The following is a 60,948-nucleotide window of genomic DNA, read 5'->3' on the forward strand; positions in this document are numbered from 1 at the left end:
ACGTCTCAGACCTGAACTGGCCAGGGACAGTGCTTCTCCACCTCCAAGGACACTTTTGTTCCCAGTTAGGGCTCTGTTTGCATGCTTCGGGTACTAAATTCTTGTGTACTTACATCTTTAAGGAAAAGATGATTCCACACATATTTTCATTTATATCTAGAAAAATAGGCAAGCTCCCCATTATATATTATCATAATTATAATTAGCCCCTAAACTCTATTTGTTAGAAGTCATGTAGTTTGTCTCAAGAAGATTATATCTATAGAGGGCAATAACAGGGATCTTGTTTGATGTATACTTTCAGCTTTCTAGGACATGAGGTCTGTGTTGAAACTCTAATGCTGCCATGTGGCAAGAAACTGCCATAGATGTGTGAATTACTGGTTATGGCCATATTCCAATGAAAATTCTTGAAAGAACAAACAGTGGGCCATTTGGACCTGAGGCTGCAGATTTCTATCACCCAAGAGTAATTCTGATATTTTCTACACTTTGAGTATAAACATTTCTGATAGGCATTCCTAATACATTTGACTGGATGTCTACATGCACAGACCATTTTCAGGCCCATTAATGAAAAAGTGCTTTTCTGGACATGTTATCTGAGGAGGGGCCTTGAGGTCTTAAGATCACAAAGCAGGGTTTGTGAAGGAGGTCATACTTTTTCCTCTAATTGAATCCTTTCTGGAGTCATGCAGCACAGTTAGAAATTAAAATTAGGTTATTATTTGATTTCTGGGACAGAGGAGTCCAAAGTAAAGTACAATGTATTTTATAAAGATGACGAGAATGTTTTCATTTTATGGGGGTAGGGATTTGGCTATTTGCCCATTGAAGGTGTTCAAAAGAACTAAAAATATTTGAGTCTCTTGCATGCAGGTAGGTGAATGAATTGCATTGTCTACTCTTCCTCTGGCATACTCTACTATGCTGGGCAGGCTGAAGAAAGAAAGTGGTCTGAAGGTTCCTCTAGAATTGCCCTGACAATTGATGGAAAATCTTTGGAAATGGAGCAAAAGTACCTGTGTTTCCAGTATAAAGATCTCAACTAATATTTGAATGGCCTTGAACTTAAGCATATGGAAAATTCATTGAGAAGATTCTCAGAATAACAAGTTATTTTCTGGTCTGTGCAACCATCCCTCCATGGTGCGGTGAATTCCCGGTTTAAAGTATATTAAGTTCAGTGAGGTGCGTAGTAAGGATTTTAGAGGGTAATTTGAATTAAGACAGGCTGAAGTAGAAGCTAAGCCAACTGTTTTACCTGTTAATTTGTTTTGTTGTTACTCAAGGTAATGCTCCAGTAATTTTTTGTTGACTCTTGAAATTTGTACTGACCACTTGAATTGGAAGCTTGACTAACCAAGTTCTATGTACATGGGGTTTATTTAAGTACTAAGATCTGGACCTTTGTGTTGAGACATTTGGGCCTTTGAGCATTAAAGTTTATAGGCATGTGCCACTAAATTTTGAAGATTAAGAACAGTATTTTGATATGGAGTGCTTTTATCTGGGCTGCAGCAAGATTAAAAAAAATCATCTACATGGCCTGTGCCCAGAGATGACCCTGTGCTAAAGCTCTCTTTACCCAGACCCTGCTGGGAAAGCTTGGTCCCCCAGAAGTTCTGAAACATCTGAGAGCACAGTAGAGGCCACCATTCTTGCTCAAATTACTGTCCCAAGAGGAGCCTACCTGAAGCACTCAGGACACTGGAATGGAAGAGCTGTCTGGAACAGGATTTTTCCCGTTTCTACCTGTGCCCAGAGCTGACCCTGTGTCACAGGGATCTCTACCCAAACCCAGCTGGGAGAGAACTGGTCCTCCCAATAGTGCTGACACACAGGTTTACAGGAGGCACAAGTCACTGTCAGAATCAGCAAGATCAGCCTACACTAGAGATAAGCAGATGGCAAGAGGCAAGTCCAATAACCTAAGCAACAGAAACCAAAGCTATGTGGCATCACCAGAGCACAGTTCGCCCTCCACAGCAAGTCCTGGATAACCCAACACACAGGAAAAGCAAGATTTTGACTTAAAACCACAAATCATGATGATGTTAGAAGACTTTAAGGAGATCATAAGTCACTCCCTTAAAAAAATACTGACAAGATAAATAAAAAGGTAGATACCCTTACAGAATTATGTGAAAACATGAGCAAACATGTGGTGAAAGGAATTCACCTCAAAATTATTACAAAATAATTATGTTAATTTATTTTCATGAAAGAATTACAAGAAAACATGAGGTAAAGAAATTGAACAAAACCATTTAGGATCTGAAAACAGAAATAGAAACAACAAAGAAATTACAAAAGAAGAAAACCCTGGAGATAGAAAACCTAGGTAAGATATCAGGAGTCAGAGAAGCAAGCATCACTAACAGAATGCAAGAGAGGAAAGATAGATTTTGAGGGGGCAGAAGACACCATAGAAATCATTGACACAACAGTCAAGAAAACGAAAACTGCAAAAAGCTCCTAACCCAAAATACACAGGAAATCCAGGACACAATGAGAAGATCAAACCTTGAAGAGAACAATAGGTTTAGAAGAGAGCAAAGATTCTCAACTCAAGGGGCCATTAAATATTTTAAAGAAAATTATAGAAGAAAACTTCCCTAGTCTAACAAAAGAGATGCTCATAAATGTACAAGAAGCCTACAGAACTCTGTGTAGATTGAACCAGAAAAAATTCTCCCATAACATAATAGTCAAAACACCAAATTCACAAAACAAAGAAAGAATATTAAAGGCAGTAAGAGAAAAAGTCAAATAATATACAAAGGCAGACCTATCAGAATCATACCAGACTTCTCAACAGAACTTATAAATGCTATAAGATCCTGGGCAAATGTCATACAGATCCTAAGAGACCATGAATGCCAACCCAGGCTACTATATCCAGCAAAATTTTCAATTAACATAGATGAAGAAACCAAGGCATTCCAGGACAAAACCAAATTTACATAATATCTGTCCAAAAACCCAGCCCTTCAAAAGACAATGGATGAAAGAAAAACTTTAACAGAAGGAGAGAAAACAAACCCTGGGGAAGGGAATAATTTTTTGTCAACTAACTAAAAACAAGACAGCCACACAAACATAATTCCAACCCTAAGAACAACGTAACAGGATACAACAATTCCTAGTCTCTAATATCTTTCAACATCAACAAAATCAATTCCCCAATAAAAAGACATAGACTAATAGACTAGATATGTAAACAGGACCTACTATTTTGCTGCATACAGGAAACACACCTCAGTGACAAAGGCAGATACTACTTCAGAATAAAAAGATGGAATACATTTTTTTCCAAGCAAATGTTTCCAAGAAACAATCTGGACTAGCCATTCTAGTATCAAATAAGATTGACTTTCAACCAAAATTTATCAAAAAGAAAAGGAAGGTCATTTCATACTCCTCATAGAAAAAATTCCCCAAATAAAATCCCAATTCTGAATATCTATGCTCTAAATGCAAGGACAACTACATTCATAAGAGAAACTTTACAAAATCTTAAAGCACACATGGCACCTCACATAACAATAATAGGAGACTTCAACACTCTATTCTCCTTGATGGAAAGATCATGGAAGCAGAAACTGAGCAGAAACACAGGAAAACTAAGAGAAGTTATAAACCAAATGGATTTAACAGACATCTATAGATTATTTCATTCTAAAACAAAAAAAAAAATATATATATATATACCTTTGTCTCAGCACCTCATGGTGCCTTCTCTAAAACTGATCATATAATTGGTCACAAAACAGGCCTCAACAGATAAAAAAAAAGACTGAGAAGTTTCCATGTGGGATCAGATCACCATTGACTAATACTGGTCTTCAATAACAACAAAACTTACAGAAAGCCCACATACACAAGGAAGCTGAAAAGCTCTGTACTCAATGAAACTTGATCAAGGTGGAAATAACAAAAAAAAATTAAAGACTTTTTAGAATTTAATGAAGGCACAACATACACAAACTTATGGGAAACAATGAAAGCATTGCTAAGAGGAAAATTCATATCTCTGATGTGACATATCTCTGATGTGTCCAAAAGGAAAATAGATAGAATATACACTAGCCCCTTGACAGCTTGCCTAAAAGCTATAGAACAAAAAGAAGCAAATGCACCTAAGAGGAGTAGATGACAGACAATAATCAAAATCAGTGCTGAAATAACCCAAGTAGAAACAGAAAGAACTATTCAAAGAATCAACAAAACCAGGGGTTTGTCCTTTGGAAAAATCAACAATATAGATAAACCCTTAGCCAGATAACACAAAGGGCACAGGGACAGTATCCAAATTATCAAAAACAGAAATGAAAAGGGAGACATAACAGCAGAAAATGTGAAAATTAAAAAAAAATCATATCCCCTATAAAAGCCTATACTCAACAAAACTGAAAAAACTGGATGAAATAGACAATTTTCTAGACAGATACTAGGTACCCAAAGTTAAATCAGCATCAGCTAAACCATCTGTACAATTCCATAACACCTAAAGAAATAGAAGCACTCATCAATACTCTCTCAACCAAAAAAATGCTGAGACACAGTTGGGTTCAGTGCAGAATTCTATCAGACCTTCATAGAAGCCTAACCAATAGTCTCCAAATGATATTACAAAATAGAAAAATAAGAATCAGTACCCAATTCCTTTTATGAAGCCACAATTATGCTAATACCTAAACCACACAAAGACCTTATAGAGAAAAAAAACTTCATACCAATTTCCCTTATGAATATTGATGGAAAAATACTCAATAAAGTTATCAAAAACTGAATCCAAGAACACATCAAAATGATCATTCATCACGGTCAAGTAGGCTTCATCCCTGGGATGCAGGGATGGTTTAATATACAGAAATCCATCAATGAGTCCACCATATAAACAAACTAAAAGAAAAAAAAAAACAAGATTATCTCACTATGTGCTGAGAAAGCATTTGACAAAATTCATCACACCTTCATGTTAAAAGTCTTGAAATGATCAGGAATTCAAGGCCCATGCCTAAACATAGAAAAAAATCAATATACAGCAAGCCAGTAAACAACATTAAACTAAATGGTGAAAATCTTGAAGCAATTCCACTAAAATCAGGGACAAGACAAGGCTGCCCACTCTCCTCCTACCTGTTCAATTTAGTACTGGAAGACATAGAGCAATCAGACAACAAAAAAAGGTCAAGGGTTACAAACTGGAACGAAAGAAGCCAAAATATTTGTCGATGACATGATAGTATACTTAAGTGATTCCAAAAACTCCACCAGAGAAGCCCTAGAGTTAATAAACAGCTTCAGCAAGTGGCTGCATATAAAATTAACTCAAACAAATCAGTAGTCTTCATCTACTGAAAAGATAAACAGGCTGAGAAAGAAATTAGGAAAATGACACCATTCACAGTAGTCCCAAATAATATAAAATACCTTGGTGTGACTCTAACCCAGCAAGTAGAAAGATCTGTGTGACAAGAACTTCAAGTCTCTGAAGAAGGAAATTGAAGAAGATCTCAGAAGATGGAAAGATCTATGCTCATGGATTGACAGGATTAATATAGTAAAAATGGCCATCTTGCCAAAATTAATCTACAGATTCAATGCAATCCCTATCAAAATTTCAACTCAATTCTTCATAAAGTTAGAAAAAGCAATTTGAAAATTCATTTGCGATAACAAAAAACTCTGGATAGCAAAACTATTCTCAACAATAAAAGAACTTCTGGGGGAATCACCATCCTTGACCTCAAGCTGTATTACAGAACAATAGTGATAAAAAGTCTATGATATTGTTACAGAAACAGGAAGGTAGATCAGTGGAATAGAATTGAAGATCCAGAAGTGATCTTTGATCTTTGATCATTTGATCTTTGACAAAGGAGCTAAAACCATCCAGTGAAAAAATGATAGCATTTCAACAAACAGTGCTGGTCCAACTGGCAGTCAACATGTAGAAGAATGCAAATTAATAAATGCTTATCTCCCTGTAGAAAGCTCCAGTCTAAATGGGTCAAGGATCTTCATATAAAATTAGATACATTGAAACTACTAGAAGAGAAAGTGAGGAAGTGCCTTGAACACATCGGCACTGGAAAAGAGTTCCTGAAGAGAACAGCAATAGCTCATGCTCTAAGAACAAGAATTAACAAATGGGACCTCATAAAATTACAAAATTTCTGTAAGGCAAAAGTAATTTTTATTCTGACAAAACAGCAATAAACAGATTAGGAGATCTTTGCCAATCCTATACCCCATAGAGGGATAATATCCAACATATACAAGAACTCAAGAAGTTAGACTTCAGAGATTCGCATGATCCTATTTTAAAAATGGGGTACAGAACTAAGCAAAGAATTCTCAACTGGGGACTATCAAATGGCTTAGAAGCAATTAAAGAAATGTTTAACATTCTTAGTCATTAGAGAAATGCAAATCAAAATAGCCTTGAGATTCCACCTCACATCAGTCAGAATGGCAAATATAAAAATGCCAGACCCCAGAGACAGGGCAGTGCTTCCACTAACAGGCCTCACTGTCTGCAAGCAGACTGCTGAAAACTGAGAGGAGCCTCAGGAGTGCTCTCCCACCGGAGGCCATGGTGAGTTCCCACTTCCTCTCCACTGACTATCTGTGGAGAGACTGCCAGAAACTCCCAGGGCACAGGTAGCTTGGTGCTGACTGAAAAAAGACTGTTCTGATCCAGAGACAGGCCTGGGCCACCACTCTAAGATTGGCACTCTGCCTATGCAAACTATTTAAAAACAAGATGATTAAAGGATGCATGTGATACCGTGAGAGCCGGGTCTCTGTCATCAGGACTCAGGATCTGCTCAGGGAAGGCTGAGTTCGCAGATCAGCTGCACAGATGCTTTTACACCTGGAGCAAGGGTGAGCCTGACGAATAGGCCCAACCGGTGTCCAGAGAGAGAACATAGGGAGTTCTCAAAGCACAGAGAGCATGGTGCTCTTGGGAAAAGGGTCCTTCTTGACCTGATAAAAGAGCAGGGTCTCCACCATTAGGACTCAGAACCTGTGGGCAGAAGGGCTGAGCTCCCAGAACAGCCTTGCAGGAGCTCCCACACCTGAGCCCACAAAGACAGAACTGAGTCACTGCCATCAAAAATCACTGCTTGCTCACAAAGAGTCAAACATCCAGGAACAATCTCCCTCCTGTGCCCATGGCCCTTCGACACAGAGGAAAGACAAGCACCAGTAAGAAACAAAAAGATCACCAATAATCACTGACAAGATGGCAAGAGGAAAGCACAAGAACCCAAGCAATGGAAACCAAGACAACCTGGCAACATCAGAACCCAGTTCTCCCACCACAACACATAGTGGATTTCCCAATACTCCAGAAAAACAAAATTTAAACTTAAATACATACATCACAATGATGATGGAGATCTTTGAGAAGCATAAGACTAATTCCCTTAAACAATTACAGGAGAACCAGTAGAAATCACTGAAAGAACTCCAGGAAAACACAACAAAACAGGTGAAAGAAATAAAAATGAAAATTGATACAATTAAAAAAAAATCCCAAAAAGAGACAAACCTGGAGATAGAAAATCAAAGAGAAAAAAAATCAGGAGTCATGGATACAAGCATCACAAATAGACTATAGGAGATGGAAAGGAGTATTTCAGTGACCAAAGACAACATAGAAAACAGAAAAAAGCAGCCAGAGATTCTGCAAAAACAAAAAAAACTCCTAACCCAAAAATGTCCAGGAGATACAGAACACAAAGAGAAGAACAAACCTAAAGATAATAGGTGTAGAAGAGGGCAAAGAATATCAACTAAAAGGCACAGTAAATATATTCAACAAAATCATAAAAAAAAAACTTCCCTACCCTTAAGAACAGGATGACCATGAACATACAAGAACTTGAAGTAAATTGGACCAAAAAAGAAATTCTTCGTGACACATAATAGTCAAAACACCAATTGTTCAAACCTAAGAAGGAATAATAAAAGCAGTAAGGAAAAAAAGACATGTAATATATAAAGGCAGACCAAACAGAATCACAACTGACTTCTCAACAGAGATTATGAAAGCTAGAAGATCCTGGACAGACATTATGCAGACCCTAAGAGAGCACAAGTGTCAGTCAAAGCTGCTATACCCAGCAAAACTCTCAATCACCATAGATACAGAGACCAAGATAGTCCATGAAAAAACTAAATTTACACCATATCTGACCACATATCTAGCACTACAAATGATAGTAGATGGAAAACCGAACACAAGGAGAAAAACTACAACCTAGGAAAAGCAAGAAAACACTAAGCAAGAAAGCCAAAAAAGGCACACAAACAAAATTCTACCTCTAACAACAAAAATAATAGGAAAAAACAATAGCTATTCCTTAATATCTGTTAACATCAATGGACTCAACTCCCCAATAAAGAAACATAAACTATCAGACTGGATACATAAACAGGATCCAGCATTTTGCTGCATACAGGAAACTCATCTCAGAGATGAAGACAGACACTACCCCAGAGTAAAAGGGTGAGAAAAAACCTTCCAAAGAAATGGCCCAAAGAAAAAGGCTTGAGTAGCTATTCTAATATTGAATAAAATAGATTTCAACCAAAAGTTATCAAAAAATAGGAAGAATGCTTTATACTCAGTACATGAAAAAAATCTATCAAGATGAATTCTCTTAAACATCTATGCTCCAAATAAAAGATTACACCCACTCACAGAAGAAACCCTACTAAAGCTCAAAACATACATTACACCAAAAACAATAATACTGGGAGACCTCAATACCCTACTATCATCAATGGACAGATCATAGAAGCAGAAACTGAACAGAGAAGCAGGGAAACTAGTAGAGGTTCTGAACCAATTGGAATTAACAGGCATTGACAGAACATTTTATACTAAAACAAAAGAATATAACTTCTCAGCACCTCATGGCACTTTTTCCAAAGCTGGCCGTATAGTTGGTGACAAAACAGGCTTCCACAGATACAGGAAGATTGAAATACCACCATGCGGCGCCGGCCCGCTGGGCTGGGCCAGAGCAGCCAAGATGGCCGACTTCGAGGATCGGGTGTCGGATGAGGAGAAGGTACGCATAGCCGCTAAATTCATCACCCATGCACCACCAGGGAGTTTAATGAAGTATTCAATGATGTCCGGCTACTGCTTAATAATGACAATCTTCTCAGGGAAGGGGCAGCACATGCGTTTGCCCAGTATAACATGGATCAGTTCACGCCTGTGAAGATAGAAGGCTACGATGACCAGGTCTTAATTACAGAGCACGGTGACCTTGGCAACAGCAGATTTTTAGATCCAAGAAACAAAATTTCCTTTAAGTTTGATCATTTACGGAAAGAAGCAAGTGACCCGCAGCCAGAGGATGTGGATGGAGGTTTGAAGTCTTGGAGGGAATTGTGTGACAGCGCTCTAAGAGCCTATGTGAAAGATCATTATTCCAACGGCTTCTGTACTGTTTACGCTAAAACTATAGATGGACAGCAGACCATTATTGCACGTATTGAAAGCCACCAGTTTCAACCCAAAAACTTCTGGAATGGTCGTTGGAGATCAGAGTGGAAGTTCACCATCACACCGCCTACAGCCCAGGTGGTTGGAGTGCTCAAGATTCAGGTTCATTACTATGAAGATGGCAATGTTCAGTTGGTTAGTCATAAAGATGTGCAGGACTCAGTAACTGTTTCTAATGAAGACCAAACTGCCAAGGAGTTTATTAAAATCATAGAGAGTGCAGAAAATGAGTATCAGACAGCAATTAGTGAAAATTATCAAGCTATGTCAGACACCACGTTCAAGGTCTTGCGCCGGCAGCTTCCAGTTACCCGCACCAAAATCGACTGGAACAAGATACTCAGTTACAAGATTGGCAAAGAAATGCAGAATGCTTAAAGGCCGTCTGTAGGAGTCTCCAGTACATGGAAAGAAAAGGATTCAACATGTGTGGTCATATGATAAATAAGTGATTTATAAACAAACAAGAGTGATATTTTGCTAGTTAACAAAGTGAACAGATCTTCTAGCCTCATAGAATACTGTTGAACCTACAGCACTGTCTCGATTCTTTTGTGTGTCTCTGCTTTGTAATTTTCTGTTATCGCTATATCTACTTGTAATTTTTTTTAATTCTGCTACATTTAATGTCGAAGAAATATATCCTGAAGTCATTTTCCTGTTTAGAAAATTTCCTAGCCATGAAGGCCTATCTATTGCTGGTTTTATGGAGTTATCTGTTGAGTACTTTTTACCACTGTGCTTTAAGCACTTCCAGTCCTCCAGTGGCTTTTAGTGATCCACCAATTGCTGAAGAGGCTCCGCTACCCACACGCTAAGTGGACAACACACTCCTCCTTGGTCTGATTGCTTTGATCCTTTATAGCATCTCACAACTATAGTTTTCAGACATTTGGATTGGGGCTTTGGGGTCCATGTTGGAAGGCAAAGGAAGTTTCCTAAAAATTCCATGGCAACAGCTTCTTTGGAGACTTGTTTTAAAATCCAAAGACTTGAACCACATCCCCTGCACATGAATGTTTGCTTATTTTCATTTTCTCATTGTCTCCTCCCATCTAGTTCTGTTGTAACCATGGATGTAAAAAGAACAGCTTAGAAAAAGCATTGGGAAACTAGAGTTGTCAATCACATGGGTCTGTTTTCTTCAGTGGAAAAAAGTGAATGATGCCTAATCACTAGAATGCTGGAGTGGTGTGGTCAGACAACCTCTGTTAAGAGAGCCTCCACCTTAATCTCTCCCACCCCACCCCAATATTATGAGCATTGTTTAGACCCTAATACTGGCCTTTGTCTCTCAGTGAATAGAACTCATGCCTGTAACATATCCTTCCTCTCTAGGCCCTAGCCCTGAGTTCTGTTTGTCAGTCAGTAGAGGTTGTTTTTATTGTAAAGGTCACAGGTGCTTTACTACTTTGCAAGGGAATTTAGATGTAGCCAGCCTGAAGCTTTGTTATAAGAATTGTCACATGGACACTTTCCCCCCAAAGTTCTATGTTTAAGTGTGTGGAAAAATTAAAACACAGGATCAGAGCTAGAAGTCTTGATTCAGTCTGACCAAGTCTGGCTATACCAAGTTTTGGTTATCTATCCTGGGTCCACTTTTCTTGCCAGTGGCAATACCTGCTGGAACGCCTCAACAGATGTTGGCATTTTTAGAAGAGTTTTGCCCATTAGTAAGTATTGCTCTTTCATATTTGAGAGCTGCTGACATACTGTGGATATAGTAGAATATAAAACTTGAAAACACAGAAGTGAAGGAATAATAGGTATCTGTGCTTTAAGCTCTCTGGTAGGATTGTTCTGTAAGCAGACAAATAAACAGCTGTGTCCCACAAAGCTGGAATGAACCAAAGTGAACAGGAGGGCTCCCAGACAGTCTCTATCTGTCATAACCTGGTATTTCAGAGAATGCTAGTGCTTTCTTCTAAACATGTAAAATTCATTCCAAGTTACTCTTTCTTCATCATCCTACCTGCCTAGAACTCATATGTAACTGTGATATAGCTATCTTCCCAGGTATGTTGGCAGGTATGTGTGTGTGATCTCAGAACACACAGGTAATGTGACATGACCTTTGACAACTGGTAATGGTGGATTCATTCACATTGTTTACACTTTTCTGACCAGGCCTTAGGGGAAGGTCAGTTTTTTAAACAAACCAAGTAGTGTCTTCCTGCCTGTCCCCAAATACAAGTTAAAACAGAAGGGTGTTTTGCTTCGGCTTTGTTTTCTTTATTTTGCTCTGTAATACAGTCAAGCAAGAGTTTGTTTGCAAATGAAAGCTGTGTAAGCATTTTTTGTTTATTTTAAATAAAATATATTTGTATTATTTGTCAAAAAAAAAAAAAAAAGAAATACCACCATGCACCTTATCAGATCACCATGGGCTTAGGCTGGCCTTTAATAACAAGAAAAACAACAAAAAGCCCATATACACATGGAAGCTGGACAATAATCTACTCAAAGATAACATGGTCAAGGAAGAAATAAAGAAAATAATTAAAGATATTTTAGAATTTAATGAAACACAACATGCCCAAACCCATGGGATGCAATGAAAGTAGTACTAAGAAGAAAACTCATAGCTCTAAGTGCCTCAAAAAAGAGAGACAGAGGACTGGTGAGATTGCACTGTGAGTAACCAAAGCACAGAGAGGGCTAGGCGGAGCACATGGAACATGTGGTTTTCTTCCTGAACCCACTGGCCCTCAAGTGCATGGGAGAGACGGGTACCAATCATTGACAACAAGTCCATGTATAATCACAGACAACAAGATGGCAAGAGGAAAACGAAAGAACTTAAGCAATGGAAACCAAGACAACCTAGCAACATCAGAACCTAGCTCTCCCACCACAGCAAGCAGTGGATTGCCAAACACTCCAAAAAGAGCAGAGTCAAACCTGAAATCATACCTCAAGATGATGATGGAGATCTTTGAGAAGAGCATGAATAACTCCCTTAAACAATTATGGGAGGACAACGATGAACAAATAGAAACTTTTAAAGAGGAAACATGAAAAACACTCAAATAACTATAGGAAAACAGAACCAAAAAGAGGAAGGACTTGAAAATGAAAATAGAAACAATAAAGAAAACACAAAAAGAGACAAGCCTGGAGATAGAAAACCTAAAAAAGAAATCAGGAGTCACAGATTCAAGCATCTCCAACAGACTACAAAAGATAGAAGAGAGAATCTCAGGAGCTGAAAACAACATTGAAAACATAGACAAAACATTTAGAGAAGATGCAAAATCCAAAAAGCTCCTAACCCAAAATATCCAGGAGATCCACGACACAATGAGAAGACCAAACTTAAGAATAATAGGAATAGAAGAGGGTGAAGAATATCAGCCAAATGTCATAGGAAATATCTTCAAAAAATTGTAGAATAGAAAAAATGGAACAGAGCAGAACAGAACAGAACACAGAAAATGAATCCGGCATTTATTTGGTCAGCCCTATAAAAGATATTTTGCAGTTGTGTATGTCAGGTAATTAATCTTCATACTTATTTTCAAGATAACAACCACATAATTATGCTTAAGCCTGATGAAAATAATTCTAATATGCTCTCCAATGACCAGTAAATATACACACAAATGCTCACCCACCATTACTAAGATTCTTTTTAGAGAAACCTTAGAATTTTTCCCAAAAAGAAAATATATTTTATTTTTATTTATTTATTTTTTTAAATTTTATTTTAAAAACAAAGATAAAAGGAAAAAATTTTAAACATTTTGCATAAATGCATACAATAACATATTTGTCAGTGCTTGGCTTTTTCTTCTTTTTTTTAAGGTTTGATACTCTGCATTAAGGTCTTACTAGTTACAATGAGCAAAAGTACATGTAAAACAGGATATAACCTGGAAATAGTCAACGTTTTCTTGGTGTGTAAGGATTTACATAATGTTTTTTGGATTTCTTTTCTTTTCTTTTCTTTTTTTCTTGAACTTTACACAGTCTGTGAGTTGTTTCTGGGGCAGACCGAGCCTCTGGGGTTAGCATCCCACTATCAGTGACTGCATATTATGTCTGTTCTTTTGTGGCTGGGTTATCTCACTCAGGATGATATTCTCTAGATGCAACCATTTTCTTAAGAATTTGGTTAAGTCATTGTTTCTGATGGCTGAGTAGTACTCAATTGTGTAAATGTACCACAATTTTTGTATCCATTCATCTACCGAAGGACATCTGGGATCTTTTCAGCTTCTGGCTATTATAAATAGAGCTGCTATGAACATTGTGGTGCATGTATCTTTGTTGTATATTGGAGTGTCTCTGGGGTATATGCCCAGAAGTGGAATAGCTGGATCTTCAGGTAGTACTATGTCCAATTTTCTGAGGAATCACCAGACTGATTTCCAGAGTGGTTGTGTCAGTTTACAACCCCACCAACAGTGGAGAATTGTTCCTCTTTCTCCACAACCTCGCAAGCATCTGCTGTCATCTGAGTTTTGGATCTTGGCCAATCTGACTGGTGTGCGGTGGAATCTCAGGGTTGTTTTGATTTGCATTTCCCTGATGGCTAAGGATGTTGAGCACTTCCTTAGATGTTTCTCAGCCATTAGATATTCCTCAACTGAAAACGTTTTGTTTAGCTGTGTACCCCATTTTTTAATAGGGTTGTTTGATTCTCTGGTGTCTAGCTTTTTGAGTTTGTATACCTTGAATATTAGGACTCTATCTGATGTGGAGTTGGTAAAGAACTTTTCCCATTCTGTTGGCTGCCATGTTGTTTTCTTGACAATGTTTTTAGCCTTACAGAAACTTTGGAATCTCATTAAGTCCCATGTGTTAATCTTAGACAGTAGAGCTTGAGCCATTGGTGTTTTGTTCAGAACAATTTCTCCTGTGCCTATGTGTTCTAAGGTTTTCCCTACTTTCTCATCTAATAATTTCAGTGTATCTGTTTTAATGTGGAGATATTTGATTGACTTACACTTGAGCTTTGTACAAGCAGATAAGAAAGGGTCTATTTTCATTCTTCTGCATGCTGAGTGCCAGTTGGATCAGCACTTTTTCCATTGAATGTTTAAAGCTCCTTTGTCAAAAATCAGGTTACCATATACATGAGGGCTCATTTCTGGATCTTCTATTCTATTCCATTGATTCATGTGCCTATTTTTGTACCAGTACCATGCAGTTTTCAGCACAATTGCCTTGTAATATAGCTTGAGGTCAGGGATAGGAATTTTGATGGGGATTGCATTGAATCTATAGATTGCTTTTGATAGGATGGCCATTTTTAAAATGTTGATCCTTCCAATCCATGAGCATGGAAGATATTTCCATTTTCTGAGATCTTCTTTGATTTCCTTCTTTAGAGGTTTGAAGTTCTTGTCATACAGGTCCTTCACTTGCTTAGTTAGAGTTACACCAAGGTATTTCATAGATTTTGTGACTATTGTGAAGGGTGTCTTTTTTCTAATTTCTTTCTCCACATGTTTGTCCTTCGAGTATAGGAAGGCTACTGATTTTTTTGAATTAATTCTATATCCAGACACTTTGCTGAACTTGTTTATCAGCTGCAGGTGTTTTCTCGTGGAATTTGTGAGGTCACTTAAGTACACTATCATGTCATCTGCAAAGAGTGATGTTTTTACTTCTTCCTTTTGATTTGTATCCTCTTGATCTCCTTTTGCTGTCTAATTGCTCCAGCCAGGACTTCCAGTATGATGTTGAATAGGTAGGGAGAGAGTGGGCAGCCTTGTCGAGACCCTGATTTTAGTGGGATTGCTTCATGTTTCTCACCATAAGTTTGATGTTGGCTGTTGGTTTTCTGTATATTTTTATTATTATGTTTAGGTATGGACCTTGGACTCCTATTCTTTCCAGGACTTTTAACATAAAGGGGTTTTGAATTTTGTTAAATGCTTTCTCAGCATCTAGTGAGATGACCATGTGATTTTGTTCATTGAGTTTGTTTATATGGTGGATTACATTGATTGATTTATTATATTAAACCATCCCTGCATACCAGGGATGAAGCCTACTTGGTCATGGTGAATGATCGTTTTGATGTGTTTTTGGATTCGGTTTGCAAAGATTTTGTAGAGCATTTTTGCATCAATGTTCATAAGTGAGATTGGTCTGAAGTTCTCTTTCACTGTAGGGTCTTTATGTGGTTCAGGAACAGGGGTTATTGTAGCCTCAAAAAATGAGTTATGTAGTATTCCATCTGATTCATTCTTGTGGAATAGTTTGGAGATTATTGGTGTTATGTCCGCAATTAATGTCTGATAAAAATCTGCACTGAACCCGTCTGGACCTCGGCTTTTTTTGGTTGGGAGGCTTTTGGTAACTGCTTCTATTTCTTTAGGTGTTATGGGATTATTTAGATAGTTTACCTGGTCCTGGTTTAACTTTAGTGTCTTGTATCTGTTTAGGAATTCATCCATTTCCTCCAAATTTTTCAACTTTGTGGAGTATAGGCTTTTGTAGTAGGATCTGATGATTTCTTGTATTTCTTCAGTTTCAGTTGTTATGTCTCTACTTTTCTTTCTGATTTTGTTAGTTAGCATACTCTCTCTTTGCCCTCTATTTAGTCTGGATAGGGTTTTATCAATCTTGTTGATTTTCTCAAAGAACCAGCTCTTGGTTTTGTCGATTCTTTCGATGGTTCTTATTGTTTCTATTTGGTCTATTTCTGCCTTAAGTTGGATTATTTCTTGCCATCTACTCCTCTTGGGTGTATCTGCTTCCTTTTGTTCTAGAGCTTTTTTCTCTGCTGTCAATTTGCTGATGTATGCTCTCTCCAGTTTCTTTCTGGAAGCACTCAGAGCTATGAGTTTTCCTCTCAGTACTTCTTTCATTGCATCCCATAGGTTTGGGTATGTTGTGTTTTCGTTTTCATTGAATCCTAGAAAATCCTTAATTTCTTTCTTTATTTCTTCTTTGACCCTGCTATCAGTTAACAGAGCGTTGTTTAGTTTCCATATATATGTGGGTCTTTGTTGTCTTTGTTGTTGTTAAAGACCAGTCTTAGACCACGGTGATCTGAGAGGATGCATGGGAGTATTTCATTCTTCTTATATCAATTGAGGCTCATTCTATGTCCAATTATGTGGTAAATTTTCGAGAAGTTGCCATGGGGTGCTGAGAAGAAGATGTATTTTTTTTACTTTAGGATGATATGTTCTTTAGATATATATTAATTCCCGTTGGTTCATAGTCTCTGCTGGTTTTACAGTGTCCTTGTTCAGTTTCTGTTTCCATGATCTGTCCATTGGTGAGAGTGGGGTATAAAGGTCTCCCACTATTATTGTGTGGGGTGAAATGTATTTTTTGAGCTTTAGTAGGGTTTCTTTTATGAATGTGGGTGCTTTTGTATTGGGAACATATGTGTTAAGTATTGAGAGTTCCTCCTGACAGATTTCCCCTCTAATGAGTAAAGTGTCCTTCCTTATCTTTTTTGATAACTTTTGGTTGGAAATTTACTTTATTCTATATTAGAATAGCCACTCCAGCTTGCTTCTTGGGGCTGTTTGCTTGGAAGTTTTTTTTCCCAACCTTTAACTCTGAGATAGTGTCTGTCTTTGTCCCTGAGATGAGTTTCCTGTATGCAGCAAAAGGCTGGATTTTGTTTATGTATCCAGTCTGATAGCCTATGTCTCTTTATTTCGGAGTTGAGTCCATTTATGTTAATAGATATCAAGGAATAGTGGTTGCTGTTTCCTGCTATTATTGCTTTTGTAGGTTGAGTTGTGTCTCTGTCTCTTTCTTCTTTTAGTGTTCTTGCTTAGGAGTTTTCTTGTTTTTACTAGGATGTAGTTCCCCTCATTGTATTTGGTTTTCCACCTATAATTTGTAGTATTGCTGGGTTTGTGGTCAGATATTGTGTAAATTTAGTTTTCTTTTGAAATATCTTCATCTCTCCATCTATGGTGATTGATAGTTTTGCTGGGTATAGCAGCTTGGGCTGTTAATTGTGCTCTCTTAGTGTGTGCAGGCTCTTCTAGCTTTCATAGTCTCTGTTGAGAAATCGGGTGCGATTCTGATTGGTCTGCCTTTATATGTTACCTGACCTTTTTCCCTTACATCTTTTAGTATTCTTTCTTTGCTTTGGGCACTTGGTGTTTTGACTATTATGTCGGGAGGAATTTCTTTTCTGGTCCAACCTATTTCGAGTTCTGAAAGCTTCTTTTATGCTCGTGGTCATCTCATTCTTAAGTGTAGGGAAGTTTTCTTCTACAATTTTGTTGAAGATATTTACTGTGCCTGTTAGTTGATATTCTTCTCCCTATTCTATTCCTATTTTCCATAGGTTTGGTCTTCTCATTGTGTCCTGGATCTCCTGGATATTTTGGGGTTGTAGGTTTTTGGTTTTTGCATCTTCTCTGACTGTTTTGTCTATGTTTTGAATGTTGTCTTTGGCCCCAGAGATTCTCTCTTCCATCTCTTGTAGTCTATTGGAAATGCTTGCTTCTGTGATACCTGATAATTTTTTAGGTGTTCTACCTCTAGAGTTATCTCTTTTAGTGTTTTCTTTATTGTGTAAATTTCTATTTTAAATTCCTTCTTCCATTCCTTCATCTCTTTGGTTTTGTTTCCTCTAGTTCTTTGAGTTCTTTGTGTGTTTTTCTTGTTTCCTATTTAAAGCCTCTGATTATCTTTGCTTTTTCTCCCGTTCTTGTTTAAGGATCTTTATCATCGTCTTGAGGCATGACTTTAGATCTGCGTCTTCTTTTTCTGGAGTGTTTTGCATTCTGCTGTTTGCTGTGATGGGAAAGCTGGGTACTGCTGTTGCCAGGTTGTCTTGGTTTCCTTGGGATATGCTCTTTCATTTTCCTCTTGCCATCTTGTTGCCAGTGATATGTTCTCACCTTTCCCTTGTACCTGGTCTGTGTCCCTGGATCTCCGATGGTCCAGGTGGCAGATGGTCTGAGTCCTGTTCTGTGCCCCAAAGCCACCAGGTGGGAACAGAGGTCCCAATGCTGTGTTCTTGATCCCTGCATTAATCAGGGCAGGGGCACACTTTCCGTGCCCACTCGGCAGAGATCTCTCTGCCCCCTGGCTACTCGGATCTCCTTCTCACTAGGCCTTTACCTTTGGGAACTCGAAAATATATTTTAATGGTATAAGATGTATTGTAGTATTTTATAAGTCATGGATTACAATGAATAAATTAACACTATAAATTAGGCTCTGATTATTTTATAGGAAGATATTTTTATTTTCACTGTAATATGCATGTTTTATAACAATGCATATCTGTTTAATCAACAAAGGTTTTATTGAATTTATTTTAGATAAATGTTTAGGCTAAGAGTTAAAAGATCCACATGAAAACAGTTCCATTACTTGTGGGGCAATTAATTACACTGATAATCTCTTTCTCTTAGAATTCTCAACACAAATATATATCCTGTTGTATTGATTGGAAATCATTTACAGAAATTTTATTTTTAATCTTTCTATCTATCATCTATCAGTGTCTATCTATGGTCTACCTATCTTTCTTTCTATCTATCATCTATAAAGTATCTCTATCATATAACATTTTTCTAGAAGATTAGGACTTTGAAAATATTTTATAGCATTCCACAGTGTGATTAAATTCTCCTTTACTCTGCAAAATTTCATGCCAAATATCCTTGAATTGGCCCCTCTAAGCTAGCATCTTTTACTGTTGTGGGTAGTTAACTAACTGTAAGCTTTCTTTGGAATAAAGATAGCTTCTATAGAAGACAGTTAACTGATAAGCTGTCATTCTAATTCACTTTGTTTTTATTTCTCAGAAGAACGTTTTCAGATTCACACTTTCTTTAACACTAATGAAAAAAATGTGTCACATAGGATTTCCTAGAAAATTCCAAGGAAAGCAAGATTCCTTAGAGACGTTTTTTATTTCTGTTGCATATTAAGGAAGAAAATAAAATTTTAAAACATCTTACTAAACTTTTCCTTATTATTTCAGACAATTAACACCTGTCATATCCTCCACTATAAAATCACCATAAAATGTTCTAAGGAAAAATTTTCCAATTTCAATGTTATATCATACTCTTTGCCAGGACATTTCACTGAATAATATATTTACTCTGCTAATATTACATTATATAAGGCCAAAATACCTATATTACCCCCAAGCATTAGCAGCTGCTTGGAAAACAACTAAGAAGAACATTGAACTATGTCTTATAGACCTTTCCATGTCCCATGGAGCTTACAGCTCTACTCATCCAGAACAGTGGACACCATGGTGTTGTTAAGCTCACTGCCCATAGAAGCAGAGGTCAGCTGGATGCTCCTGTCAACAGTGGGGACTCTTCCACCAACAGTTTCATCAGTGTTCCTCTTTGGCCTCAGCAAGATAATGAAGCACTTGGGAAGAAATAGACAGCCTAACAAACCATAGCTGGATGCCAAAATGGCAAATATCTCCACAGCCTCTTTGAATTTGCCTTTGGTGCTCAGGTAAGCAGGGACAAAAGAGATCCAGACAATAAAAAAGACCAGCATCCCAAAAGTGATGCATTTCCCTTCATAATAGTTATCTGGCAGCTGGCGAGCCACAAAGGTTGTAAGGAAACACAGCAGAGCCAGAAGAACATCAACCCCGAATATGGAGCACAGAAACTCTATAGAACCTTCATTGCATTCAAAGATGATCTTTACATTCTGAGGTTCAATGTTCTTGAACATCCCTGGAGGATCCAACACCAAGTAAGCTGCGCATACACCAACCTCCCCTACAACACAGATCAGTACAATGAGTTTTCGACAAATGGGGTGCATGGATATAAGCCGGGTTTTGGATACGGAAATCCTGTAGGCAAAAAAGAGTGAGATAGTCTTTCCAAGAACGGAAGACAGACAAAGGCAAAAGCCCAGTGCCAGAGTGACCTGGCGGGCCATGCAGGACCAGTTGTGTGGTTTTCCTATGAACAGCATGGAGGACAGCACTGTGATAACCAGAGACATCTGAACGAGGAAGCTCAGCTCCCGGTCATTGGCTTTCACCAGTGGAGTGTGCCTGTGGATCACATACACAACAGTTACTGCCAGGACCACAAGAGCCCCAAATATGGAAAGGATGACAAGGGTGAACCCCAGAGCCTCCTCATAAGCAAGGAATTCCACAAGCTTTGGCACACACTTGTTCTTCTCTGCATTGGACCAGTCATCTTCACCGCATGGATTACATATTTGTTGGCCTATTGAGAAAAAATAATACAAGATGATTGTCTATTGACTGTAAAAAATACACCACATTTGATTTAGAACATTCTGTGGCAGCTAAGACCTTATCAGGGTTTATTGGAAATACCTTATAAAATTTATATAATATTTTAACTTTATAATTTTAAAAGTGGCCTTGGTGCAGATACTCTGACTGACAGATTCAGAGTTGTTTTTAGTATCAGAAAGTCCTGACTTCTCAACTTGAGCTCTTCTTGAATTTTTGTTTTCTTTCATCTATCTATTGGATAGAGAGGTCTGTGTCTTTCTCAAGTGGAGAACAACCCAGGATGAGAAAGTCACAGCTTGTGGTATGGAACAATGAAGATGACTCGTGAATTGCTGTTTAACACCCCAGCGTTTTCAGCCACTCATGTACTATACGCTCACGGTGGAGAACCATGTATTTGTCTGCTCAGTAGTATTGAACTATACATGCTCATTCATTGAGTGATGAGGATCATGATGAGTATATAAGCCAAACCATCAGTCCTGGTTCCTGAGGTTAAAAAGGCTAAGTGCTGATGGAGGCTCCAAGTGTAAGCATTGGTGAAAAAAAGAGCTAGTAGATCTAAAATTACTGAAGATGATAAAAAGGTTTGACTTAGTGTTAATTTATAGATTTGGGTATAACCGTCATTTTCTTTCAACTACTCTGATTCTAGGTCTGAACAGAAACGGATGAAATTCTTTGTAGAGACTGTGTGACTTTAAGCAATGGAGTTGTAAAAGTTACACGGTGCATCTGTCTACTATAGATCCTTTATTAAATTTACATGATTATTCTTGTGGTCTCTTTGACAAAAGACAAATGAATTTTAGTTTTTTCAACAAAAAATGAATAGAAATATAAGCACAGATGCTCTAACATATTTCTGGAAACCAAACATGTTTATATTACCTCCACTGAGCACCATCTGAGCTGGATGTCATCACAGTCCAAGACTCAGCCACTGGCAATGCATGTGCCTTCAGTGCTTAGAAACTTAAGACAAGTTGAAGACTTTTCTCCAGGTACAGTTAGTGACCAGACCATTTAAAGAAACAGTACTTAGAAAAATTTATGACTTTATTCATATTTTACATTTTATGTATTTCCTTTGATGTTTCCTATTTTCCATATTTACAGTATGGAAATATACTACTTTTCAAATGTAGTAGTGAAAACAATATCATTATTAGAAAAAATGATTTCAATAATGTCTTTGTCAGGAATTGTTTAACCTAATTGCATCATTATTGCATCATGAAAAGTGTCCATTTCTACCTGGTTTCTCTGACACATATCCATCTTCACATGAGATGCAATCAAAGCAGCATAAGGGTTGTCCTGGGCGATTTCTCCTCCGGGTCCCGGGAGGACACACTTTTGTGCAGAATGAATCTGGAAGCTAGACAAGACACAGAAGGTGGACATGAGAAGGGTTTAGGTCAGTTAAGAATAGAGAAAGTGAATACAGTCACAATGGAGTTCTGAGCTATTTTAAGAAAAAGTTAGAAACTCAGGGCAGTAGAAATTCCTATAAATCTAAGAGGGTGACCTTAGCTGAAACTGTCAGCAGTTGGAAATTAGAAGCTTTAACTCAAATCTCCTTTAACCAGGAGAGACTCCTAGTAGAGGGATTAGGATACCAAGCTAGATAAAAATTTCAACCTACAATTTGGACCATGTATAATATGCACTGGTTTAAAGGCTGAACTGAAATTGTGAGACTTTCCAATCAGTTGCTGTTCCTGAGAAACATGCCCAAGAGTAATCCCACACCCGATTCTTCCTAAAATGCAAGGATCTAGAAGGTGGATAGCTCAGAGAACTGGGATAGAACAAAACAAGACTGTCCCCTGACTCCCCAACCAAAAAAATCTTAAATTTCTATTTTTCATTTTGTATCCTTTTGACCTGTTTTTGTTCTCTAATTGATCTGGCTAGAACTTCGAGTACTGATTGGTCAGTGAAAAATATAGGCAGGGATAGAGTTTTGGAAGGCCGAGGAGGTAGGAGAAGAAAAACATAAGAGAAGATGGAGGATGTTCATGGTTTAGACCCATATTGCTTTAAATAGCCTCTGATAGCAATGAATATGTCATAAGTAATGGATTTTACAGGGCAGTTTGTTTTATCTATGTGGGCAGTTTATATCAGTATCAATTGGCTATGGGATTGTTGTGTGGATGTTTCATGGACTGAGTATTACTGATATAAATCTTATTGATGAATTACAAACTTCAAGAGATTTGATTTTGTTGGGTTACTGAGAAGTGTGACAGTAACCACAGGGTGTGAATACTCGGAATGTGAGCAGAGTCCAGAATCAGAGCATATTAAGAGGGCACCTGCTACCTGGGACCAAGAGCAGTAGGCAGTAGCATGACCTGGTGCTTGAAATTTTTGCTGCTTTTCCAATATTTACCACTACAGATTTGGATGTGTGTGGAGCAGAAAGAGGGTGGAGTCAGGGAAGGGGAAAGAATGGAGAGATACTGTTGGAAAGCAAATAAAAATATACCAAAAAGAAAACCAATAGGTTAGACAAATTGGTATTTACATATTAAAAGTAAAAATTAGGGAAAAATGTAACCCGTTTTTAAAGATAATAAAATTACTATGTTCGATCGAATGAAACATTCTCAAATATTCAATATACTCATTAATTAATTTAAAGTTTTCATGCATTTTCGTTTAACATGGACACTTTATATTCTGAATAGACAAAGAAAATTAAGAAAAACATATGCTAGATAAGGAAAATGATTTGGAATATAGTAAAGCTGTAGGTGTTTTCATTTATTTCGTGCCTGAAAACATACTTTTCTCTCTGTATATAAACAAATAAATATCAGACCAACTAACCCTTGAAGATCCAGTGTTCCAAAATAATGCTGTGGTTTTTGACAGAATAAGTTCATATTTTGACGTTGTGAATTTGTATTCTCCAATCTTAACAAAGGCGATTTCTCCAGTGTTATCCATGTGCCAATTGAGGATGTCATAATATCCATTTTCCATATCTCCATCATCATCCAGCTCTATTTTCCTTCCATCATGGGTAGTAAATTTTATTCCCTGAAAGTATTGCCATAGCTATTAATGAGGATTAAGAGAAGAGTAAAAGGTTAAAACAAAGGAATTTGTAAGCATTTAAATATTTAGAATATAAATAAATATTTGTAAAGAAAGTTTATTGACCGCATATGTAATTCATAGTATTCTCTTTTTTTTCTAATGCTGTTTTTGTTACCAACTCTGATATCCTCTAGCCAGAGGTGGCATTTTAAACAGAAAGAATGCTTTGCTAAATTGATATATGCTGTATATGTAGTATGCATACTGGGTTTTAGAGTTTTAAAAAGAATAAAGCCTATCTAATAAATATTTTCACATTATTATTTAATATCATGACAACGTTAAATTATTACAACACAATAGATAGTGCTTTAGACATACTAGGTTAAATAATTTGTGAAATTTAATTTTTCCTATTTTTCTTTAATTTTGTCCAATCTTAGTATGCCATTGGTGTGAACTACAATTGTATGTATTTTTTAGTGTAAAGTAAGCTTATACTACAGTTCAGCAATATTTTATCTCAGTTTTCAGAGACAGGAGAATGTTTGCAATAATATTATTCTACTTACCCCACTTTCCATATGTAAAGATACAAAATTCCACAGCTAATCTTTTCTTTTCTTTTCTTTTCTTTTTTGAAACTCTCAGTCTAGAAAAGAGACTCATTAATGAGGCTCTAAAAGTTAAATTCAGTAAGTTTGTTACTGTTGTGTCAAGGTTTCCTTCTAAATTCAAGTATTTCACTCTTTTTGAAAAGCTCTTTAATTACTAACAAATATTTCAGAACACCTTTAGGAAGTCCATGTAACTGAGCACAGTCACTAGGTAGCTCCCTGACAGAGAAAAGCAAGGAAATCAGAGAGCCCTTCTCAGTTTCTGTTACAGTGCAAAGGAGACTCAGACAAGAGAAAGTGCAGACTCTTGAGAGGGGTCCATCAGCTGGGAGAGACCGAAACCAGCTAAGATGCCTGTTAGTTAATCAGACCAAATTATCTTAGAGGTGCTTGAAACCTATTCTCAAGGTTCAAAAGTTTTTTGAGCTGTTAGACAATGGGACGGGCCTGGGTATTGTAAGAATACTTTCTAATCTTGTACATAACTCCTCACTCATATTCCATTAAGTTAGCACTGTAAAATCCATAGTTTGACTGAGTCAGGCATTGATGATGTCTGGATGAGGTTTGTTTAGGGCTCCAAATCTGGGATGAATAGCTGTGTGTATTGCATCTCCAGTGAGAATGATTTCTCACATGAAAGTTGCTATTGTAGAAAGAATGTTGAAAAGGGAAAGAGGAGGTAGTGACTGCCTTACTTAGGAAAATAGAAAGTCTTCATCTCTCAGAAAAAGTCCACTTTAGCTGGGAGATAGAAGATTAGCAGGAAAATGTCTAGGTATTATACTTTTGAATTGCAAGCTTTTATTATAAATATATGGTCATGGTCAGGGGTACAAAATTTCATAGGATTGATGTTAACTCTGTACAATCACAGAGACATTAAACAGAATCTTTTGATATCAATGAGTAAAAAAAATCCTTTGTCTAACACACACCTGGTCTCCTTAACTTAAGGTCAGTAAGAGCATGTTTTCTTTAGCATAAAGGAAATCTGTCCCACAGGACATGTTGTTGATCTTCATCTTCCCTACCTGCTACAGCTGAATTTCTCAACCAAGGACCTAATGTGGTCACAAGCTCTCCACATAGCAGCAAAACTTGGTTCTGGAGCCTTTGGTTCATATTCCCATGAAATATATGTCAAAAATCATGAAAAATCAACACTTCTGCTAAGACCATGAAATATTCTCCCTACTCCGTGTCAATAGTCAAGCAAATAAATGGTCAAAGAATTTCACAGTCTGACCCTTGCCTTGATCAGTCTTCCTACCATGTCTCTTGCTTGAAATTTTTGGCTGGTAGGACACATTACTCTAACCTCATATAATTCCCAAGAAACGCCAAATTGGTAATGGGCATGGTCCAAATCCCAGAGACTGATACAAGTTACACAGTGTAAACTTGTCTCAGTAGGAGAATAAAGAACAGAAGTAAAGTAAGGAGGAGTTAAAAATGCAGTGTGATTTAGAAATGTTCAAGGAAACAACAGAATTGCAAATGTTTTCTAGTCTTGTCTATTGGTAGGATAATCTTTAAACTTAAGTAAATACTGGATATTGCTTTTGGTCTCTTTTAAAATACTCATATCGATACATTTACCAGCTTTGTAGAGTCACAGAATGAAGGATGTTACCTGGGGTCTAGGAGCACCAGCACTGAATGCAGTGTGAACACCTGAAAATGAAAGTTAAGTGGAAGTGCAAGCATCCCAGCCACTGTGGCCTCTGGTAAACTGACAGAGTGTAATATAAGAGTAAAGGGAAAATTATCAGGCAAAGAAGAAGGAAGACATTAGTGATATTAAGTGGACCTCCTGTGGTGTTGACAAGATCAAAGCAGGGATGCCCAAGTTCCCCATCTATGTAAATGGGAGGGATGGACACAAACAAGCAGGAATTATATGCATGAGACCAGTCCTGGCAAGAATGTTCATATTTTATCAACGTGTTGTGTGACAGAAGATGATGGACAGGCACAGTAGATGCTAATATCCCAGATTCCAGCTATAGTTTTTATCTCCTAACATCTACCTTTTTGTGTGGCACTTACTATATTGTAATAGGACCTCAGATTTTAGGCTTTCCCTTAAATTGATAAGTCAAATTGTTAAGACAAAACTTTGTAAGGATTGTAAGAATACTTGGATAGTCAGGACTCATCGTATTCTGGAAAGATATGAATGTGTTTGGATAACATGAAGCTGACATTTTAGAATCCAAGTACTGATTTTAGATTACAATTTCTATTTTGTATATGTACTAGATTTAAAGAAGTAACCAGAGTCACTATATCCTGTTGTAATCTCTGACACATTTACATTTCATTTCTATGAAGAATACCAGCCAGCATATTTTGTGAAATGCATTATTAATTTTTTAGTGAGACATGTTTGTTATCATTGACAAGAAATCTAGTTATTTGGCAAGACATGAGGCTTTAAAATGAACAATCAGTTCTTCACAAATGATTACATAATAAAATCATATGGAACAAATAGTTAATTTCAGTCATATGGACATGGAGTAAAAATTTGATTTTAATCCATACTCAGGAAAGGGTTAAACAACGTACCCCAACAAACTGTAAGCCAGGTATATTTGGATATACTATACTTTCCCTATATTTTTCTTTTCTTTTATATGTGTCTATGGCATAAGCCATGAGATACACAGCTTGCTTGACATTGTTCGTGATTCTTAGCTGAGAAGTATCCAGATAGGTATTTTTCAGATCTTCCAGCTTCTCCTCTCCAGTGCAGAGCTGATCAGACATGGCATACAATCTGTCTTCTTTCCCAGTCATATTCACTCTGTGGTCCACATTGTAAGGCACACTGCTGTTAGGCCAGGTACAGTTAAAAGCAGTTTGCCAGAATTCCATGGTCAAGACATCATTTGGATCCTTGCTAGGGTGTACATCATAAAGAAATTCTTTTAATCCTGGTATGACACTTCTTGGTATTGCAAATCCAATGGTTCCACCAAAATAGGGAAAATACTCAGGCTTTGCAATGAGAGCTGAGGTAATCCAGGCTTCGCTGGCTATCCATGTCCTGTCCGTTATGTTATGATGAATCACTTCCAGCACAAAGGGGCTCAGGTCAATGTCAGTTGCATAAAGCACAACGACTTTGGCAGTGGAGCTCTTTACTGCCTCAACAGCTTGTTGCATTTTCTCATTGGAGTAAACTTTTGGGATGGTTTCAGAGAAAGCAACACAGAGGCTGGCCCTCTCCATTTTTTCCTTAAATAATTTTACTCCATTTTTACCATAATCATCATCAGTTGCTATAGCACCTACCCAGACCCAACCAAAGTGTCTAATCAGATTCACCATGCCATCAATCAGGAACTCATCACTGGGTATTGTGCGAACAACATTTCGAAATTGAATGTTTTCAGTAATTATTGAGGTTGAAGCAGCATAATCCACCTAAAATTGAATATATTCATAGTTATTGGATAGCAAGAGCCAAAAAACTAATGAAGATGACAGCTTGAGATTATTAGAGAGGGAGCTGAATACTGATCCCTTCGCCCTCATTTCCTTCTCTAGACAATGCATTTTTACCTCTTACTTTTTATTTTCTGTACTTCTTTGTCATGGGTGGAGACAATTCTGACAACAATTTTGTTGCCCTATCAACAAATATTTCATGGCTTCCAATTGTTAATATAAAGACATTAGTATCTCTAGTGTTTATGGGTGGGACCTCTGTAGTGTCCGGAAGTTCTCTTGCACTTTCCTCCATCTTCCTGGACATTAGTGACTCCCCTGAGTCAGTACATCCAGTCTCTTCATTACCATTACTGTCTCATGTGCAGAGATGATGGACTGAGTGCAATTCTCAGTCTGCACAGTCACATGACTTTGTCTTCTGTAGGTTCTCCTTGTCTTACCTCTGATTTGTTAATTCTGTTCTATTTTTTTTTCTGTGTTTTAGATTCCTGCTTTCTGGACTCCTGCATATGTATGTCCTAACATTTTTCTTGAGTGACATGAAAAAATGTGCACTTCCACTCAGAAGACTAAACACTCTTGTACTACAAAGTTACAAGAAACTATCTTTTTAATGTACATTGTCAGATAAATGGAAAGCATGCCCTCTCACTTGGGTAGTAGTCCTCCATTTCTGTTAGCTTTCAGGGAAACCAGCATGTAGAAAATATGAACTTGTTACTCGGATTGCCTCAATCTTTGTGTTTTTCACAAGAAAATTAATATCCTGATAACCAATACTTGTTTGTCTCTTAACATTAAAATTTTAAACTGACGTTTTATTTTATTCTTTTTTTCCTGAGTTAGTAAAAGGCATTATTAAGAGGTATATCTAAATGTTTCTAGTCCACTTTTAAGTTTATTATAATTTAGGGAAGACAAACTCAATACAACTTCAATTTGGATAAGCTAAATGAAACGCACCTCTAAGATATGTTCCAAGTCACCCTCCTTTCTTTGTGTTTTTTTCCACCATATTTTCCTTTCCTATTCTTCACATTCACATTTCAAGCTCTTTAAAATAAATACTGTATTTCATTGGCAAGGGTTAATTAATGCAGCATCTGTCTACAACTAACCAGTCCCTGGATTTTTTCTGGAACATCACAAAAGACATGAAGAAAAAAAGAAGTTAAAGAAATGTAGAAAACTAGGAAGAATTGGAAGGATGAAGAAAGAAAAATTAATGAAGAGAAAAGTAGAAAAAGATAAGAGCAGGTAATGTAGGGTGGAGGAAGGAAAGGTGATTAAGAAAAACTGCCATTACTTTAGTAGGATCATCAATAATCTTGTTCATAATTTCATCAATACATACTGACACTTTACTAAGAGAGGCTATAAATTATTAAAGAACTTTTTATTTTCTTAATAATTAATGCTTTGAAATTACTTATCCTTTTTAATTGAACAAGTTAATTTTAAAAAACAAAGATGAATGCACGAATTTTAAAAGCATTTTAGCATAAAAGTATATGAATACATTTTTATTAGTACATGATTATTTTTAAGGTTTGATAATATGCTTTATAATCTTACTAGGTACAATGAAGATAAAGTAAATGCTACTCAAGATCTAACCTGGAAATAGTCCAAGTTTTTTTGGTGGGTAAAGATTAAACATAATGTTGTTTCGTTTTTTTTTTTTTTTTTTTTTTTTTTTTTTTTTTTTTTGGCCTTTGTTTATCTTGAACTTCTTAGAGTCTGTGAGTTGTCCTGGGGTGTTCAGAGCTTTCTGAGGTTAGTATCTATTATCAGTGACTCTATATTATGTCTGTTCTTTTGTGACTGGTTTGTCTCACTCAGGATGATATTCTCTAGATGCATCCATTTTCTTAAGTATTTTATAAAGTCATTATATCTGATAGCTGAGTAGTACTCGATTGTGTAAATATACCACAATTTTTGTATCTATTCATCTACTGAAGAACATCTGGGTTCTATCCAGCTTCTGGCTATTATAATTAGAGCTGCTATGAACATCGTGGTTCATGTGTCTTTGTTGCATATTGAAGCATCTCTGGAGAATATGCCCAGAAGTGGAATAACTGGATCTTCAGGTAGTACAATGTCCAATTTTCTGAGGAACCACCAGACTGATTTTCAGAGTGGTTGTATCAGTTTACAACCCCACCAACAGTAGAGAAGTTTTCCTTTTTTTCCACATCTTTGCCAGCATCTGCAGTCATCTGAGTTTTGGATCTTGGCCAATCTTACTGGTGTGAGGTGGAATCTTAGGGTTGTTTTGATTTGCATTTCCCTGATGGCTAATGATGTTGAGCACTTCCTTAGATGTTTCTCAGCTATTCGATATTCCTCAATTGAGAAATTTTGTTTAGCTCTGTACCCCATTTTTAATAGGGTTGCTTGATTCTCTGGTGTCTAGCTTCTTGAGTTTTTGTATACCTTGCATATTAGGTCCCAATCAGATGTGGGGTTGGTAAAGATCCTTTACCACTCTGTTGGCTGCCATTTTGTTTTCTTGAGTGTGGCCTTAGCCTTAAAGAAACTTTGCAATCTCATAAAGTCCCGTTTGTCAATATTTGTCCTTAGACCATGAGCCATTGGTGTTCTGTTCAGGAAATCTTCTACTGTGCCTTATGTGTTCTAAGGTATTCCTGACTTTCTCTTCTAATAGTTTCAGTGTACCTGGTTTAATGTGGAGATCTTTGATCCACTTGTACTCAAGCTTTGTACAAGGAGATAAGACAAGGTCTATTTTCATTCTTCAGCATTCTGAGTGCCAATTGGAGCAACAGCATTTGTTGAAGAGGCTGTTCTTTTTCCATTGAATGTTTACAACTCTTTTGTCAAAAATCAAGTGACCATATATGTGAGGGCTCATTTCTGGATATTCTATCTATTCCATTGAGCCACATTCCTATCTCTGTACCAGTACCATGCAGTTTTTCTCACAGTAGCCTTGTAATATAGATTATGGTCGGGGATAGTGATTCCTGCAAATGTTTTCTTGTTATGGATTTTGCTATTCTAGGTCTTTGTTATTCCAGATGAAATTGCACATTGCTCTTTCCAACTCTAGGAATAATTGAGTTGGAATTTTGATGGTGATTGCATTGAATCTGTAGATTGCTTTTGGTGAGATGGCCAACATTTTTACAGTGTTGATCCTTCCAATCCATGAGCATGGGAGATCATTCCATATTTTGAGATCTTCCTCGTTTTTCTTCTTCAGAGATTTGAAGTTCTTGTCATAGATGTTCTTCACTTGCTTAGTCAGAGTCACACCAAATATTTCATATTTTTGTGATTATTGTGAAAGGTATATTTGCCCAAATTTCTTTCTCTGCATGTTTTTCCTTTGATTAGAGGAAGGCTACTGGTCTGTATGAGTTAATTTTATATCTAGCCACTTTGCTGAATTTGCTTATTAGCTGTAGAAATTCTCTATTGGAATTTTGGGGGTTGCTTAAGTACACCATCATGTCATCTGCAAACAGTGATGTTTTTACTTCTTCTTTTCCTATTTGTATCCCTTTGATTTCCTTTTGCTGTCTAACTGCTCTGACCAGGACTTCTAGTACTATGTTGAATAGGTAGAGGTAGAGTGGGCAGCCTTGTCTAGCCTGGATTTTAGTGGGATTGCTTTAAATTTCTCAGTTTAATGTTTCAGTTGGCTATTGATTTGCTGTATATTGCTTTTATTATGTTTACATATGGGCCTTGGATTCCTGTTCTTTCCAAGACTTTTAACATTTAAGGGTGTCGAATTTTGTCAAATGCTTTTTCAGCATCTAGAGAGATGACCATGTGGGTTTTTTTTCTTTTTTCTTTTCTTTTTTAGTTTGTTTATATGGTGGATCACGATGACAGTTTTCCCTATATCAAACCATCTCTGCATCCCAGGGATGAAGCCTACTTGATGATGTTGAATGATCATTTTGTTGTGTTCTTGGATTCAGTTCTCAAGGACATTGTTGTGTATTTTTACATCAATATTCATGAGTGAGATTGGTCTAAAGTTCTCTTTCCTTGTAGGATCATTGTGTGGTTTAGGAATGAGGGTTATTGTGGCCTCGAAAAATGATTTAGGTAGTGTTCCATCTGACTCTACTTTGTGGAATAGTTTAGAGAGTATTGGTATTAGGTCGTTAATAATTGTCTGATAGAATTCTATACTGAACCCATAGGGACCTGAGATGTTTTTGGTTTGAAGTCTTTTGATGACTGCTTCTAATTTTTTTTTAGGTGTTTTGGGATTATTTAGATGGTTTAACTTAAGTATCTGGTATCTGTCTAGGAATTCATCCTGTTCCTGGTTTAACTTTAGTATCTGGTATCTGTCTAGGAATTCATCCATTTCCGCCAGATATTCCAGCTTTTTGAATATAGGCTTTTGCAGTAGGATCTGATGATTTCTTGATTTTCCACAGTTTTAGTTGTTATATCTCTAGTTTGCTTTCTGATTTTGTTAATTTGGATACTCTCTTTTTGCCCTCTAGGTAGTCTGGCTATGGGTTTATCAATCTAGTTAATTTTTTCAAAGAACCAGCACTTTATTATGTTGATTCTTTGAATGGTTCTTTTTATTTCTATTTCGTCAATTTCTTCTCTGAGTTTGATTATTTCTTGCTGTCTACTCCTGTAGGGTCTATCTGCTTCCTTTTGTTCTAGAGCTTTCAACTGTGCAGTCAGGTTGATTGTGTATGCTCTCTGCAGTTTCTATTTGAAAGCACACAGAGCTATGAATTTTCTTGTCAGTGCTACCTTCACTGCATCACATATGTTTTGTTATGTCGTGTTTTCATTTTCATTGAATTCTAGACAATCCTTAATTTCCTTCGTTCTTTTCTCTTCTTTGACCATCTTATCATTTAATAAAGTATTGTTTAGTTTCCGTGTGTATATGGACTTTTTGCTGTCTTTGCTGTTATTAAAGACCAGCCTTAGGCCATGGTGACTTCATAGGATGCATGGGAGTATTTCAATCTTCTCATATCAATTGAGGCTTGTTTTGTGACCGATTATTTGGTCAATTTTGGAGAAGGTACCGTGAAGTGCCAAGAGGAAGGTATATTCTTTTGTTTTAGGATGAAATGTTGTGTAGATGTCTGTTTTTCCAATTGGTTCATAACGTCTTCTAGTTTCACTGCGTCCTTGTTCAGTCTCTGTTTCCATGATCTGCCCATTGATGAGAGTGGGGTGATGAGGCCTCACACTATTATTGTATGTGATGAAATATTTTAGATCTTTAGTAGGGTTTCTTTATGAATATGGGTGCTCTTGTATTTGTAGCATCTATGTTAATGATTGAGAGTTCCTCCTGACAAATTTTCCCTGTAATGAGTAAAACATGTCCTTCCTCATCTTTTCTGATAACTTTTGGTTGAAAATCTACTTTTTTGATATTAGAATGGCCACTCCAGCTTGTTTCTTTGGGCTGTTTGCTTCGAAGTCTTCTTTTTCCAACCTTTTACTCTGAGATAGTGTTTGTCTTTGTCTCTGAGATGAGTTTCCTGTATGCAGCACAATACTGGATTCTGTTTATATTTCCAGTCTGATATCCTATGACTTTTTATTGGTGAATTGAGTCCATTTATGTTAACAGATATTAAGGAATGGTGTTTACTGTTTCCTGCTATTTTTGCTCTTAGAGGTAGAATTGTGCTTTTGTGTCTTTCATCTTTTGGTTGTCTTGCTTAGGTATTTTCTCGATTTTACTAGGATGTAGTTTACTTCCTATTATTGAGTTTCCCACCTATAGTTCATTGTAGTGCTTGGTTTGTGGTCAGATATTGTGTACATTTAGGTTTGTCATGGAATAGCTTGGTCTCTCCATCTATGGCGATTGAGAATTTTGCTGGTTATAGCAGCTTTTGCTGACACTTTTGTTCTCTTAGGGTCTGCATGATGTCTGTCCATGATCTTATAGCTTTCATAGTCTTTGTTGAGAAGTTGGGTGTGATTCTGATTGGTCTGCCTTTATATGTTATATGACCTTTTTCCCTTGCTGCTTTTAGTATTCTTTCTTTGCTTTGGGCACTTTGTGTTTTGAATTTTATGTGTCAGAAGGAATTTCCTTTCTGCTCAACTCTATTTGAAATTCTGTAGGCTTCTTTTATGCTCATGGTCATCTCATTCTTAAGGGTAGGGAAGTTTTCTTCTACGACTTTGTTGAAGATATTTACTGTGCCTCTTAGTTGATATTCTTCACCCTCTTCTTTTCCTATTATCCTTAGGTTTGGCCTTCTCATTGTGTCCTGGATCTTTTGGACATTTTGTGTTAGGACCTTTTTGGCCTTTGCATCTGAGTGTTTTGTCTATGTTTTCAATGTTGTCCTCGATCCCTGAGATTCTTTCTTCCATCTCTTTTTGTCTGTTGGAGATGCTTGCATTTGTGAATACTCATTTCTATTTTAGGTTTTCTGCCTCTAGGGTTGTCTCTTTTAGTGTTTTCTTTATTGTTTCCATTTCCATTTTAAATTTCTTCTTCAATTTTTTATATCTTTTGATCCTTTTTTCTCTAGTTCTTTGATTTCTTTGTGTGTTTATCATGTTTCCTCTTTAAAAGCTTCTATTTCTTTATGCTTTTCCTCTCGTTCTTTTTTATGGATCTCTATCATCATCTTGAGGTATGATTTTGGGTATGAGTCTTCTCTGTATGGACTGTTTGGCATTCTACGATTTGCTGTGATGGGAAAGCTGGGTTCTGGTGTTGCCAAGTTTTTTTTTGGTTTCCATTGGGTAAGTTCTTTCGCTCTTTTCTTGCCATCTTCTCTGTGATCATAAGTGGTCTTGTTGTCACTGATTATTTCCGGACTGTCCTGTGTACCCAGCCTTTGTCCCTGGATTTCTGCTGTTCCTGGTTGCAGACAGCCTGAGCGTTTGGTCAGCATGCATGGGTCCTATGGGTGGAAACTGAGCCCTACGGCAGAGTTCCTGTTTCCCTAACCCAATTGGGGAGGGTTGCTTTCTGAGTGCTCCGCCCAGACCTCCCTGTGCCCCTGCTACTCGCAGTGCAGTCCCACCCCGCCTGTGTTCCTTGTTCTCTGCTGTTCCCTTTGTCAGATGGCCTGATCATTTGGTCTAATTACTTATTCTTATATTTACATTTGGCCGATTCTCTGGTTTGACAATAGTCTATTAAGACAGCTGATGTGAAATCCCAATCTTACTTTAGGATGGCAGTGTGATGCTTTTGCTTATGAGTCTCAAGCATCAAAAGAGACCCAAAGAAAACCTGTTTCTTATGCCTGCCACTGAACAATTACCAAATATTTATGGATAACATCTACTCAGCTCCACACCATGCTCTGAGCCCACTGAACATGTTATTTGGTGCAGCATGAGGCTCCAGGTGTTTTATCAACTCAAGTGCCCACTAAATAGGCAGAGATTAAATGGCCAGGCTTAGTTGAGCAGAGGAATTGGAAGATTCTGAACACATTCTATCTTCTCTATGTAACTTTGTGCAGCATTTCTGGACCTCATAGTTATTTGAGGTAATTTCTATATACTCTTTGTATTTATCTACCTCATTTTTTTTCCTTTCTGGTTTTTCTGAGATAGAATTACCTTGTGCAAAATCTTGATTGTCTTGGCACTCACTTTGTTTTTGAATTAATAGATTCACCTGCCTCTACCTCCCAAGTTCTGCAATTAAAGGAAGGGGCCAACACTCCTGACTAGTGTTTGCATTTCTTTCTAAGCACATAGCACACTATTCCAAGATACCTGTATTACTCCATAAGCCCCTAGAATTCTTGAAACAGCAAGCGACATAGTTGTTCCTCCTGTTCCAATAATTCCAAGTAGAACTTTTCCAGTGCTGTTTCTCCATTGAGGCTTGTGTTCTTCTTGCCCTGTTAGAAACACCAAAGATGACTCTATTGCTTTGGAGGTGGAGTAACAGTTGTCAAATATTTGGTAACCCAGAGTGTGGTTGGGCAAAATGTCCTTCCTCTCATTAATCTCCTTGATGGTGTGGATCATGGTTTTCAACCAGCGGAAACCCCGGAAGTTAAACCTGGAAAAGAAAAGCATTTTTGAGCCAGTAGCCACTAAAAGGGTTAAGAAGGGGGAAAGCCTTTAAGGAAAAAATCTTCAGGTAAGTGAGTGATTCAAGCATTTGCTGAAGGTTCAACAGGTACCTTAGATTTTTTCCTTCGTTTTAAATTGTAAATCTTTTGCATTTATATTTCAGATGTTATCCCTTTCACACAATCCCACCCCCTCCTCTTCCCATTGCCTTCATGCATGTGCTCCTTCCTCCAGCCACTGTGTCCCTCCAAGGCCCCTTGTTGTTCCCTTACATTGGGAATATGAGCCTTCCCAGGACTAAAGGCCTCTCCTCTCATTGATGTCAAAAAATGTCATTCTCTGTTGCATATATACCTCGGGTCATGGGACTTTCAATGTAAACTCATTGGTGTTTTAGTCCCAGGGAGCTGTGGTGGGTTTAGATAGTCGATAATTTAGTTCTTTCAATGGGGTTCCAAATTCTTTCACCTTCTTCAGTCATATCTCTAGATCCTTCATTTGGATCCTGATGTTCAGTATGGTAGTTAGCTGCAAGCATCCTCCTCTGTAGCAGTATGGCTCTGTCAGAGCCTCTGAGGAGGCTTCCACATCAGATTCTTGTCAGAAAATACCACTTGGCATCAGCAATAGTGCTTGGGTTTATTGGGCATATATGGGGTGTATCCCCAGGTAAGGCAGTGTTTGGATGATCTTTTCTCCTATTTCCTATCCTCTATTTGTCCCTTTATTTCCTACTGAGAAGGTTTTATTTTTCCTTCTAAGACTGACACATCCACTTTCTGACCTTTCTTCTCTTTGAGCTTCATAAGTTTGATGGATTGTTCCTTGGGTAGTCCAAGGTTTTTTGGACTAACATCTACTTATAAGTGAGTACAAACTATGAGTTTTCTTGTTTCTGGGTTACTTACTGTACTAAGGAAGATAGCTTCGAGTTTTATCCATTTACCTAGGAATTTAATGAATATTTTTCATAGCTGAGTAATATATCGTTGTGTATATGTACAACAATTTCTGTATCCATTCCTCTGTTGAAGGACATCTGGGTTCTTTTCAGCTTCTGACTACTACAAATAAGGCTGCTATGAACAAGGTTGTGCATGTGTCCCTGATAGATGTTGGAGCTTCTTTTGGGTGTATGCTCAAGTGTGGTATAGCTGGGCACTCAGGTTTTATTATGTCCAGTTTTCTGAGGAAGCATCAGACTGATTTCCAGAGTAATCGCACCAGTTTACAGTCCCAACAACAGTGGAGGAGTGTTCCTCTTTCTTCACATCCATACCAGCATCTATTATCACTTGAGTTTTTTTTTAACTTAGCCATTCTGACAAGAGTGAGGTGAAATCTAAAGGTTATTTTGATTTTCATTTCTCTGATGACTAGGGATGTTGAGCATCTTTAGGTGTTTCTAAGCCATTCAATATTCCTCAGTTGAGAATTCTTTGTTTAACTCTGTATTCCATTTTTAATAGGATTATTTGTTTCTCTAGAGTCTAACTTTTTGCATTCTTTGTATATATACAAAGTATCCCTCTATCAGATGTATATATATCTGATAGTATTCCTCTATCAGATGCCAAATTGGTAAAGATACTTTCCCAATGTTTTGTCTTCTTAATGGTTTTCTTTGCCTTACAGAAGCTTTCCAATTTTATGAGGTCCCATTTGTCAATTTTTGCTCTTAAAGCATAAGATATTGGTGTTCCATTTAGGAAATGTTCTCCTGTGCCTTGTTGCTCTATGATCTTGCCCACTCTCTTTTCTATTAGTTTCAGTGTGCCTGGTTTTATATAGTGTTCTTTGATCCACATTGACTTGAGCTTTCTACAGAAGATAAGTAAGAATCTATTTTCATTCTTCTGCATGCTGATGCCAGTTTAACCAGCATCGTTTGTTGAAGAGGCTGTTCTTTTTCCATTAATTGCTTTTAGATAAAATGATCATAGGTGTGTGGATTCTTTTCTGGGTCTTTGATTCTATTCCATTGATCTACCGGCCTTTCTCTGCACCAATACTATGCTTTTTTATTATTGTCAACTTTGATCTGTAATACAGCTTGAAGTTAGGGATAAACTCCCCTGAAAGTTTATTTATTTTTGAGAATGGCTTTTGCTATCCTGGGTTTTTTATTATTCTAAATGAATTTGCAGATTGCTCTTTCTAGCTACATGAAGAATTGGGTTGGAAATTTGATGAAGACTGCATCGAATCTGTATATTGGCTTAGGCAATGTTGCCATTTTTCAACGTTCTTCATTCCAATCCATGAGCATGGGAGAGCATTCCATCTTCTGAGGTCTTCTTCAATTTTCTTCCTCAGAGTTGTGAAGTTCTTGCCTTGCTTGGCTAGGGTCACACCAAGATATTTTATATTCTTTGCTACTATTGTGAAGGGTGTTGATTCTCTAATTTCTTTTTAAGCCTGTTTGTCTTTTGAGTAGAGAAAGGTATCTAGTTTGTTTGAGTTAATTTTATAGCCAGCCACTTTCCTGAAGGCATTTATCAGCTTCAAAAGTTCTCTGGTGGAATTTTTGTGGTCACTTATTTATACTACCATATCATCTGCAAATAGTTATATTTTGACTTTTTCTCTCTAATTTTCATCCCTTTGACCTCTTTTTGCTGTCTGATGTCTCTGGCTAGTACTGCCAGTACTTTATTGAATAGATAAGGAGAAAATGGGGAACCTTGTCTAATCCCTGATTTTAGTGGGATTGCTTCAAGCTTTTCACCATTTAATTTGATGTTGGCTACTGGTTGGCAGAATAATGTGTTTACTTTGTTTAAATATGAGCCTTGAATTTCTGACCTTTCCAAGACTTTTAGCATAAATGTGTGTTGAATTTTGCCAAATGCTTTCTGAGGATCTAGAGACACGAACATGGTGTTTTTTGTTTTTTGTTTTTTGTTTTTTTTTACTTTATTTTAAAAAACAAAGATAAATGTACACATTTTCACCATTGTTGCATAAAAGTATACTAATACATTTTAAAGGTATTTAAGGTATTTGAGTATTTGTGGGTCTATATACATACACATATGTATATAGGTAACAACAATATAGGAAAAGAGGCTATTAATTTGAGAGAATAGGAGAGAGAATAGGAGGGGCTGAAGGGAGGTAAGAGGGAAGTGATACAGTTCTATTATAATTAAAATATATTCTTTTTTTGTTGAACTTTACACAGTCTGAGTTTTTTCTGGGGTGTTCAGAGCTTTCTGGAGTTAGTATCACATTATAAGTGACTGAATATTATGTCTGTTCTTTTGTGACTGGGTTATCTCACTCAAGATGGTATTCTCTAGATGCATCCATTTTCTTAAGAATTTTGTTGAGTCATTGTTTGTAATAGCTGAGTAGTACTCCATTGTGTAAATATACCACAATTTTTGTATCCATTCATCTACTGAAGGTCATCTGGGTTCTTTCCAAGTTCTGGCTTTTATAAATAGAGCTGCAATGAACATTGTGGTGCATATATCTTTGTTGTATGTGGGAGGGTCTCTGGGGTATGTGCCCAGAAGTGGAATACCTGGGTCTTCTGGTAGTACTATGTCCAATTTTATTAGGAACCACCAGACTGATTTCCAGAGTGGTTGTATCAGTTTATAACCCCACCAGCAGTGGAGAAGTGTTCCTCTTTCTACACATCCTTGACAGCATCTGTTGTCATCTGAGTTTTGGGTCTTGGCCAATCTGACTGGTGTGAGGTGGAATCACAGGGTTGTTTTGATTTGCTTTTCCCTGATGGGTAAGGATGTTGAGCACTTCCTTAGATGTTTTTCAGCCATTCGATATTCCTCGATTGAGAAATTTTTGTTACAGTGTATACACCATTTTTTAATGGGGTTGTTTAATTCCCTAGTCTCTAGCTTTTTGAGTTCTTTATATACCTTTGATATTAGGCCTCTATTTGATGTGGGGTTGGTAAGGATCATTTGCTATTCTGTTGGCTGTTATTTTGTTTTCTTGACAGTGTGTTTAGCCTTACAGAAACTTTGCAATCTCATTAAGTCCCATTTGTCAATATTTGTCCTTAGAGCATGAGCCATTGGTGTTTAGTTCAGAAAATTTTATCCTGTTCCTATGAGTTCCAAGATTTAACCTAGTTTCTCATCTAATAGTTTCAGTGTACTTGGTTTAATGTGGAGATCTTTGATCCACTTACACTTGAGGTTTGTTAAAGGAGATAAGAAAGGGTCTATTTTCATTCTTGTCCATGTTGTGTGCTAGTGGACCAACACCATTTGTTAAATAGGCTGTTCTTTTTCCATTGAATGTTTCCAGCTCCTTTCTCAATAATCAGGTGACCATATATCTGGGGTCTCATATCTGGATCTTCTATTCTATTCCATTGATGCACATGCCTATGTCTGTACAAGTACCATGCAGTTTTCAGCACAATTGCCTCGTAATATAGCTTGAGCTCAGGGATAGTGATTCCCACAGATGTTTTCTTGTTCTTGAGGATGGATTTCGCTATTCCAGGGCTTTTTTTATTCCAGATGAATTGCACATTGCTCTTTCCAAGTCAATAAAGAAGTGGGTTGGAATTTTGATGGGGATTGCATTGAATCTGTAGATTGCATTTGGTAAGATGGCCATTTTTAGAATGTTGATTTTTCCAATCCATGAGCATGGGAGATCTTTACATTTTGTGAGGTCTTCCTTGATTTCCTTTTTTTAGAGGTTTGAAGTTCCTGTCATACAGGTTCTTTGTTTGCTTAGTTAGAGTCACACCAAAGTATTTCATATTTTTTGTGACTATTGTGAAGGGTATTTTTTTCCTAATTTGTTTCTCCACATGTTTTTCCTTTGAATATAGGAAGGCTACTGATTTGTTTTAGTTAATTTTATATCCAGCCACTTTGCTGAACATCTTTATCAGCTGTAGGATTTCTCTGGTGGAAGTTGTGGGGTTGTTTAAGTACACTATCATGTCATCTGAAAATAGTGATGTTTTTACTTCTTCCTTTCCAATTTATATCCTTTTGATTTACTTTTGCTGTCTAATTGCTCCAGCCAGGATTTCCAGTACTATGTTGAATAGGTAGGGGGAGACTGGGAAGCCTTGTCGAGTCCCTGATTTTAGTGGGATTGCTTCAAGTTTCCCACTGTTAAGTTTGATGTTGGCTGTTGGTTTGCTGTATATTGCTTTTATTATGTTTAAGTATGGACCTTGGATTCCTGATCTTTCCAGGACTTTTAACATGAAGGGGTGTTGAATTTTGTCAAATGCTTTCACAGCATCTAGTGAGATGACCATGTGATTTTATTCTTTGAGTTTGTTTATATGGTGGATTACGTTGATGGATTTCCTTATATTAAACCATCCCTGCATCCCAGGGATGAAGCCTACTTGGTCATGATGAATGATCGTTTTGATGTGTTCTTGGATTCGGTTTCCAAGGATTTTGTTGATTATTTTTGCATCAATATTCATAAGTGAGCTTGTTCTGAAGTTCTCTTTCCTTGTAGGGTCTTTGTGTGGTTTAGGAACAAGGGTTATTGTAGCCTCAAAAAATGAGTTGGGTAGTATTCCATCTGATTCTATCTTTTGGAATAGTTTGGAGAGTATTGGTGTTATATCCACCATAAATGTCTGATAAAATTCTGCACTGAACCCGTCTGGACCTGGGCTTTTTTTGGTTGGGAGGCTTTTGATGACTTCTTCTATTTCTTTAGGTGTTATGGGATTATTTAGATGGTTTACCTGGTCCTGGTTTAACTTTAGTATCTTGTATCTGTCTAGGAATTCATCCATTTCTTCCAGATTTTCCAGCTTTGTTGAGTGTAAGGTTTTGTAGTAGGATCTGATGATTTCTTCAATTTCCGCAGTTTCAGTCGTTATTTCTCCACTTTCCTTTCTGATTTGTTAATTTTGATACTCTCTCTTTGCCCTTTAGTTAGTCTGGCTAAGGGTTTATCAATCTTGTTGATTTCTTCAGAGAACCAGCTCTTGGTTTTGTTGATTCTTTCAATTGTTCTTTTTGTTTCTATTTACTCTATTTCTGCCCTAAGTTTGATTATTTCTTGTTGTCTACTTCTTTTTTGTGTATATGCTTCCTTTTGTTCTAGAGCTTTCAGCTATGCTGTCAGGTTGCTAGTGTATGCTCTCTCCTGTTTCTTTTTGAAAGCACTCAGAACTATAAGTTTTTCTCTCAGTACTGCTTTCATTGCATCCCATAAGTTTGGGTATGTCGTGTTTTTATTTTCATTGAATTCTATATATTCTTTATTTTCTTTCTTTATTTCTACTTTGACCCTGGTATCATTTAATCGAGCATTGTTTGGTTTCCATTTGTATATGGGCTTTGTTTTCTTTGTTCTTATTAAAGACCAGCTTTAAACCACGGTTATCTGAAAGGATGCATGGGAGTATTTCAATTTTCTTTTATCGATTGAGACTCATTCTGTGTCCAATTATATGGTCAATTTTCAAGTAAGTGCCGTGAGGTGCTGAGAAGAAGGTGTATACTTTTGTTTTACGATGACATGTCCTATACATATCTATTAATTCCAGTTGGTTCATAGTGTCTGCTAATTTTACAGTGTCTTCATTCAGTTTCTGTTTCTATGATCTGTCCATTGGTGAGAGTGGGATATTAAAGTCTCCCACTTTTCTTGTGTGGTATAAAATGTATTTTTTGAGCTTTAGTAGGGTTTCTTTTATGAATGTCCGTGTTTTTGTATTTGAGGCATATATGTTAAGGATTGAGTGTTCCTCCTGACAGATTTCCCCTGTAATGAGTAAGAAGTGTCCTTCCTTATCTTTTTTGATAACTTTTTGTTAAAAATCGACTTTATTTGATATTAGAATGGCCACTCCAGCTTGTTTCTTGGGGCCATTTGCTTGGAAGTTTTTTTCCTAACCTTTCACTCTGAGATAGTGTCTGTCTTTGTCCCTGAGATGAGTTTCCTGTATGCAGCAAAATGCTGGATTTTGTTTATGTATCCAGTCTGATAGCCTGTGTCTCTTTATTGTGGAGTTGAGTCCATTTATGTTAATAGATATCAAGGAATAGTGGTTGCTGTTTCCTGCTATTGTTGCTTTGGTAGGTTGAGTTATGCCTGTGTGTCTTTCTTCTTTTGGTTTTCTTGCTTAGTTTTCTTGTTTTTTACTATGGGGTGGTTCCCATCATTGTACTGAGTTTTCCACATATAATTCGTTGTAGTGCTGGGTTTGTGGCCATATATTGTGTGAATTTAGTTTTGTCTTGGAATGTCTTCATCTCGCCATCTATGGTGATTGATAGTTTTGCTGGGTTTAGCAGCTCAGGCTGGCACTTGTGCTCTATCAGGGTCTGCATGATGTCTGTCCAGGCTCTTCTAGCTTTCATAGTCTCTGTTGAGAAATTGGGTGTGAGTCTGATTGGTCTGCCTTTATAGGTTATATGACCTTTTTCCCTTACTGCTTTTAGTATTCTTTCTTTGCTTTGGGCACTTGGTGTTTTGACTATTATGTGTCGGGAGGAATTTCTTTTCTGGTTCAACCTATTTGGAGTTCTGTATGCTTTTTTGCTCATGGTCATTTCATTTTTAAGGGTTGGGAGGTTTTCTTTCAGGATTTTGTTGAAGATATTTACTGTACCTCTTATTTGATATTCTTCACCTTTTTCTATTCCTATTATCTTTAGGTTTGGTCTGCTCCTTGTGTCCTGGATCTCCTGCACATTTTGGTTTTTGCATCTTCTCTGACTGTGTTGTCTATGTTTTCAATGTTGTCTTCTGCCCCCGAGATTCTTTCTTCCATCTTTTGTAGTCTGTTGGAAATGTTTGCATCTGTGACTCCTGATTTCTTTTTTAGGATTTCTACCTCAAGAGTTGTGTCTTTTAGTCTTTTCTTTATTGTGTTCATTTCTGTTTTAAGTTCCTTCCTCCATTCCTTCATCACTTTGTTCTGTTTTGTTGTAGTTCTTTGGGCGTTTTTCTTGTTTCCTCTTTAAAAGCTTCTAATTTTTTATGGTTTTTCTCCCATTCTTTTTTGAGGCTTTCTATCATCATCTTGAGGTAGGATTTTGTGTCTGAGTCTTCTTTTCTGGAATGTTTGGCATTCTGCTGTTTGTTGTGATGGGAGAGCTAGGTACTACTGTTGCCAGGTTGTCTTCGTTTCCCTGGGGTACGTTATTTTGCTTTCCTCTTGCCATCTTGTTGTCAGTGATTGGTTCTTGCCTTTCCCTTGTACCTGGTCTTTGTCCCTGGATCTCTGCTTTTCCTGGTGGTGGATGTTCTTAATGCCTGTTGTGCACCCAGTAAGCCACTGGCTAAGAACAGTGGACCCGATGCCATTGGGTTCCTGGATCCCTGGATCAATCTGGGAAGGCAGGCACACAATTTCTGTGTGCTCAGCTGAGATCTCTCTGCCCCCTGGCTAGTCGGAATCACTTCTCAATGGGTTCTCACCAGTCCTGTGTTGTCTGGGTCTCAGCTTTTCTTGGTGGCGGATCCTGTTTGACAAGTGCTTGTGAATGTTGTCTCCAGTTTCTTTTTGCTGCATTCAGAGCTATGAGTTTTCCTCTTAGCATTACTTTCATTGTTTTCCATAAGTTTGGGTAAGGCGTATGTTTATTGTCATTAGATTTTAAGGAGTCATTGATATCTTTTTTTTTATTATTTCTTCTTTGACCAAGCTATCTTTGAGCATTGTTAATCTTCCATTTTTATGTGGGCTTTAATTGTCTTTGTTGTTACTGAATACCAGCCTTAATCTTTGGTGATCTGATAGGGTGCATATGATATTTCCATGTTTTTGTATCCAATGTGGCCTGTTTTGTGACTGACTATATGGTCAGTTTTGGAGAAGGTGCCATGAGGTCCTGAGAAGAAGTTATATTCTTTTGTTTTAATATGAAATAATTGATAGATGACTATAAAATCCATTTGTTTCATAAGTTCTATTAGTTTCGCTGTGAGTCTATTCATTTTCTGCTTCCATGATCTGTCCAGTGAAGAGAGTGGGGTGTTCAAGTCTCCCACTATTATTGTGTGTGGTGTAATATATGCTCTGATCTTTAGTAGCGTTTATTTTATGAATGTGGTTACTCTTGTATTTGGAACATATATGTTAAGGACTGAGAGTTCATCTTGATATATTTTTCTTTTGATGAGTAAAAAGTGTCCTTCCTTGTCCTTTTTTACGACTTTGGGTTGAAATTCTGTTTTTTGATATTAAGATTTCTACTCCAGCTTGTTTCTTGGAACCATTTTTTTGGAAATTTTATTTCCCAGCTGTTTATTCTTATGTAGTACTTGTCTTTGTTGCTGAGATGAGTTTTCTGTATGCAACTAAATTCTGGGTCCTGTTTATGTATCCTATATGGTAGTCTATATATTTTTTTAATTTGGAAATTGAGTTCATTGATGTTAAGAAATATTAAGGAATAATGATTTTAGTTTTCTGCTACTTTTGTTGTTAAATGTAGAATTATGTTTGTGTATTTTGCTTTTTTAGTATCTGTTGCATGAAGATTAGTTTCTCTATCTTTTTTGGGTGAAGTTTTCCTCTTTTTGATGGAGTTTTCCATCAGTTATACTTTGTAGTCCTGGACTTTTGTAAATTTCCTTTTGTCTTTGAACCTCTAGGTTTCTCCATCTCTGGTAACTGAGAGTTTTTTTGGATATAGTAACCTGGTCTGGCATTTATATTTTTTTAGTGTCTGTATGATGTCAGTCCAAAATCTTCTAGCTTTTATAGTATCTGTTGAAAATTATGGTGTAATTTTTATATTTCTGCCTTTATGTGTTCCCTGTCCTTTTCTCCTTACTGCTTTTAGTATTCTTTCTTTGTTTTGAACATTTGTATTGTTGACTATTATGTTTTGGGGAGAAATTTCTCTTCTGTTACAATCTATTAGTGGTATTCTTTAGGCTTCTTATATGTTCATGGCTATCTCTTTCTTTAGGTTAAGGAAGTTTTCTTCTACAACTGGGCCTTTCAGTTGGGATTCTTCGCTCTCTTCTACATATATCATCTTTAGGTTTGGTCTTATTGTGTCCTGATTTCCTGTATGTTTTGGGTTATAATCCTTTTGTTTTTTGCATTTTCTCTGACTGTCACTTTCTATGGTATCTTCCATGTCTTATATTCGGATGGTGATGCTTGCATCTATCACTCCCAGTGTATTTCCTAGTTTTTCCAACTTCAGGGCTGTCTCCTTTTGTGTTTTTGTTATTGTTTCTATTTCTGTTTTCAGTTCCTTTATTTGTTTGTTTGTGCTTTTCTTTAGCCAAGTGATTTTTGTGTTTCCTCTTTAAGGGCTTCAACTTGTTTTCATGTGTTTCCCTCACTTTTACGTACTTTTTAAAGTATGTTATTTATACACTACTCAAGGATCTCTATCATTATCATAAGGCATGATTTTCAGTCTGAATCTTGTTTTTCAGGTGAGTTGGTACATCCACTATTTATCCCATTGAGAGAACTGGGTTTCGAAGTTACCAATTTGTATTGGTTTCTGTTTTTTAGATTTTTGAGCTTGGCTCTTGCCATCTTGTTATTGGTGATGCTAGGTGATCCTGTTCTCTATTACTATAGCTTGTCTCTCCTGTGGATCCCCAGAGGCTGTTGTTCCTCAGTGTTCATCTCTCTGGGTACAGGCAGTACCCAGGCCTGATGCAACTGAGCTGGTTGAGCCTTTGAATGAAAGTGTTAGTTTGCAGGTAGTACTGCCTCCTGTACCCTGAGAATTCCAGGTTCCAGGTAGTACTGCCTCCTGTACCCTGAGAATTCCAGGTTCCAGGTAGTACTGCCTCCTGTACCCTGAGAATTCCAGGTGGCTTCTCCATGGATTGGAAGTGGTTGGGAATGTGGACCTTTTCCTGCACTCAGGAGTTAGAGTTCTCCTTTGGCTCTTCCAGGTACCCAGCAAACTTGGGGTGACCACCAGTCCTGATGGAACTGGGTCAGGTCTGGCCTTGGCCTGGAAGTGTGTGCTCCCTGGCAGATCCTCCTCCTGTGCCCTGTGAGTTGTGGTCATTTACTCTGAGTACACACAGTATACAGAGAAAGTTGACTCACCTCTCCTGTGTCTTCCCTGTGTGCTTAGTTCTTCGTGGGCAGGCTACAGCCAGTCCTGATATCAGTGTGCATGTTCTGAGTGACTCTGGGCCAAGATGGATCCTAAGTTTTCTTTAGGTGTTAGATTTTTGTCTTTATAAGTGAATGGATAAATTTTTTCTTGGCCTATACATCTGTTTTATGCTACAACATTTGTAAGGGGCCGCAGCCAGTGCCCCACTAAGATGGCGCTCGTTTCCGGGCCGTGAGTCAGCTGAAAACTGACAAAAAACTCATGAGCACATGAGCAAGAGATGATTTAGCCTAAAGCCATGGCCCATCCCGGGGTGTAGTTGTCAGACCACAGGTGAACAGCCAATCAGGAAGAGACACGCTTCCCCTGGGGGTATAAAGTTGGGTGCCTTGCTTCCTTCTGGGTCTTCCTCCATCACTTACAATAAAGCTTTGCTGCAGAAGGATCCTTGTGTACTGTGTCTGTTCTTGCTGGCAAGACAGTGGCGCGGGACATACATTTACAATTTTTTGTTATTTCTTTTTAAAATTGTTCTTCTGCTGAAAATTATCTTAACCAAATACACCTAACAATCCCTCAGAACAGACTTTCTCATTTTATTGAATATTCCTGGAAAAAATAATTTTCTCATTCCGGGTTTCTTTTTTTTCTAAATATTAATTATAATCATAAAATAATTTTAATACATTAACTATTTGTTGCAGAAATTATTAACAGCACCATTTAAAATTTTGTATTCAATTATAAAGTACAACATACTGTTAAGATATATTTAACTGAAGCTGTCTTCTTGCTGTTCTCATGTAAAAATGTAAGTATCAGCCTCCTATTTTAGTTTGATCTTTGCTACAGTTGGACATATTTCCCCTGTAGCTTATCAACACATTATTTTCAAGGTCTTCTACATGAAACAACACAAAAAGTTCTTTTCCTCCTCCTTTTCGTTTCCCATGAATTCTATAAATACTTTATCAAAAAATGCAAAGCAAGTATTTAACTGCCTTCTAGCTATGCTCTGTAGCTAGCTTTACTATTTAATTTTGTATCTTTTCTTTAAAAAATCTTGTAAAATAAATGCCTAAAAGTAATTTAGGTCTTTCCTACTAACAATGTAAATTTTCCTTCCTGTCCTTGTGAATGCACATTCTGATAAATGTGAAGAGATATCAATGACAAATGTTTTCCTAGGTCTCTACCTCTCCTCAGTCCCGCTCCACCTTATTGTCAGAGACAAGGTTCCTGGATCTTGACTTGGTTATCTCATGTTTTTAGGAAGCCTTATTGGTCTTCCTGTTTTGGCTCACTGAGCCTTTGGTAGCATTTCCACCATACCAAGCTGTTTTTTGTGGGTCTATTGCCTCTAATTCAGTAATCTTTCTTGCAACACAAGATATTTTTCTAAATGAGCCATATCCCTTGGCCAGTATATTTAATTTCTATTTTGGTTTATATTTGCTTTTCATCTAGCATTCAGCTCTTCAGTTCCTAGATTATAACAGCTATGCAAATGCTTAAAGAATGATACAGAGCTGGGGAGAGCACTTCAGACAGACATGTGGTGAGCAGTAACTACAACTAGGAAAAGACACTACAAGTAGAAAAACAGGGAAGTAATACAATTAAGGAAAATCAGGACCTTGTTACAAAATTTCCACATTCACACCAGTGACATTATTGATCTTTTAAGTAAGTACTGCACTATCTTTCAAAAGTACAACAGAATTGCTACACCAGCTTGTTTGTGATTTCTGATTGCATAGAAAACATTTTTCCTGCCGTCTACTCCTCTTGGTACTTTGAAAAAATTAACAAGATTGATAAACACTTATCCAGACTAACTAGAGGAATATCCAAAATTACAAAATCAAAAAGAAAAGTGGAGAAATAATGACTGAAACTGAGGAAATTCAAGAAATCTTCAGATCCTACTACAAAAGCCTATACTCAACAAAGATGAAAAATCTGGAGGAAATGGATGAATTCCTAGACAGATAAAAGATAAAAAGTTAAACCAGGATCAAGTAAACCATCTAAATAACCCCATAACACATAAAGAAATAGAAGCAGTCATCAAAAGCCTTACAACCAAAAAAAGCCCATGTCCAAATGGGATCAGTGCAGAATTTTATCAGACATTTATTGACAACATGATTCTAATACTCTGCAAACTATTCCACGAGATAGAATCATATGGAATACTACCTAAATCATTTTTTGGTTACATCCTGTTTTACATGTACTTTTTGCTCATTGTAACTAGTAAAACCTTAATGCAGAGTATAAACCTTAAAAAAAAAAGCCAAGCACTGACAAAAATGTATTTGTATACATTTATGCAAAAATGGTTAAAATTTTTTTCTTTTATCTTTGTTTTTTAAAATAAAGTTAAAAAAAGAAAGCCAAGTACTGACAAAAATATATTAGTATACATTTATGCAAAAATGCTTAAAATATGTTCTTTTATCTTTGTTTTTTAAAATAAAGTTGTTCAAAAAACAAAAAAAAAAAAAAAAGAAAAAAGAAAGGAAACTTTCTTCAGCTCTTTATATTGAGGTATTATTTATCTGTGTTGTTGAGGTGGTATGTTTCCTGTATAGAGCAGAGTGATTGTTCCTGTTTACACAACCACTCTATTAGCCAGTGTTTTTAGTGGTGAATTGAGTTTATTGATGTTGAGAGATATTAATGATCAACGATTGTTAATTCCTGCTATGTTGATGTTGGTCTTGACATAGTATGCGTCCATTTCTCTTCTTTTGTATTTACTGCTGTGGAATTACTTCTTGTGTGTAGTTAGTCTCATTGATATGTAGTTTTATTTCTAGTGATTATTAAGGGCTGAATTTTGATAGATCCTGGTTAAATTTGAGTTTGTCCTGGAATATCTTGTTTTCTCCCTCTATAATGGTAGTATATTTTATGGGTATAGTAATCTGAGCTGGCATCTCTGGTTCCTTACAGTCTGCAAGACATGTATCCAGACCCTTCTTCCTACTGGCTTCAGTGTGAGAGGACGTACGTAATCCTGCAGTGACTTGAGCTTCCCAAATTTATTTAGAAATTAAAACCATTCCAGTTGTCTCTTAAATCCAAAAACTTTAAAGTCCCACAGCCAACATTAGTCTGTGTCTTTGCAATCTTGTGGAAGTTGTTGGGGAGAGATTGATGAACTTGGAGGGAATATGGATTCCATAAGAAGAAGAAAACACAATCAACTATCCTTGGTACTTGGGTATTCCTATAGACTGAACCACCAACCAAAGTGCATACAAGGTCTGGACCTAGTAACTGCACAGTGTAACTGATATATAGTTTGGACTTCATGATAGTCCCCCAAGACTTGGAAAAATTGACCATGACTCTGTTGCCTGCCTGTAAACCAGTTTCCTTATATGTGTTGTATTTGTCTGACATCAGGCTGGGAGGGTGCTTCTAGTCCTGCAGTGATTTGTTGCACCAGGGTGGGTTAGTACTCTGGGGTATGTTAGAACTCCCCATTCTCAGTGTTAAAAAAGATAAGTAGTGGGAGAGAAAACTTATGAAAAAATTCTGGGAAAAGACGAAACTCGTTGATCAGCATATAAAGTCAATAGATAGATATACAAATGATAGATATGTAGATAGATATAAAAATATGTAACACACATGCAAAATTAAGATATATCTCATTTCAAGATCTACAAAATATCTTCCTGCTTTGACCCTATAACTATGTCTTTAAATTCGCCAAAGAATTAGTTACTTGTTTTAAAACAACAACAAAAAAAGCTATCTGTCCCAAACGGGGCTATTTACAATATTTGAAAAACTGGAATAATCTTCAATATTCTTGGTGGCTTCTCAGATGTTTTGGAGTATTCTCTATTTGTAATAACACTTTATAGAGAGATGACACCAGAGTGTGAATAGAGCAGGAAGTGATACGTGCAGCAGGCATCTTACGGTGATTAAAACTGCATTGAAGGGACTGGGCCCTTAACCATCAACAAGGAAAACATCTCAATGTGAACAGGTGAGGTGTGGGGAGAGTTTTCTTTATTCATTGGTTTCTATTAAGAGTCCCACAATACAATGACATATTATGTATCATTTTGCTTTAAACATATTATAAACTTAATGTATGTGGGCATTAACAAAAGAAAGATATAAAAAATCTCTTGTTTATATCATTTTGTTATAGTACTTTCAGAGCAATAAAATGTTTCTCTTTTATATAATTTAATACATGGCTACATAAAACCAATATTTTGCAAAATTTGGTGATTTCCAAATGAAACTTCTCATTACCCCATTTGAATGATGAAACAATTACTGTTAAGTTAATGAAGGAACAATTAAATAACCTTAGAATTCATAGGCACAGGAGAAAATTTCCTGAACAGAACACCAATGTCTACATCTCTAAGGTCAGATTGACAAATGGGACTTAAATTAATTGCAAAGATTCTACAAGGCTAAAGACACTGTCAAGGAAAAAAAAAAAAAAAAAAAAAAAAAAAAAAAAAAAAAAAAAAAAAAAAAAAAAAAAAACAGCAGTCAACAGAGTGCAAAAAGATCTTTACCAAACCCACGTCAGATAGAGGCCTAATATCCAATGTATACAAAGAACTCAAAAATCGAAACACCAGAGAATTAAACAACCCTATTAAAAAATGGGGTACAGAGTTAAACAAAAAGTTCTCAATCAAGGAATATCGAATGACTGAGAAACATCTAAGGAAGTGCTCAACATCCTTAGCCATCAGGGAAATGCAAATCAAAACAACCCTGAGATTCCACCTCACACCAGTCAGATTGGCCAAGATCCAAAACTCAATGACAACAGATGCTGGCGAAGGTGTGGAGAAAGAGGAACACTTCTCTACTGCTGGTGTGGTTGTAAACTGAAACAACCACTCTGTAAATCAGTTTGGTGATTCCTCAGAAAATTTGACATAGTACTACCTGAAGACACAGTTGTTACACTTCTGGGCATTTACCCCAGAGACACTCCAATATACAACAAAGATACATGCAGCACAATGTTCACGGCAGCTCTATTTATAATAGCCCAAAGCTGGCAGGAACCCACATGTTCTTCAGTAGATGAATGGATACAAAAATTGTGGTACATTTACACAATGGAGAACTACTCAGCTATCAGAAACAATGACTTAATGTAATTCTTAAGAAAATGGTTGCATCTAGAGAATATCATTCTGAGTGATATAACCCATTATCAGTATGTCACAAAAGAACAGACATAATATGCAGTCACTGATAATGGGATACTAACCCCAGAAAGCTCTGAACACCCTAGAAACAAGTCACAGACTGTGTGAAGTTCAACAACAACAGAAAAGAATATATCTTAATTAAAATAGAACTTTATCACATCCCCCTTTTCTCACTACAGCCCCTCCTAGTTTCTCTCCTATCCCCTCAAATTAATAGCCTCTTTTCCTACACTATTTTTACATATAAACATATGTGTGTATATAAATATATGTAACCACAAATACTTAATTACAACCTTTGAAATGTATCTGTATACTTTTATGCAAAAATGCTGAAAATTTGTACATATATCTTTGTTTTTAAAATAAAAAATAAATGAGTAAATAAAAAGAAAATTCATTATATAGAACTAATTTAAAAAATATACTAAAATATAAAACTAAAGAGAACACACTCAAATCATAATTATAAATATTAAGCACATAACTCAAAAATTCATAGTGAAGAAATGAGATTTTCCACTGTGTATTTTTCATTCTCACATTATTTCTATCATCGGACAAACAAAATTCTTTTTAAGTTTGAATTTTCATGTGCATTGGTGTTTTCCTTCTCGTATGTCTGATAAGGGTGTTATAGAAAGTCCTAAGCTGCCATGTGAGTCGCCATTGAACCATATTCCTCTGGAAGAGCAAATAGTGGTCTTACCTACTGAACAATCTCTATAGACTCTCAGAATTATTTGTAATAGGCCAAAATTATATTGAAATGTCTGAAACCTAGGATACGATGTATATACTTGTAATCACAGCATGAAGCAGAGGGGTAGGAATTTTACAGTTTGAAGGTGAGCCGACTCTATATTGTAATTTACTGATACATTATGGTTAATGGGAAGACGTCTCTGTAAACCAAAAAGAAAACCAATATCAATAAGAGGAATTAAAGGAAAGGCGGCTCCAGCCAGAAAGGCGGCTCGTACAGGCTGAGCTACTGAGACCTGGAACAGATCTTAGGAACTTCTGTTCCCACCCGGAGAGGACTTCAGGTCGCAGAGCAGAGCTTGGCCCAACCACCAGCCGGAAAGGAAAGGCGGTTCCAGCCAGAAAGGCAGCTCGTACAGGCTGAGCAACTGGTGAGTGAGAGACCTAGGCTGCGGGGGAGCAGAGGGATCTCTGCGGAGTGCACACGGAAAGGGCACCCCCTGCCCTGATCTGCTCTGTCCTCCCCGATCCAGTAACCGGGAACAGATCTTAGGAACTTCTGTTCCCACCCGGAGACGACTTCAGGTCGCAGAGCAGAGCCTGGCCCAACCACCAGCCGGAAAGGCGGCTCGTACAGGCTGAGCTACAATGACCAGGAACAAATCATAGGAACATCTGTTCCCACCCGGAGGTGACTTCAGTACGCAGAGCAGAGCCTGGCCCAGCTGCCACCCGGAACCTGGGCTGCTGGGGAGTAGAGAGATCTCTGCGGAGTGCACACGGAAAGTGTACCAGGGACACAGACCAGATACAAGGGAAAGGCAAGAACATATCACTGACAACAAAATGGCAAGAGGAAAGAGAAAGAGTATATCCCAAGGAAACCAAGACAATCTAGCAACACCAGAACCCAGCTCTCCGATAGTAGCAAACATAGGAATTCCAAACACTCCAGAGAAAGAAGACACAGACCTGAAAACATGCCTCAAGACGCTGATAGAGTTACTTAAACAAGAAAGGGAGGAAAAGCAAAAAGATTCAGAAGCTTTTAAAGAAGAAACAAGAAAAACACTCAAAGAACTCAAAGAACGAGACGAAAACAGAACCAAGGAAATAAAGGAATGGAAGAGGGAAATTAAAACAAAAATTGACACAATAAAAAAAGCGCTAAAAGAGATAACCCTAGAGTCAGAACACCAAAAAAAGAAATCAGGAGTCACAGAAGCAAGCATTTCCAACAGATTACAAGAGATCGAGGAGAGAATCTCGGGGGCAGAAGACAACATTGCAAACATAGACAAAACAGCCAGAGAAGATGCAAAAAACAAAAAGCTCCTAACCCAAAATGTCCAGGATATACAAGACACAATGAGAAGACCGAACCTAAGGATAATAGGAATAGAAGAGGGAGAAGAGTATCAACTAAGAGGCACAGTAAATATCTTCAACAAAATCATAGAAGAAAACTTCCCTACCCTCAAGAATGAGATGACCACGAGCATAAAAGAAGCCTTCAGAACTCCAAATAGGTTGGACCAGAAAAGAAATACCTCCCGACACATAATAGTAAAAACATCAAGTGCCCAAAGTAAAGAAAGAATACTAAAAGCAGTAAGGGAAAAAGGTCAGGTAACTTATAAAGGCAGACCAATCAGACTCACACCCGATTTCTCAGCAGAGACTATGAAAGCTAGAAGAGCCTGGACAGACATCATGCACTCCTTAAGAGAGCACAAGTGCCAGCCCAAGCTGCTATACCCAGCAAAACTATCAATTACCATCGATGGAGAGACAAAGATATTTCAAGACAAATCAAAATTCACACAATATATGACCACAAACCCAGCACTACAACGAATTACAGGTGGAAAACCCAATACAAGGAGAGAAAATACGGCCTAGTAAAAACAAGAAAACTCCTAAACAAGAAAACTAAAAAAAGAAAAAAAACACGGACACAACTCAACCCAAAAAAGCAAAAATGGCAGGATACAGAAACAATTATTCCTTGATATCTATTAACATAAATGGGCTCAACTCCCCAATAAAGAGACACAGACTATCAAACTGGATACATAAACAAAATCCAGCCTTTTGCTGCATACAGGAAACTCATCTCAGAGACAGAGACAGACACTATCTCACAGTAAAAGGCTGGGAAAAAAACTTCCAAGCAAACAGCTCCAAGAAGCAAGCTGGAGTGGCTATTCTAATATCGAATAAAGTAAATTTCCAACCAAAAGTTATCAAAAAGGATAAAGAAGGACACTTTTTACTCATTACCGGGGAAATCTGTCAGGAGGAACTCTCAATCCTTAACATATATGCTCCAAATAAAAAATCACCCACATTCATAAAAGAAACTCTACTAAAGCTCAAAAAATACATTTCACCCCACACAATAATAGTGGGAGACTTTAACACCCCACTCTCACCAATGGACAGATCAGGGAAACAAAAACTGAACAAGGACACTGCAAAACTAGCAGAGACTATGAACCAACTAGAATTAATAGATATATACAGAACATACTATCCTAAAGTAAAAGAATACACCTTCTTCTCACCACCCCATGGCACCTTCTCGAAAATTGACCACATAATTGGACACAGAACGAGCCTTCATCGATATAAGAAGATTGAAATACTCCCATGCATCCTCTCAGATCACCATGGTCTATGGCTGGTCTTTAACAACAACAAAGACAACAAAATGCCCACATACACATGGAAACTAAACAACACTCTGCTAAAGGATAGCAGGGTCAAAGAAGAAATAAAGAAAGAAATTAAGGATTTTCTAGAATTCAACGAAAATGAAAAACAAGATACCCAAACCTATGGGATGCAATGAAAGCAGTATTGAGAGGAAAACTCATTGCCCTAAGTACTTCCAAGAAGAAACTGGAGAGAGCTCACATCAGCAACCTGACAGCACAGCTAAAAGCCCTAGAACAAAAGGAAGCAGATTTACCCAAAAAGAGTAGACGGCAAGAAATAATCAAAATTAGGGCAGAAATAGACCAAATAGAAACAAAAAAAACCATTGAAAAAATCAACAAAACAAAGAGTTGGTTCTTTGAGAAAATCAACAAGATTGATAAACCCCTAGCCAGACTAACTAAAGGGCAAAGAGAGAGTATCCAAATTAACAAAATCAGAAAGGAAAGTGGTGACATAACAACTGAAACTAAGGAAATTCAAGAAATTATCAGATCCTACTACAAAAACTTATACTCCACAAAATTGGAAAATCTGGAGGAAATGGATGAATTCCTAGACAGATACAAGGTACCAAAGTTGAACCAGGACCAAGTAAACCACCTAAATAACCCTATAACACCTAAAGAAATAGAAGAAGTCATCAAAAGCCTCCCAACCAAAAAAAGCCCAGGTCCAGACGGGTTCAGTGCAGAATTTTATCAGACATTTATTGGGGATATGACACCAATATTCACCAAGCTATTCCAAAAGATAGAATCAGATGGAATATTACCCAACTCATTTTTTGAGGCTACAATAACCCTCGTACCTAAGCCACACAAAGACCCTACAAGGAAAGAGAACTTCAGACCAATCCCACTTATGAACATTGATGCAAAAATACTCAACAAAATCCTTGCAAACCGAATCCAAGAACACATCAAAACCATCATTCATCATGACCAAGTAGGCTTCATCCCTGGGATGCAGGGATGGTTTAACATAAGGAAATCCATCAATGTAATCCACCATATAAACAAACTTAAAGACCAAAATCACATGGTCATCTCACTAGACGCTGAGAAAGCATTCGACAAAATCCAACACCCCTTCATGTTAAAAGTCCTGGAAAGAACAGGAATCTAAGGTCCATATTTAAACATAATAAAAGCAATATACAGCAAACCAACAGCCAACATCAAACTTAATGGCGAGAAACTTGAAGCAATCCCACTAAAATCAGGGACTCGACAAGGCTGCCCACACTCTCCCTACCTATTCAACATAGTACTGGAAGTCCTGGCTGGAGCAATTAGACAGCAAAAGGAGATCAAGGGCATACAAATCGGAAAGGAAGAGATAAAAACATCACTCTTTGCCGATGACATGATAGTGTACTTGAGTGACCCCAAAAATTCCACCAGAGAACTCCTACAGCTGATAAACAAGTTCAGCAAAGTGGCCGGATACAAAATTAACTCAAACAAATCAGTAGCCTTCCTATACTCAAAAAACAAACATGTGGAGAAAGAAATTAGGGAAAAGATACCCTTCACAATAGTCACAAAAACTATGAAATACCTTGGTGTGACTCTAACTAAGCAAGTGAATGACCTGTTTGACAAGAACTTCAAACCTCTAAAGAAGGAAATTGAGGAAGATTCACAAAAATAGAAAGATCTCCCATGCTCATGGATTGGAAAGATCAACATCTTAAAAATGGCCATCCTACCAAAAGCAATCTACAGATTCAATGCAATCCCCATCAAAATTCCAACCCAGTTCTTCATGGAATTGGAAAGATCAATGTGCAATTTCATCTGGAATAACAAAAGACCTAGAATAGCGAAATCCATCCTCAACAACAAAAAAACATCAGCGGGAATCACTATCCCTGACCTCAAGCTATATTACAAGGCAATTGTGCTGAAAACTGCATGGTACTGGTACAGAAATAGGCAAGTGGATCAATGGAATAGAATAGAAGATTCAGAAATGAGCCCTCATGTATATAATCACCTGATTTTTGACAAAGGAGCAGTAAACATTCAATGGAAAAAGGACAGCCTATTCAACAAATGGTGCTGGTCCAACTGGCACTCAACATGCAAAAGAATGAAAATAGACCCGTTCTTATCTCCGTGTACAAAGCTCAAGTGTAAGTGGATTAAAGATCTCCACATTAAACCTGATACACTGGAATTATTAGATGAGAAAGTAGGGAAAACCTTAGAACACATAGGCACAGGAGAAAATTTTCTGAACAAAACACCAATGGCTCAAGCTCTAAGGTCAAAGATTAACAAATGGGACTTAATGAGATTGCAAAGTTTCTGTAAGGCTAAGGACATCGTCAAGAAAACAAAACGGCAACCAACAGAATGGGAAAAGATCTTTACCAACACCACATCAGATAGAGGCCTAATATCTAAGGTGTACAAGGAACTCAAAAAGCTCGACACCAGAGAATCAAATAACCCTATTAAAAAATGGGGTACAGAGCTAAACAAATCTTTTTCAGTTGAGGAACTTCGAATGGCCGAAAAACATCTGAGGAAGTGCTCGACATCCTTAGCCATCAGGGAAATGCAAATCAAAACAACCCTAAGATTCCACCTCACTCCAGTCAGATTGGCCAAGATCCAAAACTCAGATGACAGCAGATGCTGGCGAGGCTGCGGAGAAATAGGAACACTTCTCCACTGTTGGTGGGGTTGCAAGCTAATACAACCACTCTGGAAATCGATCTGGCGATACCTCAGAAAATTGGATATAGTACTACCTGAAGACCCAGCTATTCCACTTCTGGGCATATACCCCAAAGACACTTTAATACACAACAAAGATATATGCACCACAATGTTCATAGCGGCTCTATTTATAATAGCCAGAAGCTGGAAGGTACCCAGATGTCCTTCAGAAGACGAATGGATACAAAAATTGTGGTACATATACACAATGGAATACTACTCAGCCACCAGAAACAATGACTTAACCAAATTCTTAAGAAAATGGCTGCATCTAGAGAAGATCATCCTGAGTGAGATAACCCAGTCACAAAAGAACAGACATAATATGCAGTCACTGATAGTGGGATGCTAACCCCAGAGGCTTGCACTCCCCCAGAAACAACTCACAGACTGTATGAAGTCCAAGAAATAAAGAAAACAAAAACTATACATATATTCACAAAACAAGAAGACTTTGACTATTTCCATGTTGCGTTTTGTTTTGCATGTACTTTACGCTTATTGCAACTAGTACGTTTTCAATGCATACTGTCAAGCCCTTGAAAAAAATCAAGTACCGACTAAAAAACATAAAAAAAAAAAAAAAAAAAAAAAAAAGAAAAAAAAAATAATAGGAATTAATGTATTTCCCATCTGACCTTTTGTGGGAAATCAACTAGCAGAGTTCCAGTATAAAGTGGACTCTAAGTCACGTCATTGAGATCATGGAGTTGAAGTGTGGGGCATTAGATAGAGAGCTGACAGCTGTGACTAAGCGATGGGCGGTTGCTGTGGTATCACAGTCATCATCACTACTTCCTGTGCCTTCAGTGGAAACTGGAAACCACTTAGAGAGATGAAGAAAGTGTTAGCTGGAAACTCATCACAAATCTCACATTCTTAGCAATAGACTGCTATGTCCAATAATAATTGGATTTAGAACCTTAATAAAAGTAAGAATGTAGTGATTGAAATAGATATAGTGATGGAGGAAACTGGAAAACCAGCTATAATGACCACACAGCCTCATAGAAACATCTGCTGTATAAGGTACAATGTCCAATGTAATCAGTACCTGTGCTACTCTCATACTATTGACAATCATAGGTTTATTTTCAAAAAGACCCAAAAATTATATAAAAATTAAAAGAAAACATTTTGTGATGACAATGGAATTGTAGGTGATTGTTTTTTTTCTTTTAATTTTTGCTGTTTTTTTTAATATCTAACATCCCCACACATCTGTTTATGTGTGTATGTAAGATACATTTATTAACAGACATCTGTTGTATCCCAATTTTTATTTTCTCACAATAGATTGCTATATTTGAGTATTAGAAATTTCATTTCTTGAACAGCAGTATGGACAGAGTTTTCCTGCAGTTCACAATCCTATCGAGAACCCTTCCTCAGACACCAAGCATAGTTCCCCGACTGCACACTTGGACCTGAGTGTGATCCATTAACAGTGAAGCTGTAGCTCACTGTGCAGCACCTGTGCTCCTCACACGTCAGTGCTCACTCACACGGCACAGAGGTCTTCTGAGCATGTACATACTCTTCTGCAGATGTGGCATGCATCCCTCCTCTACATGGCTAACGAGCTTTTACAGACATTTTTACTGCTGCTGCTGATCAAAGAGAATCTCTGAGAACCAGCAACAGAAAGCCATCCCCCCTAAAAACTGACATAAAGGCAAATAGTGCCAGCATGAGAACTTATCTTAAATCTTGGTTCCAAGCCACCCATCTTTCTGACCATACAAATAAATTAATAATAAGAAAAAAGATGTAACCATGGCTTACCCCTCACACATGGCTGATTCTATTTCCTCATCAGAGTCACTTGTTGGCATTGTCCTATAGTGAACAGGAAACAGTCCTCCAATAACCATGGAATGGTTCTCAGCTTCTACATATCCAGTCAAATTAAACTTGCGCATCAATCTGCAATTCACATTCTCCAGGTCATATTGAGCACATAGTTCAAACCATAAAAATGTAGTTAATCCCAGAAGCAAGTACTTCTTTCTGCTCAACATTTAGTCTGGTGAGCTTGAGGATAATGAACGTGTCAAAGTGACATAGGTCTTAAGGATGCACCTGTATGGAGTGTGGGAGTGTGTATGTGCCTAACCCAGTAACCAGCTTTCTGCTTCCAACTGATTTTATGCTGTGGACACAGATGTCAGAATCACTTGCAATTTATGGATCTGGAGTAGGAGCTGAACATAACTTTGAATGAGACACCTGGTTGGTTCTCCTGTTTGCTTTGCAATGATGTATAACATCAGAACCATGGGATTCAGTTTGAAAGTTATTTTTAGTTGTAGAAACGATTTCCTCTTTTGGCACTTCTAGATTCATGAAGTCTCACAGCAGTCAACTCTTTGGACTTTGTGTATGTCAATCAGGCCCTGCACTGTAAATCCAATTCTCCAGTCATTTCTGCTCTCTTGCTTGCTGTACTAGGTAGGTAACTCAGAATCAGCTATAATCTAGTTGCACACTGGGCTAGAAGAGTTTTGTTGTCCATATTTCTGGATGCATTTACTGATCAATATAAAACCCAATAAAGGTCAAGTAAGAAAAAAGATAGCAAAACACAACTAACATTTACAATCACTGTTTCTAAAATTTACCAGTTTTTTTCACTTGTT

At 37.2% G+C, this 60,948-nt stretch overlaps 1 protein-coding gene and 1 pseudogene across 2 annotated transcripts; one reads left to right on the forward strand and one right to left on the reverse strand.

Moving 5' to 3' along the window:
- Positions 1-9,039: 9,039 nt before the first annotated feature.
- Positions 9,040-10,006, forward strand: LOC308419516 (F-actin-capping protein subunit alpha-1-like; annotated as a pseudogene). The gene has a single exon. The product of its transcript is annotated as an F-actin-capping protein subunit alpha-1-like (transcript).
- A 9,714-nt stretch (positions 10,007-19,720) lies between these two features.
- LOC308419530 (vomeronasal type-2 receptor 1-like) lies at positions 19,721-60,330 on the reverse strand (the record flags this gene model as incomplete). Its single annotated transcript, XM_080915298.1, has 6 exons — positions 19,721-20,703; positions 21,996-22,119; positions 23,580-23,810; positions 26,984-27,844; positions 35,603-35,894; positions 60,095-60,330. 6 exons carry the CDS (start codon positions 60,328-60,330, stop codon positions 19,721-19,723), a joined length of 2,727 nt encoding a protein of 908 aa, XP_080771424.1.
- Between the last annotated feature and the right edge of the window lie 618 nt (positions 60,331-60,948).

The sequence above is a fragment of the Micromys minutus genome (assembly GCF_963924665.1).
Source record: "Micromys minutus genome assembly, chromosome: 4".
NCBI classification, from domain to species: domain Eukaryota; kingdom Metazoa; phylum Chordata; class Mammalia; order Rodentia; family Muridae; genus Micromys; species Micromys minutus.